General features: G+C 41.0%; 1 protein-coding gene across 1 annotated transcript; it reads right to left on the reverse strand.

The window, feature by feature from the left end:
• Nucleotides 1–3727: 3727 nt before the first annotated feature.
• Nucleotides 3728–9422, reverse strand: PENK (proenkephalin). The gene is made up of 4 exons (XM_002758922.4): nucleotides 9350–9422; nucleotides 9207–9263; nucleotides 8597–8737; nucleotides 3728–4710 (listed from the first exon to the last, which is right to left on the reverse strand). Exons 3-4 carry the CDS (start codon nucleotides 8732–8734, stop codon nucleotides 4045–4047), a joined length of 804 nt encoding a protein of 267 aa, XP_002758968.1. The 5' UTR covers nucleotides 8735–8737; nucleotides 9207–9263; nucleotides 9350–9422; the 3' UTR covers nucleotides 3728–4044.
• Nucleotides 9423–72089: the final 62667 nt, after the last annotated feature.

Genomic DNA, 72089 nt, shown 5'->3' on the forward strand with positions numbered 1-72089 from the left:
CTCTCCTGCTCTCAGCCTTGAATCGTTTTTCATCATATGGAGAATAAAACCACAAGCCCTCGTCCCAGGCTTCACAGTCTTTCTCCTTCTCCACTAGTCCACCACGTCTCCATTGTGAGGCACTGCACTGGCTCTTCCCTTCATCTAGAGCCTCTTCCATCAAATATTCATGTGCTGGCTTCATTCATTTGTGGAATGAATGAATTGATCTACAAGGGGATGCTTCTGTACATTTCAGGAAAAGAAGGAAAATAAACACATAAATAAAAATGTTCAAAGCTTTACAACCCTCCCCTATCTTTTCCTAAGAAATCTTTGTAGCTCAAGGCTCAGAGTCTTCATGCCTTTTATTTTTGGATAACCTCTCTCTCTCTCTCTCTCTCTCACACACACACACAGACACACACCCACCAGATTTAGGTTCACAGCAAAACTGAGTGGCAGGTAAAGAGATTTTCTATATGCTCTTTGTCCTGGCACATGCACAGCCTCTCACATGATCAACAGGCCCCGCCAGAGTGGTCCAGTTGTTATGGTTGATGAGCCTGCACTGACACATCATTATCACCCAGAGGCCATAGTTTCCATTAGGATTTGCTCTTGGTGTTGGACCTTCTATGGGTTTGGATAAATGCATAATGACATGTGGATAACTCTTTGATTACACAGGTTTTACAGGTTTGTAATAGACAACTGAAAAAGTGAAGATGAGTATGAGGGGGCTTTGCAAGCAGCTTCTACCTGGTGGGATACAGCTGTCAGGAAAGGAGCCCCCTGCCTGGTGACCAGGACAGAGGCGCATGGATGTATCTATCTCTGAAAGACTCAGGGTGAAGTGAGATGGGTGTGTGTGGTTAGGGGAGCCCAAGATCCACGTGGAAGAGCAATTGTGGCAGCTAACCCTGCAAGTGCTGCCGTAAGTGCTGCTGTATGCTGGCCCCGGCTTAAGGACTCTGCATCATAACACATTTTACTTATCACAACAACTGAATGAGGCACAGAGGAGAAACCAAGGCAGGGAGAGCTGCAGTTCACACAGCTAGCTGGGACTGCCATGCAGGCAGCCTGCCCCGGAGCTCACAAATGACTCTCAGAGGGAGCCCAGAGCGGGGCACAGGCTTGGAGGTGGCAGTGGGAGGCCCGAGTGTGTGGGAACGAGCCCAGCCCCGGGAGAGCACAGAATGGAGCAGCAACGCCCTCTGCAGGTTGTGGATCATCCTTCTTGTTCCACGTGGTTTTCTCTGAGACCCTCTCAAGTCAGCGCGGCTTTGGGTTCATCTCACCCTTAAAATCGTAGCCCTAGGTTAGTCCTCACCATAGTCGGTCTCGCGTTTTCAGAACTCAGACATGTGCGCCGAGTGCCCACTGAGTGCCACAGTCAGAGTCCAGCTTGCCGCCCTTACAATAGCAACCCATGGGGCCTGGGACCCTCTGAATTTAAATAGGAAATACTTAAAAACATCAAACATCAAAGCCCTTTTAAGAGTTGGAAAGCAAACCTCTAATGATGGAATTTCAGATTGAAGGCCAGACAGCTCAGGAGAAATTCGGAGAGTGAGTGAGGCCTACTCAGCCCCCTCCAGTCACGTTTTGTGGAGGACAGTTGGTACTTACTGCCCGTACTTACTGGTGAGGACATCTGGGAAGGTGGTCCTGCATGCTGGGATGCCCGTGGCGGGCTCACGGCCTTGGCATCACCTCCGCAACCTGGAGAGGAGTCATCTCCCATTGTCCCTTCCCCCTTTCCTCATGTCATGGCCCCTGTCCTCTGTTCCTTCCTTCCCTAGGCATTTTTGAAGCATCCGCTAGGTTCCCGATTCTACACCAGACATGAGAGAGATGAGGAATTGCAAGTGTGTGACGCTGTCCTACCCCATGCATTACGTAGCCCTTGGCAGAGGTGACAGTGGGGTGAAATGGAGCAGCAGGCAACTCTCTGTCAACTACCAGGAGTGTCTTAGCCCGGTCTACACAGTTTCCCAAAAGAGAAGAAAGCCTCCTAGATTAAAAATCTGTGCTTGGCCAGGCACCCATGGCTCATGCCTGTAATCCCAGCATTTAGGGAGACTGAGGTGGGAGGATCGCTTGAGGCCAGGAATTCAAGACCAGCCTGGGCAAAATAAGAAGACCCTACTGCTTTAAAAAAAAAAAAAAGCCCGAGTGGAATGGCGCATGCCTGTGGTTCCACCTACTTGGGAGGTTGAGGCAGGAGGATTGTTTGAGCCAAGGAAGTTGAGGCTGCAGTGACTAGCTACTGCACTCCAGCCTGGGCAACAAAGTGAGCTCTCATCTCTTTAAAAATAACATAAAATAAATAGAAGAACTGTGCTTGCTTTAAAAAATGTATTTGTCTGATGGTGAGCTTGCGTTAGTTTACCAAACATATTGTATGAGATATGTAAGTATCTCATATTCCACATATTGTATTATTGTGAGATAATAATGGTATTATCTTATCAATAATCATTGTATTATCTTTTTTCCTCCAGGGTTCTGCTTGGAAGAAAAGATCAGTTTACCCCAAATCAGGAAGGTTGATGGTGTTGGGGCTCTGTGAATGTGGGGACCTGTGGTTCCTTGCACTAATTCCGGGAGATGGTTCTCCTAACATGTGGATGTCCTGGGGGGCCCTGGCAAGGCTGTACATAGAGGGCAAACTGCTGAGCACAGTGCAGCCGCCTCATCAAATGGGGCACACAGGCTAGCACAGTGAGCTTCTTGGCAGCAAACTTGGTGACTGCAGACCAGGGACTCATCCCCCACTTTTACTGAGTTGCTAAATTCCAGTGTTATGAGGAACACAAGAGAAAAGTTTGGTGGGGGTCCTGGAAAATAGTTTTGTAAATAGGGGTTGAGCTGTATGTTGTTTCGATTAGAAAAATGAAGAAAAGTTACATTTCTTATATCTGAATGTTGTTTCATTAATAAGAAAGTCATAAGCACCTTGTGTTTTGGAGATTTACCTTACTAAACACTAACGATATCTCTCCTCATTATCTGGTCACCAAATTCATTCAATCATCCTTCATATACCCATTCACCTGTTATTAGAGAATCTGCTACAGTCATCGTGCAGAGGTGTACAGTGGTGACCAAGATGTAGTTCCACGTTCTTACAATTCTTACTAGCGACCTGGATAGGAGACAAGGAACTGCAGTGAAAAGGATATTGACTGGGCACAAAAAGTTTGGGGTTTTGATCCTAGTTTTATCCTTCAACAGCTGGGCATCCTTGGGCCAACTACACAACCTTTCTTGGCTTCCCTTTCTTCATGTGTAAAATTGGGCTAAATTATCTTTAATTTCTTACTAACTTCTAAAATACTTTACTGAAGAAAGGAGACATATACATCTGATGTAAATGCAAGTGGTGTGTGCGTGTGTGTGTATGCGTGTGTGCGTGTGTGTGTGTGCATGTGCGTGTGCGTGTGTGTGTGTGTGTTTACTGAGGGCACAGCTGGCTCCTTTATTAGGCTTTGGTTTTTCTTCATGAATCTGATTTTCAGAAATGAGAGTGAAAATGCGTTTTATTTTGCTCCCACATGTTTACTCATCTAAGATTTCATATACGAGGAATTAAAAAAAAGGTCTTTGTGGCCTTGGCTGAAAGAGAAGGACAACGATTATTATGTCAAAAGCAGATGGTTCTACCGTCCCTCAGTCTAGGACTGATGTGGAAACCCGAAGGTAAATGAGGGCCTTAGAGAAAAAGAGACTTACAAGGATATTATGCACTTGGGGTAATAGGTTTATTATCTCTATATCCAAGTAAGCATTTATTGATGTTTGTCAAAAATAAGAGACAAGATTACAAAAACTGTTTTAGCATGAACATGAGATAGCTGCAATAGACCAATACTTTGCTTAAAGACTTCAAAAAGAGCACAGAACCTGAACGGCAGTTTTCAGGTTATATAGTTATCCAGACAATGAGGTCAACTCTACAAGGCAAGCAACACATGGCAATAGAACACCATCAACAGTTTCTCACTGGAGAATGGAGAGAGGCTTGCTGGGGCCTGGGGCCACTGGTGGGAAAGGGTATTAAAATCTCATAAATCCTCCATATCTTTTTTCCATCTCGGGAACTTCTCTGGAGTAACTTCCGTCTTCTTCGTCGGAGGGCAGAGCCTCGGCAAAGCGCTTCAGGAAGCCCCCATACCGTTTCTGGTAGTCCATCCACCACTCTGGGCGACCCACTCTTCTCATGAAGCCCCCATACCGCTTCTGCAGCTCTTTGGCTTCCTCTTCCAGTTGAGGGCTTCTTTTTACACCTCTCATGAAGCCCCCATATCTCTTGCTCACTTCTTCCTCATTATCACTGCCATCCTGGTGGTGGCTATGTTCTCGGTTGTCCCCTGTTTCCAGAAGCTCTTTTAACAGGTCTGAGGAATTGGCCAGTGAGTCGTCCTCCTCCGCATCCTTCTTCATGAAACCCCCGTACCGCTTGGCGAGGATCTCACTTCCATTGGCCTCTTCTTCTGGCTCCACGGGATAAAGCTCATTCATTTTCTTCATGAAGCCTCCATACCTTTTCATGAAGCCCCCATACCTTTTAGCCAGCAAATGGCTCTCTTCCGGTTTGCTGCTTTCTCTGAGGGTGCTGGTGCCATCTTGAGGAAGCTCCGGTTTGGACAGCTGCAGGAGCTCCTTGCAGGTTTCCCAGATTTTCAGAGAAGGCAGTTTTCCTTCACATTCCATTACGCAAGCCTGGGAAAACAATTTGACGTCATGAGAAAAAGAAGCCTCTCTGATTTCATCAAGTAAATGAACTTTTGTGGACCAAAATAGGCTGGCTTTGACATCACAACTCCCTTATTATAATTAGTTCATCTCCAATTTCTTATCACGACTTTTCATCAGGCTGAGCAAGCAAATGAGACAAATAAAAATCAGAAAGGCTAAAGTGAGAGGAATTAACTGAATCCTGTTAGGAATCTGCCTTTGGATTTAAAACCCATTAAAATTTTAAAAAGATTTTTAAAATTTTTCTACCCAGTTTTAACTTAGGCTGCCTTCACAATCTAATTTCACTGGATCATTTTCCACTGCTGATATCATTTTGTTTGAGAATTTTCTAACCAAAAGGGAGAAATTTTTATTTACCTAATAAGGGACATTTCCTCAAAATTCCTTTTATTGTCTTGTCTTACAAATAAAATCAATATTAATAACATAGGGGTCATTTATTTTCTTGTGTTAATATTTTACCTAAAATGGTATCCAATATTCCTGCAAGTACTTTCAATCTTCAAAGAAAAACAATAATTTAAAAATAAATTTATAAAGAAAAACATCCTAAAAACTCAATTTAAATCTTACGAATTATTTGCATTCTGAAACATTAATTTGTTGAAAGTACAGATCTTCTGTTTTTGCCTTTTTTTCCTTGCTGGATATAACAAATTTTATTATGTTGAACAAAATGTCTGTAACAATGAGATCAGATATAAAATTGTACAAATGCAAATGCACAAATTATTGATGCTTATTTTCTTCACATTTAGTCACTGTTGTACAGGAAAAGTATTTTCCAATGTAAATCATTGTATTTGATAAAATAGGAATCATCAACATACATTCTTTCCTTTTTCTTATACAAATATTAAATTCAAAATCATGGTAAGTCTATACATTTGAATGGTCTTAAGCCTTTTTTTTTTTCCTATTTAACAGATCACTTGGGTAAGATAAAGAGAGTAGTAATATCTGAACATTTACAAAACATGCGTGGTTTTTTGTTAGCATTTCCGGGTTTCTTTCATACCCTTCTGAAATCTAGAGCCCAGATGACAGACCTTTAATTTAGACAGAAAGGCCAGGCTCTTTCTTGGTATTTAAAAATATACTGGTATATTAAGTGATGTTAAACATGTATTATTTTCACAATGAAAGCATTTTATTAGTGCAACAAAATCTTGAGGGCATATATTTGGCCAGCTCTTAATGAGTACTTAAGCTTTGTGTCTGAGAATATTAAATATATGACTATATAAAAATCAAAAGATGATCTATTAATAATTAAAATGTCCCATTTTATTCCTGACACATGATGAACAAAATAAAATATCATTAAAAGTTTAAGTTGTTCAAGGGCAATAATATTTCCATTCTAAAATTGTATCTAAGGGATCTTGTTGCTAAAAATTAATGTTGAATATTTTGCATACTAATACCAAAAGACTTTTAAATGTATGTGATGTGAGATTCCATCAAAACCAAATAGTAACAAATATCAGAATAATGTATGGATACTAAGGCATTGATTTAATTGATGGCTCCCACAGCAATGTATGCATGTTTTGTGGTATTTATCACACTTTTTGTGGTATGGCCAAGATCACATTAGACGGGAAATTCTATTTGGACATCAGGCATAGTATGCCTGCTCATCTCTGCATCCACCACAGTACCAAGCATACGTGTCTTTCACATGGTAGAAGCTCAATAAATATTGAGCTTATTATATTGATTTCACTACATATTTTTGGCTAGGCAACCTCATTTCTTATATATCTTTTGCATCAGAGCCAAAATCCCAGAACTGCTGTAATTCTAGTGAGACCATCACTAAGTAAACCTTTTGTCACTGAGACAATAACAACCCTAAATGTAGGCTCCAACCCAAATCAATTATTATACAAAATGCCTTCTTATGAGACTATTTTTATTGATGGTTGCTTATTATCTATTTTTTTCAAATTGCTAATCCTACATGTATCATTCCATCATCTGGATTAAAGTAATGATAATAGTAGTAAGTGATAACAACAAGAGCCTAAAAAGCAGTGAGGAAAATTCTGGAAAGAGCAGCCTCCCTCTTCTCCTCTCCACAATCCTGTTACATGATGAGATGAGGGTAAGAGAAGGAGAGAAGTCAAGATATGAGGTGCAACGCAGGGAAGAGCTAGGTGCTACCCAGTGAGCTCTGCTCAAGTTCCTCAACAATGCAAAAGAAAGATTAATAGCATTTTGGGAGTTTGGTGAATCAAGTAGATTAAACATGAAAAAACCATTTGAATAGGTGTTGTTAAATGTCAGTCATATTAATCCACTAACTCACATAATTTAAGACTGTGCAAATTGAAAAATTAGACTAGAAGCCATATAACATTTATTCAGATGGCAGAGAAAGCTAGGGGAGAGGGCTGAGCCCCCCCCCTCCCCCACATGTGGAGCAGGCAAAGCTCAAAATATGTGCGACTGGGCACAGGTCAAAAGGCGAGGTTTCTATATGGCATGTTTTGGGTTTCTATTCCTCCTTCTGTGTCTAAAGTTCTTTACCTGCAAGATCTATCCTTAAATTTGTAGCACTGGTTCAATTTTTAGGCATGGCTTAAAAGCTCATGACCACAGGAGAAAGAAGAAAGATGGATGGAGGGAATTGTTTCCCCCATTGAAGATGGAACATTTTCTCATAGTTTAAATATACAACCTTCTTATGTGTCTTCTCTTTAATGCCAAGTTACCACAGGTCAAACAAACAAACATTTAACCTGAATATATACCGCAAATATTCAGAACCTGTTCCTTAGTTTTCTCCCCCTTTCAAACATCTACATAAGGTAAAATTTCCTCAATTCCACACGGAGCCTAAAGCAGCTTTAATTAATACATTACTCTCTATGAGCTTTTTAAGTCATCACAAAATTTCAACAAATTTCAAAAACAATGCAAAGGAATGGTCAGGAGAGCTGGTTTAAGGGAAGCTACCTTAATCTCAAGGTAGGAGATTCAGACGCAGTAGAGCACCAGAGGTGATTCGAGAGCCCATGGGGAACCGTGGTCAGAATGAAAGTTATTTTGTCCCCAGCTTTTCCTTTCCCCAACCCCTGTAGTGTAGTGTATCTTTGGACTGTTGTCACCCATTGGACACTGGCCAGTTCTCTTGTTCCCTTCTCATAGCCAAATTAGACTGTTGTTTTAGTATTACACAAGGGCAGTGGAAACAAGTTGAATTCCAGCATCACTGGCTTGTGAGACAGTTATGCACTCTTTCCTGTCTACTGTTATTTCGCCTTCCTCTCCCCGTATCCCTTTCCCATCCCTTTGCTCTCTTCTATTTACAGGTGAGAGTAGGGAATGAGGGACCCGAGGTTAAGAGAACTGGGGAACATAAATCCAAAGAAAGGCGCCGAAATGTCACTAACAAAAAATTACATTATTTGAGGGAAGGATGGGAACATGGCTGCGTGTGGAGGGGCGCTTACCTGGGATATGTTAGGAATTGGGGGTGACAGCATCTTCCTTCTGACAGCCCAGGAGAGAACCCAGTGCTATCCGAGGTGCTGAACAGAGCACTTCTCGGGGTTCCCGAATTCCCAGGGTTAAAACAAACTTGGTTTGTGCAGCTACACCGCCACCCTTACCGGTCCCCAGAGAGTCGCGGGTCCCCGAAGTTGAGAGTCAGGGCAGGACTTCAGTCAGCGTTACAGGAACAGCTGAGACACCCAGGTTATCAAGAGCTCGCACCACGGCGGCTCCGACCAGGTGAGAACCACCATACGCGCCGCGCGGTGGGCCTGGGGTTGTCCGCGGACTGCCGCGGAGACTGGGTCCCACACGGTGCGCAACACTGGCCGCGCGCAACACTCACCAGGAAGTTGATGTCGGCGGGGCGCACCAGGCGGTAGCTGCACGTCGCGCAGTCCTGGCTGCATTCCTCCCGCACGGTCGCCAGGAGCCCGGGGCCGAGCAGCAGCAGCCAAGTGCAAAGTCTCAGGAACCGCGCCATGGACTGCGAGGAGAGAAGGACTGGGGCTTGTAATCTGCCTGCGCGCAAAACGGGTCCCTCTGCAGGACCCTCGCCGCGACAGCCTCAGCAGGGGATCGTCGAGCAAAAACCCGTGGGAATGCTCCTTTCTGGGGCCCCGCCCTCCCAGCCGACAGCTTTTAGGGAGACCCAGGGACCACTGAGTTCGCCTCGGGGCTCCCGGGATGGCGCGGTCACCCCCAACACGAGGCTGTCTGGGGGCACCCGGCTGTTTTCTTGGGCGTCCGCTGCCCAAGGCAAGATTCTGAAGAGAACGCCGCAGATCAAGGGCAAGAGAGCAGGTGCCGGGGGAGCCAGGACAATGACTGGGGTCACAAAGAAGAACCAGGGAATGCGGTTAAGAAACCCGTGCCATAGAATGTGGAGGAAAAGAGGGCGGGCGGACGTCTCCAAACCCGCGCAGCCAAGACAAGCTTCAGGCAAATTCACTCACGTTGACGCTGTTCGGATGGAGCAGGCCGACTGGAAAACCCGGGTTCCAGACAGGACTCTAGAGGAAAGAGAAGAAGGCAAGAGTGAGGAGGGCGGGCGTCGGGGAGAAGCGGGCCCGGGTGCGCTGGCGGGCGTGGGCCTCACCGTCGCGGTCCTCAGCGTCCCCGCGGGGTAGCGGGCCAGGCTGCGGGGCTCTGAGCGCCTGCCTAGCCGTCCCGGGGCTTAACGACGTCTGGAGCCACTTTATAATTAGCCCCAAACCGAAGGAGGCGCGCGCGCCCCAATCGCCTGCGGGCTGCAGCTGACGCAGGCCCTACGCCAGCCCCGCGCCGACGCCTCCGCGGGAGGGGTTGGTCCCAGCAGCCGCGCGCTGCTCCCGCGCCGAGGGTGGGGGCCACGGGAGGGGGGCTCGGTGGATCCCCTTACGGCCAGGTGAGAAGCCCGAGGCAGTTAGGAAGTTTGGGGAGAGTGAGATAGGATCAAGTTTCTCTGCAAAATGTCACTGAAATTGCACCTTGAGGTGCGGGCTCCAGGAGGGAGGAAGCGAGGTTGAGGCGTTTGGAACCACAGACGGACTGGCTTAGGCTTCTGGAATGTGCTAGAGACTCAGCGGGCCAGTGAACCTGCCGCTTTCCCGCCTTCTCCCTGGGCCCCCTTGCGGGTCCCCATGGGCACCAAGCACAGCCGTCCGGAATGTCCTCATTTATCCAGCCTCCTGTCCCCACGCTTGACTCCCAGTTCCTTGCTGCAGCATCTAACAGCGTCAAGGTGCGCAGTAGGCGCTCAATTAATGGTTACCGGAACTGAGCGATTGAAACTTTCTGGGAATCTTAAAATCTCAGGACAGAGTTTTCACCTTTCCAGTTAGAGACCCTTGGCCAAGCGTAGAAGCAGGTAAACCCTCAGGTTCCGGGTTTGTGCGCTTTTCAGCCACTGTGGGAGAGGATTCATGTTTATCCAGCTCCTCAATGGCTCCCAAGTCGAAGACCCCCCTGCCTTGAGCGCGCTGTCCAGGGTGTCCTGAGGGTGTTCGAATAGTTAGAGGAGGTGCCGGGGCGGGTGTAATGTCAGCGTGCCAGGAGTGTGGTGGCGAGGGAGGCATGAGGGACGCTCTACCTGGGACACCAAGGCTTCGAACATCTTCTCCACAAGGAGGGGGCCGAGGGCACACGGTGGAGGCTGGGACTGTCCAGTAAGACACTCCCGCTTTCTGGATCTGCAAAGGATTGCTAAGTGGCAAGCTGTTTACATTGCCTGAGGCCTCAGTTTCCCCATTTGAAAAATAGGCAAAGAGGTAATATGCCATTCATAAGGTTCTGGAGAGAATCAAATAAAATAATGGACGAAATCTCTTAGCCTTATGCCTGGCACTATAGCAAGCCCTCGAAACGTGTTTGTTCCTGGCCAACTGCAATCCGTCCACCTCTCCATCTGTGCCCACCGTCTGCTTACTTTACATCTATCGTCGATGTATCCAGTCCACCTATCTCTCCAAGACCCAGGAGAAATCATAAACGGTTCCTGGGCCCATACATAGGGAGGGAAAACGTCCCAAGGCTTTCCCGGTCCTCTGCGCCTTCTGCAAAGGACTGATTTCTACCGTCACGAGGACTTGCAGCCGAGCTGCTCCCGCGGAGCTCGTGCCACGCTTTCTGTCCCAATATAGTCGCTAGAGGGCAGCGCTCTCCTGCGTAGGCTGGGTTTGCGGGGACTGGGGTCTCAGTTCTCCGCAGGCCTCACTGTGCGGACTGGGGACCCAGAACTCGGATTACCCCCGGAGCACCGCCTTCCTCCCGGCCAGGGCATCCCGGCAGCAAGGTCTGGAAAGCAGAACCCTAGCGGGGGCAGGAGAACCCCGGACAAAGCCCTAGGAGCCAGCATTACCCCCTGAGCAGAGAAACACAATGTTTCCCGCTTTGGGTTCTTCTCATCATGGGGCCCCTTTCTAGCTCCTTACCCTCTCCCCAAAGCAACGGAGAGCTTCTGTCTTTACTAAAGAGTTTCCGTGCTGCCTGGGCTTTGTAAAGGAAGCTGACTCCACTGCAGCACTCAGTGCGAAAGTAGTGCATGAACAGATTCTACCTAAAATTAAAGAAAACTTGCTATAGCTGAGCACTTGCTAGTCTGGGATCACCTAAGAACGTTATTAAACATACAATTAGGAGAAGGAGGCTGAGGGAAATGTATGTGGTGTGTGTGTGTGTGTGTGTGTGTGCGCGCGCGTTTGGAATGACCACACCACGTGATGAGTTTTGAGGGTACACAGCGTGCAGTAGTGGAAACGGCATTTCTGCATTCTGGCGACACAGAAAGACTCCTTAGTATCTTAGAAAAGTAGAAGCTTAAGTCTGGAAAGGACTTTAGGGATAATTTATTCCACTCACCCATTGTACAGATGGTAAAAACAAGACTCAGAACGTCCAAGCAATCCACCCGGGCAGTGGCCGACCAGGCTTTACAGCTTCTGAGTTCCTTCCCTGACACCTATACTCTCCTCTTCTCTCCCCTCCCCTCCACTCCCCTCCCCCACTTTTTTTTGACAGGGCCTTACTCGGTCCCGTAGGCTGGAGTGCAATTGTGTGATTTCGTCTCACTGCAACCTCTTCCGCTTGGGTTCAAGTGATTCTCCTGTCTCAACTTCTCTAGTAGCTGGGATTATAGGCATCTGTCCCCGCGCCGGGCTAATTTTTGTATTTTTAGTAGAGAAGGGGTTTCACCATCTTGGCCAGGCTGGTCTTGAACTCCTGACCTCTTGATCCACCTGCCTTGGCATCCCAGAGTGCTGGAATTATAGGCGTGAGCCTCTGTGCCCGGCCAGCCTAGTTTGTTTCTCTTGAAACTAGTCATGTTTGCCCTGAGTTAGGGCCTCTTGGTGAATTTCCATTTTCCCCTGGGGCTCTTTAAATGTCTGGGCAGAGAGAAACGGAAAAGGAAAGAGAGGCACCTCCTAGAAGCAGTGCAAGAGTACCTAGTCCTCCAGGAGACCTTCCCAGATGCTTGGGGCACAGTGGTTGCTTGGTAAATGGGTGTCCACTGGCTGACTGATTGAATGAAGTAAAAGCAGGTCGACCTTGTTTCCTTATCCCAAATTAGTGACATCTCTTCCCATCATCCTCCCCCATCGACCTGAGAAACTAAAAGTCATTCTGGTGGCAATGAGTTGTAAGAAATTCATTTTTAATGATCTTTTAAATATTTATCAAGAACAAGTAGACTTTGCAGTTATGATCTGGAAGAAAGCTGTTCTAGAAATCACATTCAAAAAGGGAAGGGGCTCTGTCTTGAAACATATGATCCAGAGATTTTTTAATTCTCAGGTTAGGATCAAGAACTCATCTTCTGATCCTAGAGTCCCAAGCATTAGTCCAAAGGGATTCATCCTAGACACCAAGAAATATGACCTTTTAAGCCCTGATGATGAATGCTGTTTTTCTCAGTTCTTAGGTAGTTCTCAGAGCATAAAAAGTGGGATTTTATATTGTTCTTTTAGTGTCCTCTTCCATTATTTTCAGATGGAAGATGCCTAAACTGGATGATGTCATTCTGGTACCCACTTCTCTGCTCCCCTCCCCTTCCTGTCAACCAAGCACAAATATTTTATTACAGAAAGCCATTTCTCTCTCCCCCGCCTCTCTCTAAAGTAGCAGTCGTGGAAACAAGACTCTTCTGCACTCTAGCAATTGTGCGATGGTTCAGCATAAAAGCACCATGTTCTAACATTTCAGATGTTTGGAGTAATGCCAGAATCACGGGAACTTGCTCGTTTTCAGTTACCATCTAAAGTGCACACTTTGCAAAATGTGGTTCTGTGAGCTGGGCATGTTGCTATGCAGTAGCACTGTTAAGAGATTCTTTTTCATACCGGCTCAGAACACGATAACAGAACAGCTGGAAGTGGAGTTGGCTTGAACAAGATGTTTTATCATGTGACAAACCCCATTTTAAGGAAAGCGAGTGTTGGTACATTCTTATTTCCCAAAATCCAGGACACAGAATAAAATTCTTGGAATAAAAGGTAATCTGGCACAAAGTTACCAGATGAAATAATAGAAAGAGTTTAAATAATATAAATTAAATAATAGAATGAGTTTAAATAATAGAAAGCATTTCAATACAGAGAAGTTGGGGAGAAAAGAAGGCAAATTCAACCAAGGATATCAAACACACTGTTTATGGACTGTGACCTTAGGGAGGACTGAAACACACTTCCTAACTTTGGCCTTTTGCTCTCCAACAAGGAAAAGATCAGTCTTATTGTTAAGCATAGGTAATTAGACAATGAATGGAGCAAGTCCTATTATGACTCATTAGATTAAAAGAACACATAGCTGTGAATCCAGCAAATAGAGTGTCTTGAGCAGCTTGACTTTTAATAATGACTTTTGAAATTGCCTTGAGAAATTTAGTAGCCACATCAGAGAACCAGTCAGTGTTAAAAAAAAACTGTGTTGTGGCCGGGCGCGGTGGCTCACGCCTGTAATCCCAGTGCTTTGGGAGGCCAAGGGGTGTGGATCACGAGGTCAAGAGATCGAGACCATCCCGGCCAACGTGGTGAAACCCCGTCTCTACTAAAAATACAAAAATTAGCCAGGCATTTGGCACGCACCTGTAGTCCCAGCTACTCAGGAGGCTGAGGCGGAAGACTCGCTTGTACCCGGGAGGCAGAGGTTGCAGTGAGTGGAGACTGCGCCACTGTGTTCCAGCCTGGCGACAGAGCAAGACTCCGTCTCAAAAAAGCAAACAAACAAATTAAAAAAAACCAAAAAAATTGTGTTGCCTCATTGGATCCAAATCTTATTTGACAACTTGACTTTGATTAGGTTTTGGTTGTTTCCAGAATCAAGTATCAGATCCCACTTATGGGACCTGTATAGAAGGTATTCAAAAGTATTCGTCCACCACAGATAATTTCCACAGTTGAAGGAAGGCTAGAAGAGAGGTTCTAAACAGATTTTGGTCAATAGTAAATTATTGGAGTGAATGTAATGGCTGCAGGTTACCAAATTCTTGAGGGAATTCCTTTGCATATGATCCACAGCAGATATTTGCAAGTAGTAGAGACTCAGTGAAGTTGCTTTATAAAATGTGTTTTTGCTTATAGTTACATCTTCAATAGCTCCCAAGTGATGATGAATGGTGGGATAGACCCAAGACATCAAAATGTTTTCATAAATCACATATGGAAAGCACTCATATGTAACTGAGTGCTTTCCAAGCTATCAAATAAAAACTGAGCAAACGGAAAAACCAATGACCCTTCTTAGATATGTCATAGAGGTTGAGTCACAGGGAAAACCACTGTCCTTTCAAATTGGAGAGACCAGTAGGCAAATGCAGTGGGTCGTGGCTTGCTGGTGCAGAAAACTCCGAGAGAATCAGTTAGGAGGTAAAAAGAAAGAAAAAGAAAACAACCCTGAACTACAGCTGACAAATTCTGGGAGACTGTGAACAAATCCGAGATAAAAAATTCCAGGGGAACCCAGTCATATGGAGGCCTCCACACTTTCATGAGTTTTACTCACAGGAGTTCAACCAGTTTCTCACAATGAATAATGGAAAAAATTTCCCTTGTGCTTCCAGCAGGGGTGGGAAAAAGCCATTTTGAAATACACTGGAACATTCTATTCTTAACAAGATTTGCTCACAGGAGAATCTAGATAACCAGAGTCTAATCTGCTGGGGTTTTATCAGAAAATAGCTGACCTGAGGGACTAGGAATCTCCAACTGCAGCCCCCTCCAGCCATTGTGTTCCACTGAAAAGAAGCCTGGGGACTAAGAACATATGTAAAGTTCAGGCTCACTAAAGACTGAGACCTACTCATAGGGCTGTAAAATACTCCCTTCTTCCTGACTTATCAACACATTACGAAAGGCATATTTATAACATTTCCTTCTACCCAGCACATCATGTCTGGCTGTCAAGAAAAAAGTTTTAAGACGTACTAAAAACAAAACAAAACAAAAATCCCCACAGTGTGAAGAGACAGAGCAAGCATCAGAACTAGGCTCAAATATGTCAGAGATGTTAGAATTACCAGATGGAAAATTTAAAACAACTATGATTAAAACACTAAAGGATGAAGTAGACAGCATGCAAAAACAGATGGGTAATGTAAGCAAAGAAGCAGAAGTTCTAAGAAAGATCCAAGAAGAAATGCTAGAGAGCAAAAACAGTGTCACAGAAATGAAAAATGCCTTTGATGGGCTTATTGTTAGACTGGACATAGCTGAGGAAAGACTCTCTGGGCTTGGGGATATGTCAATAGAAACTGCCAAAACTGAAAAGCAAAGATAAAAAAGACTGAAAAAAGCAAAAAACAAGAACTGCAGGACAATTATAAAAGCAGTAACACATGTGTAATGAGAATTCCAAAAGGAGAAGAGAGAAACAGAAGAAATATTTGAAATAATAATAACTGAGGATTTTCTCAGATTTTGTCAGACATGAAGCCATTTCTATCAGGATATGTTGCCAGGAATCCCAGATAACACTTAGCAGGATAAATGCTAAAATACCTATACCTATACATACCATTTTTAAACTACAGAAAGTCAAACATAGGGAAAATATCCTAAAGGAAGCCAGAGGGGAAGAACACCTTATCCTTAGAGGAGCAAAGACAAGAACTACATCTGACTTCTCAGAAATCACGCAAGCAAGGAGAGACAGGGTGAAATATTTAAAGTATTAAGAGTAAAAAAATCAATCAAGCTAGAATTCTTTATTTTGTGGAATTATCCTTCGAAAGTGAAAGAGAAATAATTTCTTAGAACAACAAAAATTGAGAGAGTTTATTACTAGTAAACTTGCCTTGTAAGAAATGTTGCATTGTTTAGAGAGAAGGAAAACAATAAAGGTCAAAACCTGGATCTACAAAAAAAAAAAAAAAAAAAAAGTGGAAGGATACCAGAGAAAGAATAAGTGAAGGTAAAATAACAACTTCTATTTTGTTATTCTTGATTGGTCTAATAGACAATACTTTGTTTAAAATCATAAAAGTAACAAAGTATTTGATTATGTATGCTTATGTGCAGATATATGTTTAGGTATGTGTATATGTAAGTGAAATGGATGGGAGCAATGATACAAGAGACAAGAGGAAGGAATTAGAATTATTTTGTTATTGTAAGGTACTCATATTACCTGTGAAGTGGTACCACGTTATTTGAAAGTGGACTTGGATTCCTTGTAAATGTATATTGCAAAATTTATGGTAAACACTTTAAAAAGTTTAAAAAAATGATAACTGATATGCTACTACAGGAGAGAAAGTAGAATCATATAAAATACTCAATTAATACCACAAAAGGCAGAAAAAGAGAAGACAAAAAGAACAAAGAAAACAAGAACGCATATGGTAGATAGAGATCCAACTGTATCAATAACTAATTTGGATTTCAATGATCTAAATACACGAAAAGATATTGTCGAAGTGGAACAAGAAACAAGTTTCAACTATGTGTTGTCCACAAAAAGTTCATGTAAATGTAAAGGCATGTATAGGTTAAAAGTAAACGATTGGTGACGGCTATGTTAAAACTAATAAAGGGAAGCTATATTAATTGCAACCAGAGAAGACTTCAGACCAGAAAATGTTATCAGGGGTGAAGAGGACCATTATATAATGATAAAGGTATTACTGTTTCAAGAAGACATAAAAATTTCTAAAGTGTATGCACCTAATAGGAGAACATCAAATACACAGGCAGAAATCGGTAGGACTTCAGGGAGGAATAGAGGAATTCACTATTATGTTTGGAGGCTTTAACACCCCTCTGTCAGTAATGGACAGATCTAGCAGGGGCAAAATTAGTAAGGACAAAGTTGAACTCAGCAACACCATCAGGCAATTAAATATAGTAGATATCTACAGACCGTTTCACTCAACATCAGCGGAGTATCCATCCTCAAGCTAACACAAAATATTCACCAAGATAGGCCACATTTTACATTATTTCCTTCCTTCTGCTAAATTTGCACATGGTTGCTTTTTTTCTAATTTCTTTAGGAGTAGAGTTAGGTTTTTTATTTAAGATATTTGTTCTTTTTAAGTGTGGGAGTTTAACACTATAAACTTTCCTCCAAGTACTGCCTTTGCTACATCCCATAAGTTTTGGTATGTTATGCCATGTGTTGTTTTTGTCTCAAGATATTTAAAAATTTTCCTTTTTATTTTTTTCTTTGTCCTATTGGTTATTCCAAAGTGTGTTGTTTTATTTCTATGTTTTTGAATTTTCTAGTTTTCTTTCTGCTGTTAATTTCCATTTTCATTCTACTGTGATCAGTAAAGATATTTGGTATAATTTCAATTTTCTTAAATTCATTAAGACCTGTTTTGTGATCTAAAGTGTGATCTGTCATGGATAGGATTCTGTGCATTCTTGAGAAGAATGTGTATTCTGCTGCTGTTGGGTGGAATGTTCTGTATATGCCTGTTAGATCCAGTTGGTCTATAGTGTTGTTCACATTCTCCGTTTTCTTCCCGATTTTCTTTCTAGGTGTTCTATCCATTATTGAAAGTGAGCTATTGAAATTTTCTACTATTATTGTGTTGCTATCTATTTCTGTTTCTTCCTTCTATTTCTTTCTTGAGTTTGGTGAATGTTTCTTTTGTATCTTTAGATGCTCTGTTACTGTTTTAGTTTGTATATATGTATGTGTGTGTGTGGGTATATATATATATGTGTGTGTGTGTATGTATATATATGTGTGTGCATATATATGTGTGTGTATGTATATATATGTGTGTGTATATATGTGTGTATATGTGTGTGTATATATGTGTATGTATATATATGTGTGTATATATGTGTGTGTATGTATATATATGTGTATGTATATATACATGTGTGTATATGTTTGTGTGTGTATATATGTGTGTGTGTATATGTGTGTGTGTGTGTATACATGTGTGTGTGTATAATTATGTTTTCCTGGTAAGTTGATCCTTTTATCATTATATAATGTCCTTCTTTTTTGCTTGTGACAATTTTTGACTTGAAGTCACTTTGTCTGATGTAAGTATGGCCATTCTTGGTCTCTTTTGGAAGTTACCGTTTGCATATCTTTTTTCATTCTTTTACTTTCAATCTGTGTGTGTCCTTAAATCTAAAGTAAGTCTTTTGTGGAAAGCATAGAGTTGGATTGTCTCAGTAATTCTCTGCCTTTTGACTGGGGAGTTTGGTCCATTTGTATTTAAATAAATTGTTAGTAAGGATGGACTTACTATAGCCATTTTGTTACTAATTTCCTATCTGTCTTTAGTGCTTTTGTCTCTCTTTTCCTCTCGTGTGGTCTTTATTTACTTATTTATTTATTTTTCTGGGTGACATTTTGTAGTGACGTTTTTATTTTTTCTCATTTTCTTTTGTGGATCTTCATAGGCATTTTCTTTGTGTTTAGCGTAGGTTCCACATAAAACATCTTGTAGTTATTTTATCTATTTTAAGCTGACAGTAAACACTCTACCCTTTTATTCTCTCGATCTTTGTTACTGGTGTCATAAATTATATATTTTTATATTGTATGCCAAAATTAAAAAGTCATTTATATTCCACTGTTATGGTATTGCAGTATTCTGTATTTGTTTATCTTTTTTTTCAACTTAAAGTACTCACTTTAGCATTTCTTGTAAGGCATGACTAGAGTTGAACTCTCTCAGTGATTGTTTATCTGGGAAAAGCTTTATCTCTCCTTCATTTTTTTTCTTTATTTTAATAGAGACTGGTCCTCACTATATTGCCCCAGCTGGTCTTGAACTCCTGATTTCAAGCAGTCCTTCTGCCTCGGCCTCCTGAAGTGCTAGGATTACAGGCCACCAAGCCTGGCCCCTCTCCTTCATTTTTGAGGGACAGTTTACCAGATATAGTATTCTTGATTGACAGTTTAAAAATATTTTAGCACTTTGACTATATCATCCCACCTTCTTTTACTTTCAGAGTTTCTGCTGAGAAATCCACTGATAGTCTATAGGGGTTTCCTTTCTGAGTTGCTTTTCTCTTGGTATTTTCAAAATTCTCTATTTTAAGCTGACAGTAAACACTCTACCCTTTTATTCTCTCCATCTTTGTTACTGGTGTCATAAATTATATATTTTTATATTGTATGCCAAAATTAAAAAGTCATTTACATTCCACTGTTATAGTATTGCAGTATTCTGTATTTGTTTATCTTTTTTTTTTGACTTAAAGTACTCACTTTAGCATTTCTTCTAAGTGTGAGTGAAATAGGAAGAAACGAGATACTCAGTCACTCTTAGTGAGAAGCTGCAGTGGGCAGGAAGGATGTTCTCCATCTCTCTCTTTTTTTACAATTTGCTTATAATATGTTTTGGTGTGGACTTCTTTATCACTAACTCTCTTTACAGAGCTGTGTTAAGCTTAAATTTCTGAGGCAAAATAGCCTTTTTTAAAGTCCCTGGATTACCATATTCTTGACCTCTTTTTTTGAGCTCTGATTTGGTTGCCTCAGTAGAGTGCTCAAATCATGAAAGAAAGGGAGTATTCTGGTAATGATTGAAGGAAACAGGCTATTTATCTACATGGATCTAGTGCTCCATATCAAAAATTACAAGAATAGAATAATTTATAACTATTAGTAGAAAGCTGCTTCATAAAACTGTAACAAGATATTCCTAGAAAAATGACTTCTTAAATCTTATGAATTTTTTTGTTTTATTTGGGATATATTATATAGTGTTAATCTCCAGTGTATCTGTAGATATAGAGCAAATTAGAAGTAAAGTGTGTGTGTACCAGGACTCAGAAGCTCTACAGAAGGGGAGGATTTGAATAAGTGAGAAAGGCACAAGAGAGGATCTAGGACAAGGCAGAGTGACAGGAAGGAGCCTGTCAGTGGTGAGAGTTGTCTAGATGCAAGGGAGTGTGAACGGGCTTTGGCTTGATATAGGAAGCCTTTGGTGGGATAGGGTAGGAGGAAGTGTGAGTGAAATAGGAAGAGACGAGATTACTCAGTCACTGTTAGTGAGAAGCTGCAGTGGGCAGGAAGGATGTTCTCTCAGGCCTGAAAGTTTGCAGATGTCTGAAGATGTGCCAGAGTGTTCCGAAAATGAAGCCTCCCTGGGATCTTTGGTCTTTGCTGAGAGAGAGTAGCTAATTACTTACTCTTTGCTCTCTTGACTTGCCAGTTTTTTTCTCTCGGTTGCTTCTTATTCCTTATATGTCCTTATACATATATAAACTTGCTTATTTTTCTCCTTTTTTGTTGTTGTTTTTTCTATTTTTTGCAAAAGCACTTTCCAAAATCGGTATGATTTTCCTAAAGACTCCTATCTCAACTTCTGTCCTAGCTCTGTGCTCGCAGTTAAGATTGTTGAAGAATGGCCTCATCTTTTTGGTAGCTCTCCTTTATCTTCTACGATTTCTTTATTTCACCGAAAATGTGCATTTATCCTTATCACTCCTGTGAAATTGTACTTGTTACAGTGAGCGATAACCTTTTAGATGCAAACCCAACAGTGAGCGATAACCTTTTAGATGCAAACCAACAAACCTATTTCCGTTGTTATACCACTTGTCCTATCTTTCGCATTGGACACCATTGTCCCCTCCTGCTTCCAGGTATTCTCCCCTCCCCCTTTCCAGGTATTCTCCCTGACACTGTTCCCTATTACATTTTTGGTTTTTTCTTTCACTCTTCCCTGGATTTTTCTTCCTATGTCTGTCCCTTAAATGGTAATGTTCCATCTGGTTTTGTTCTGTTTATCTCATCTCAAATTACAGATTCTCTTGGGAAAACCTATCCTCTCCAGGACTTTACCTTTGATATAGTTTGGATATTTGTCTCCTCAAATCTCATGTTGAAATGTGATCACTAATGTTGGAGGTGGAGCTTAGTGGGAGATGTTTCAGTCATGAGAATTGATCTGTCAGTGAATGAACTGGTGCCTTTCTTGTAATGAATGAGTTCTTCTATGAGTTCATATGAGAACTAACTGTTAAAAAGAGCCTGGCTTACTTCCTCTCTGCCTATTCCTCTCTCACCATGTGGCACCATGATTCCCATTTCCTTTCACCATAAACAAGATCTTTCTGAGGCCTCACCAGAAGCCAAGAAGATGCTGACAACATGCTTCTGTAGCTTGCAGAACCATGTGCCAAATAAACCTTTTCTTTATTACTAACCCAATCAGGTGTACTTCTTTATGAAAGCACAAAGCAGATTAATACGGAATTTTTGTGCTGGGGAGGGGAACATTGCTGTGAAATTGCTAAAAATTTTACATTGCTAAAAATCTGAAAGCAGCTTTGGAACTGGGTAATGGGCAGAGGTTGGTAGAGTTTGGAGGACCGGGAAGACAGGATGATGGGGAAAGTTTGGAACTTATTAGAGACTGCTTAAGTGGCTGTTAGCAAAATGCTGATAGAAATGTGGACAGTGATGTCCAGGCTGACTGAATCTCAGATGGAGGTGAAGAACTTAGGAAACCAGAGCAGAGGTGACCTAGGAAAGAACTTGGCTGCACTGTGTCTGGGTTGCAGGGCTTTGTGGAAGTTCATCATTCTAAAGCTGAACTTAAGAATGATGATCCGGCTGGGTGCATTGGCTCATGCCTGTAATCCCAGCACTTTGGGAGGCTGAGGTGGGCAGATCACGAGGTCAAGAGATCGAGACCATCCTGGCCAACATAGTGAAACCCCATCTCTACTAAAAAATACAAAAATTAGCTGGGTGTGGTGGCATACACCTGTAGTCCCAGCTACTCGGGAGGCTGAGGCAGGAGAATTGCTTGAACCCAGGAGGTTGAGATTGCAGTGAGCTGAGATTGCGCCCCTACACTCCAGCCTGGCACCTGGCGACAGAGCAAGACTCTGTTTCAAAAAAAAAGAAAAAAAGAAAAAAGAATGATAATTCAAGGTCTCTGGTGGAAGCAAAGCACTCAAGAAGTTTCATGGCTGCTTCCAACAGCCTATGATCAGATACAGGAGTAAAGGAAGGACCCATGGTTGGAAATTATAATTAAAAGGGAAGCAGAGCAAACAAAATTTGGGATATTCACAGCCTGGCCATCTGGTAGAGAAGGAAAGAATGTTTTCACTATAGGAATCCAAAGGAGAGGAATTCAAAAAAGAGAAATCAAAGAAGGCTATGGAGCAACCACTTGCTAGAGAGAGTAACATGACTAAAAGGGAGCCAGGTACTGATATTCACAACAATGGGAAAAAAAGCTAGACGTCTAGGAGGACAGAACGGTTTAAGGGGCCAAGCCCTGGATACTGCTGCCCTATGATGACTTGCGATGCTGCTCCAGCTATGGCCACAGTTCAAAGGACCCTGGATGCTGCTTGGGATGCCACTCAGAATAGTGCAAGCTGTAAGCCTTGGCAGCTTCTGCGTGGTGCTAAGTCTACAGGGACACAGAATGCAAGATTGGCATCCCTAGATTTTCTGATTTGCAATTGCTTAAGGGAAGAGATGCTTTGTTTAAAAATGTGGGGTCATCAGAAAAGAATGTTAGCACTAGCTTCTGAGTATGACTCCCTCCAGGGTCCTCAGGAACAAGGAATGTGGCCAGAGTTCAGTCTTCAGTTCCCTCTTATCTGAGATTATATGCTGGTACATGTTTGGTGTGGATCTGGGTTTTTGAAAAACAACTCAGAGCCATATATTTAGGTGTTATATTTAGTTTCTATAAGGGAAACAAATCTAGAATCTTGTGATTCTAGATTCCTTGGCTATTGTTTTAAGCTACTATTACCTTCTTGCTTATCAAGATGCTTATTTACTTCTCAAGGCTAGGCAGGTGTCTGGAATCTTCCTTGTAGTAATTAAAGATTTTCCTTTACTTCCATGCTTGGGAGGCTGACAGGCCCCTAAGAGGTGGGGTGGTGGTTGTCCCTGCTCCATCTCAGTTTTTGGTCTCAGAGGCTCATAGGTGGAAGGAACTTGCCTTGAGTTTCAGATGAGACTTTGGACTTTTGAGTTGCTCCTGGAATAAATTAAAATTTGGGGGTACTCTTGGCAAGGGATGATTGTATTTTGCAATGTGAGAAAGACATGAGATTAGGGGAGCCAGGGACAGAAGGATATAATTTGGTTATTTCCTTCTTTCCAAATCTCATGTTGAAATGTGGTCCCCCGATATTGGAGGTGGGGCCTAGTGGGAGGTGTTTGGGTCATGGGGGGCAGATTCTTCATAAATGGCTTGACGCCTTCCTTATGGTAATGAATGAGTTCTCACTCTATAAGTTTGTGTGAGAATTGATTGCTAAAAGGAGCCTGGCATCCCGTCCTCTCTGCCTGTCCCTCGCTCTCCATATGATACACTGGCTCCCTTTGCCTTCCCTCATGAATTAAAGCTGCTTGAGGCCTCAGCAGAAGGCAAGGTGATGCTGGTGCCATGCCTCTTGTACAGCTTGCAGAACCTTGAGCCAAAGAAACCTTTTTTCTTTAAATTACCCAGTCAGGGGTATTCCTTTATAGCAGTGCAAAACAGACTAATTCAACCTCTCATCTATATGGTACTTGTTGATAAATCTCTAACTCTAGTTCAGCCTTCTCCATCTACATGGACGTATCTTAGTGTATATGTGCTCCAGGCAATCCAGGCTTATCATGTGTTAAACTACTTTAATCTGTTCTTCAAATCTGTCCTCCTGTGTTCACTCTCAGTGAATGGGAGACATCTGGATTAAAAAAAAATTTAATGTTTAATTTTTGCCAGTCCAATAGGTGCGTAGTGACATCAAGTGATTTTATTTTGCATTTTCTTGATGGCTAATCATGTTGAGCTTTTATTTTCATGTGCTTTTTGGTTATTCATGTGTTTGTGATGCTTCTATTGACATATTCTACCTATTTCAGGCTGGGTGCAGTGGCTCACTCCTGTATTCCCAGCACTTTGGGAGGCCGAGGTGAGCAGATCACATGAGGTCAGGAGTTCAAGACCAGCCTGACCAACATAGTAATACTTCGTCTCTACTAAAAGTACAAAAATTAGCTGGCCCTGGTGGCACACACCTGTAGTCCCAGGTACTTGGGAGGCTGAGGCAGGAGAATTGCTTGAACTCAGGAAGAGAAGGTTGCAGTGAGCTGAGATCATGCCACTGTACTCCAACCTGGGCAACAGAGCTAGACTCTGTTTCAAAAAACAAAACCAAAAACATATTTTACCAATTTTATTGAGTTATGTATCTACGACAGAGTTGTAAGTGCTCTTTAGATATTCTGGTTGCAAGTCCTTTGTTATAAATACATATTGTGAATATTTTCTTCCACTGTCAGGCTTGTCTTTCTATTTTCTTAGCTGTGTCTTTTGAAAAGCAGAATATTTTATTTTGATGAAGTCCACAATTTATCATTTTTTTCTTTTATTGCTCATGCCTTTTGTGTCCTAAGAAATCTTTGCCTGCCCCAATGTTGCAAAAACAATGTCTTTTCCTTGTGTTGGTCTATAAGTTTTATTGCTTTAGTTGTCATCTCTGGGTCTTTGATACATGCCTAGTTAATATTTGTGTCTGCTGTGAGATAAAGATTAAAGTTAATTTTTCCTCCAAAATGAATACCCAGTGTTCTAGCACCACTTATTGAAAATAACATTGTTTTCCCATTTAATTGTTTCTGCAACTTGGTAAAAAAATCAATTGACCATATTCGTGTGGATCTATGTCTAAGTTCTTTGTGATTATTCAACTGATCAATGTGTCTTTTTGCTAATAATCCTTACTGTTTTCATTACTGCAACATTGTATTAAATCTTGAAATTAAACAGTGTAAATCCTCTAACTTTGTTATTTTTTTGTAATTGCTTTGTCTATTATAGATTCTTTACATATCTATTAAATACTAGAATTCATTTGTTAATTTCTATGAAAAAAAACCTGCTGGGATTTTAATTGCACCTAATCATCTAAATTAAATTAAATTAAATTTACTTTAGATTTTATTTAAATCTGTATATTAATTTCAGGATAACTGACATCTTCATACCTGTATGTTCCAGTCCATGAGCATGGTACATGTCTTCATTTGTTAAGATCTTTTAAAAATTCTTTCAGCAATGTTTTATAGTTTTTAGTATGTAGGCGTTGTGCAAATTTTGTAAAGTTCAACCCTAAGCATTTTATACATTTTGTTCTTTTTCAAATAGTACTATTTTAAGAGTTTGTTTTTCAATAGTTTGTTGCTAGTTCTGTCTTGCTGTTGCTAAGAAGGTACAAACTCTTATAATTATTAATGTTGTTCTACATTGGATTAAAACTAATCGTGAATTTCTTCTGTCCTACCCTATGTGTGATTTCCCATACTTTTTTTTTTTTATTCTCTATCTGTAGGAACAGGTACTGATACATAATAGCCACTCAATAAATCTTTCTGAATGAAGGTATCACTTTCAAAATCAAGCTGATTTTGTTTTAGGTTTCTAAAGACCATTAAAAAGCACTCAGAATATAAAATCTGAGGATGCTCATAGCTTGAGCTACATCTGTGAAGCAGAGTGAAGTGATGTGACAATTATTCGACTGATTTTTTAAATGTGGACATTTTTCTACACTTGATTGACATTCAAATTATCCATTGTTCATCTTGACAAAGTAAGTGTCAAATCACATCCTCATTTATGTTATCTCAGCAGATAAGCCTAAGAACAGAGAAAAAATATAGGTGATTTCAAAGCAACAGTATTGCAGTCAGAATTACAGCTTAGGCAGCTGACGCAGCTCAGGGCCATTACAGCATTCACAGAGTAGTGGAATCTCAGGGTCACAGGCAAATAGAAAAAGAGAGAATCCGAGAAGCAGAGGGAGAGTTGAATCAGATGAAAGCAGATTCTTCTCTGATCTTGAGTTTCTATGGTAGTTGGAACATTATGAATTTATCTTATTTTTTTAAACTACAATATCTAGAGAGAGGAGGAATTTATTACCTGGTGTCCAAGAATTTACTATCTTGGTGCTGTTATAACAAAATGCCTGAAACTGATAATTTATAAAGAACAGAGGCCGGGTACAGTGGTTCACACCTGTAATCCCAGCACTTTGGGAGGCTGAGGCGGGCAGAACATGAGGTCAGGAGTTAGAGACTAGCCTTATCAAAATAAAAACAATTAGCTGGGAGTGGTGGTGCATGCCTGTAATCCCAACTACTCAGGAGGCTGAGGCAGGATAATTGCTTGAACCAGAGAGATGGAGGTTGCAGTGAGCTGAGATCATACCATTACACTCCAGCCCGGTGACAGGGCAAGACTCCATCTCAAAAAAAAAAAAAAAAAAAAAGAACAGAAATTTACTTCTCACTTTTCTGGAGGCTGGAAAGTTCAAGATCAAGACACTGACAGGCTGGTGTCTGGGGAGGAACCAAACTCTCTGATTCCAGGGTGCAGCTTTCTCTGGAAGATATAAATCCTGTGTCGTCATGTGGCAGAAGGACTGGAAAGGGCAAAAGGAGCTAAATTCTGTGTGAAGCTTCTTTTGTAAGGGCCTTAATCCCATTCATGATAGAGGAACCTCCATGACCTGATCACCTCTTAAAGGCTCCATCTCTTAATATTATGGCATTAGAGATAACGTTTAAACATGAATTTTGGAGAGGGTGCAAACTTCAAACCATAGCACTCGGCGAGTCTCATCATCTATTTTTGAGGCTTGAAACTGGAAGCCTCAGGCTACATCCAGCCCCTACCTTCCCCTACAATGTGTTTTATTTAGTCTATGTAGTGTTTTTAATTTTTTTAAAGTCTATATTTTATGATAAGAACTTATGAACATGAAGAAGAAAACAACAGATACTGGGGTCTACTTGAGGGCAGAAGGTGGGAGGAGGAAAGGAACAGAACGGATAACTATTGGGTATATTAATACATGGGTATATTATGGATAATATATTATAATATTATATAATATAATATATTATCACATGTGCAGCAGACCCTAGTGACACATTTATGTAACAAACCTTCACATAGGCCCCCAAATTTAAAATAAAAATTAAAAAAATCAATATTTACATAAAGATTAAACATTAATTATATTGATTTTAAAACCACACTTTTTGGGAGGCTGAGGTGGGTCGATCTCGAGGTCAGGAGTTCGAGACCAGCCTGACCAACATAGTGAAACCTCCGTCTCCACTAATAGTACAAAAATTAGTTGGGCATGGTGGTGCGCACCTGTAGTTCCAGCTACTTGGGAGGCTGAGGTAGGAGAATTGTTTGAACCCAGGAGATGGAGGTTGTGATGAGCCAAGATTGCGCCACTGCACTCCAGCCTGGGCAACAGAGTGAGACTTCATGTTAAAAAAACAAAACAAAAAAATAAACAAACAGACTCTTTGTAAGAAAACCAGAATTGCTGGGTCATCTTAGAAACAAGAAGTTATGTAAGCCCTTGGCCTTGATTCTGAGATAGCAGCAACTGGGTGGGACCAAGGAGCGGCTTCTCTTTTTGCCTGCCTTCCCTAGTTTCTGTCAGTCTCCACTGTCCATATGCAGGCTCTCTTTATGAATGTATTTTACCCGCTTGGCTCCTGGAGGCGTATGACTTTGCAAGCTCTGATGTTTGGGGATTCAAACCAAGAACTTGCCTCTTACCCACGGCCCCCTCCCCTTTTCTTGACTTTCTGCGTTCTGTCTGTCCTTCCCACCACCACAGTGATTCTACCACTTCAATGTCTCTTGAACCTGTCACTTCTCAACTTTCATCCTGACTGCCTGGGTGCAGCCATCACTGCTCCTCGGATGAATTACTACAACGGGCTCACTATGTTTCATGGTGCGGTAATGTTTATGAGAAGAGAGAAGCAAGGAAGGACAGAGACATGGGAAGGACGAAGTTTTTCTGTCCAAGAGGCAATGGCAATATTTCTGGAGTAACATGGGGCAGGGGCGCATTTCACTGAGAACCATCCTTTCATTCCTGCCCTGGGACCTAGGCTTGGAGAGCGAAGTGGGCCATCACCGGACGGAAGATCAAAGGAAGGTTCTAAGTGAGGCTTGCACTTTATTGTTATCCTCTTTCTGGATTTCAGAGTTGATTCTATTTTACCCGTTTATTCATATCATGCTGTTTGTCACAGGAAAGTTTATAATTTAGTTAGTAAAACCTTTCAAATCCTTTAAATGAATGTGTGGGAAAAATAGGGGTCAGACCTGTTAGCCCAAGACCTCTAATGACTGCCAGCTGGAGGTGCTGCCTGGTTGAAATCATCTGTACTTGGAAACTTCATTTTTTGTTTTGTTTTTTTAACACGAAGTCTCACTTGGTTGCCCAAGCTGGAGTGCAGTGGCGCAATCTTGGCTCACCGCAACCTCCACCTCCTGGGTTCAAGCAATTCTCCTACCTCAGCCTTCCAATTGACATCAGTGACAATTGTCTGTAGAACGTCTAAGCCAAGATGGCCTACAAAGCAAGAAAGAGACCACAAAGGTATTAACTGTTTTACGGGCTTGGAAACAGACAATTTGTCTTTGACTTGTGAGAAGAAAACCTCCAGCTCTTAGCCATGCCCATCAGCTTATATAGAATGGGAAGGTCTAGCACTACCTGCTTATAAACCCCAGCCAAATAATTAAGGCCTCTGTCTGATAAGGCTTCATGTGCTTGTCAGATAAAAATGAATTCAGGCCCGGTGTAGTGGTTCATGCCTGTAGTCCCAGCATTGTGGGAGGCTGAGGCAGGAGGACTGCTTGAATCCAAGGAGTTCGGGCTGCAGTGAGCTGTGTTTGCAGCACTGTGCTCCAGGTTAGGCAAGAAAGCGAGACCGTCTCAGAGAAAATAAATACATTTAGAAGCTGAGGACATAAATGGGCTTGCCTCTCTGGGCATATGTGCAAATGTTTGTGTGTGTGTGTGATGGGAATGCAGGATAAGATTCTTTCCCCCCTTTTATTTAGTTAATGCAAGAAAAGTAAGAGAAGAATTGACCATGCCCAAATTCTTTTTCACCTTTTATCTGGAGTATATGCAATTGAAATACTTGAATGGGACATGCATGTATATAACCACGGCTTATAGCAGTGACTTTCCCACAGGAGTGCATGGACATTGATTGGGACACCTGTCAGATAAATGTGCGTATTCTTCAGCCCATGCCCAGGGGCTCTGATGCTGGAGACCCGGAGGGGGTCCAGGGTTATGTGTGATATGTATGTAGAATGGGATATGTGTGGTGTAGTGGGGAGAGGATGTATAGGTGTGTATGACTGTAGTGTGTGTACACTGTGACAGTTTCCCCATATGAGTCTCACGTAGTTGAACCATCAGATCGTACTTAGAAAAGGATTGTCTGCAGGAAGAAAACACACAAATGGATGTGGCCTCGAATGATGACTTAACCTCAGGACCTTAGATCATGTGGCTGAATTGATTGCCCTGAGTATCACCTTAAAAGTCACACATACAGATAGATATACATCATGTGTGTACACTCCCCTAAATACACAAATACCACTCTCACATCCCATACCATGCCCTCTACCCCTAACAGAGCACACCCCAATACACACCACACACACAGAGCACACATATGCACACACACCACACAGGTACACACACTAAACCACACACATATCACACCACACACAAAGGGACACACACCATACACACATGCCACACATACTACATACATATCACACATACACGTGCCTACACATGCACACACCACACATGTACACACACTACACTCATAGACACCTATACATCCTCCCCCCACCACACCACACATATCCCATTCTACATACATATCACACATACACACACCTTACACATGCACACACCACACATGCACACACACCACATTCATACATACATATACACATGTACGTGAGCATTCTTTTTCATTTAAAATACTGAGAAAGCACTGCTGTCTATCAAGCAGTGGTATTTTAGAAAGCAGAGGTCTTTTCCTCCAAGTCTGCTCTTGAAGTTCTTAAAAAGGAAGTGCAGGTCTCAGGAATGAGCTCATCTCTGTGTCCTTCCCAGATGCCACTCACTCACTGCTGCAGGGCAGACTACTGTTATTAGAAGGAAAAGATGAGGCAGACTCCAAACCTCAGTTGAAAATGTTTGTTTTTAGAGCAAATTCCCACATGTACACAATCTTTTACTTGCTTCATGTTTACTCTGTTTTGGGTTGAGGAAGCTGAATGACGTGATGAGAATTGAAGCAAAGAGGATGAAATCATGTGAACGGGACAATGAGGGGTGGTGATGGAGCCCTCCACTTTGGGGCTCTGAGGCTTTGGGTTGGAACCATCTGGTCCCTGATCCTAGCTCTTGGCTAAGGTAGTAACCTCTCCAAAGAGAGCATCATTGCAGTACCTCACTCATGATATTCTAAGAAATGAAATGGAAAGTGCTTGCAATAGGGTGAGAAACATAGTAAAGACTCCATAAATGTTTGTTTCTGTTAATAAGCAGAATTATGCCTGGCCCTGCTTAAGCTCCCAGACTTTCTCTACACTGGCCTCAGTTATCAGTCTCTCTTCTGACTGCTTCTCAGTGACCAAGAGAGGAGAGGAGAGAGCTGGGAGAATAAGGCTGTGGCGAGGATGAGGCAGAGGAGATACGGGAGGATGCAGTATCACGGTGTGAGTGCACTGGGATCGCTGAGTGTGGCCTGGTCCTCTCTCCTTTCCACCGCAGCAACTGATAATAGATCCCTGGAAATTATGGTCTTTCTGGATGGACCAGGTGGCCAATTTTATTCTTTGTAATCTTCAAAGGTACAAACGAATCAGTTTTATGGATTCTGCTTTGCATCAAGATAAATTTCAGATGTCTCAAACATTGAGCAGCTTTGAACATAACTTGTTTTCTTTTCCTCCATTCAGGAGCCATAAAAACCAGCCAGGAGAAGGCCTCAGACCCAATTCTTTATAGCAGATGTTGTGAAATAGTGACCGGCGCTTGGAACTCGGCTCACCGATGTGTTTTGTTTGGCTCATATCGCATGTTTTAAAGTTTTGAATTGGCTTCCAGCATTTAAGAATAAAAGATCTTACATAAAAATTGAGATTTCCAGCTCACTTGGGGAATCAGAGCTGGCTCCTGCCTGGGGGTTTGGATGCACAGGTGAAGGCGGGATTGCAGGGGCCCCGGGAGGGCCGTGGCTCCCGCAGTTCCTGCCCAGGCCCATCTGGCTTGCTTGACACATGCTAATAATCTACTTGGAGTCTTGCATTCTATTGCTGGCTCTAAACGCTTTAAGCAGTGCCTGTTCTAGAGGGACCAGAAAATCTAGAGAAAGGACTTAATCTCTTTGTTCTTAGTTTACTCATTTATAAAATGAGCTAAAATGAACTAGGACACTTGCAGTTCTAAAAATCTGTGTTTAGCTATGAACACCGCATTTAGCATGGGGCTGATATGTAAATGTCAAGCTTCATTGTTAACCCTCATTTCTCTTCTGCTTCCCTTCCATCATCTCCATGGACCATAGCCCCGAGAGATTCGGAGCCAGCAAAGATAGGAGAAGCCACTGTTGAACTCCTAGGGTAATCTCCACTTTATACTCACTTCATAGCATTCTGGTTGTAATATTTGGCACTAAACTTAATTTTTGTGCCTCGGAAAGAGTGGGCTCTCAGTAAATATTTGTTCAGTCAGGAAATGACTTGGTAGCTAGGTTGGCTTTCCTACTTGCTGGGGCAAATCAGGAAGTGAGGGGTTCTCAAGGTTAGATTTTCTTCCACACACCAAAAAAAAAAAAAAAAATACAAAACCACCCCCCAAATCAACAATTATTGGATAGCAGATACTTGACAAAGTATAATGAACAAGCACAGATGAGACTGTTTCCCAGGAGTCTGAACTGTCAACTGAGTGAGAAAATGTAGTTTAAGTACATTTAAGTAATGTAGTTGCAGTTCTTTGAAAAAAATACCTCTGATCTCTCTAAAAGTTAAACTATAATTTTGGTACTTTGTGTTTGGTACAAATGAAAAATGTTGTATATAAGAAGCAATGGAGCCATCAAGGATAGGAGAAGCTGCTGTGGAAAGACAGCTGTGGTGGAAGAGTGACTTGAATTTTTAAATATTATAAAGACAGCTGTGGTAGAAAGTGATGTGAATTTTTAATTATTAAAGCTTGTTTCCCTGTGAAATAAATGATGGATTCTAAGTGCATGGAAATGAGACACAAACCTGACCTTAAACAGCAGCCAATGGAATAATGACAAATTTAAATGCGTCTTTTGTCGAGTCGTATTTATTGTATCATGGAAATAATACTTGTAGAAAACAGAATAACACAAACACATACCCGCTGCCTAGATGCAATGTCCATAATAAATATTGAGATTTTTTTCATGCTTAAAGGAACAAATTGTTCAGATTGTAAAGAGTATTTTGCTCTCCTTCTCCGTGTTGCTTCCCTGTCTCTGCCTTCAGAGCAAGCCAGCTTTTAGAACATGTAGGCCTTCTTATTCATATTTTTATATTTTGCTCTGCCCTTTTGGGTTCATAAAATACACAGGATTGTGTTATGTGTTTTCAAAATCACATTTAAGGATATCAGATTTTATGTGTTCTAGGACATTATTATGTTTTTGAGATTTATCCATGTTAATACAATTATTTCTATTTTAATCATTTAAATTGCTTTCTGAAATGATTAAGCCACAATTTGTGATTTATTGCCTTATTATGAGCATTTAGGTGATTTCTGTTATGAACAATGCTGTAGTAAATATTCCTAAATGTATCTCATTGTTCACATGCTCCAGAGTTACTCAGGAAATACATCGACCTTGGGTGACCAGGGTGTTGATGTATGGGCACTTTCTGTCACCGGCTGGAGTGCAGTGGTGTGATCATGGCTTACTGCAGCCTCCAATGCTTGACCTCAAGTGATCCTCCTGCCCCAGCCTCCGGAGTAGTTGGGACTACAGGTGTGAGACAACATGCCCAACCACTTTTCAATTGTATTTATTGACAAATTGCTCTGTGAAGCAGTTGTACCAACTTATGCTTTCAGCGGCAGTATTGAAAGTTCCATTTTTCACATCTTCTCCAAAACTTGCCAGATATTAAAATTGGCACCCATATGATGGGTATGAAATGACACCTCATTGTTATTTTGCTTTGCACTAACTTTATATCAACCTCCAGCATAAAGGGGTTAATATTTTTCTAGTTATGATGGGGGCTTAATATACTCCGATTGTATTGTTTTTATTTTTTAGTCTATTAATGAGTGGAATTTTATTACTAGGTCTTTTTAATATAAAGACCTCTCAATTTCACACACATATACACATGCATACACACATATATACCACATACAGTGCTAGGTTCAGTTTATTAATATTTTCTATGATTTTTATATCTATGTTTATAAGTAATATTAGTCCATTTTTCATTTGTATTTTAAATAAATAAATTAGTACCTTTCTTTGAAACAATTTTTACAAGGTAGTGATTATTTGTTCTTTGTACATTTGGTCAAATTCTCATGTAAAACCTACTGGGCTTGGAATTTTGGGGGATACTTTTGGCACTGATTGATTTTTTAGTAATTTAAAGAGTAACACGGAGATAGCAATTTACTTTTGTTTGTGAAGGGAAGAGCTTTAGCCTTTTATCAGTGACAAAGAAAAAAAACCAGGATGTATAAGAGAAAGAAAAAATGAAAAAGAAAGGAGAGAAAGAAAAGAAGAGGAAGAAAAAAGGAAAATCTAGGCAGCTCGGGAACAGTAAATCTTGTTTTTTTTATTTTTGGGGTAAACACACTGAATAACTTGTAGCTTACACCACACAACAAGGCCAAAACTTTGGGAGTTTGGTTGTAGAATGTATTTGACAGGCTATCTCTGAATAAAGTCTGCATAATGTCCTTCTGCTGGCACCTTCACTTCAGTTAGGCAAGATCTGCACTGTTTCACTCAAGAAAATGTTCTCAGTTTCTCCTTTTTCAGTCAAAGAATCTCCCAAAGGAGCAAATTTGACTTTAAGAATGTTTAGTCTCTGTGATGTAGACTCTTCAGTTAGAAGTTTACTGGACATTAGACACGAGAGGAAGGAAAACACAGAAGAAAAATCATAAAAGTTTTGATATTTTGAAGGTATTTTGTATTGATTTTTTTTTTTTTTTTTTTGAGACAGGGTCTGCTCTGTCACCCAGGCTGGAGGTGCAGTGACACTGTCACAGCTCATTGCAGCCTTGACCTCCTGGGTTCAAACGATCCTCCTACCTCCACCTCCCAAGTAGTTGGGACTACAGGAACATGGCATCATGCCCAGCTAATTTTTAAATTGGTTGCAGAGATGTAGTCTTGCTATGGTACCCAGGCTGGTCTCAAAATCATGGGCTCAAGCAACGCTCACATGTTGACCACCCAAAGTACTGGTATTACAGGCATGAGCCAGTGCACCTGGCCTGTATTAATTTTAAAATCTACTTTTTGCCTAATAAGGAGAGTAAATCTTAAGAATTAGTCCGATCAACTTCAGTTAACAAAGTGGCCTTTTCACCTCTAATTGATTGATTGTTTTTATTTAACCATCTATTAAAAAATTATTATGCAGATTGCATAGTGGCTGCTTAATAATCAAGGATAATTTTATTACCTAGGGCTATTTTAGTTAACAGTTTCATGATAATCTTTAAATTTTTTGGTTATTCAAATAATTAAATTTTGTTATTTAAGCCATAAGCAAATTAGAAATTACACACTCTAGTAGCTAGTTTAGAGTAAAAATCCTTTTACAAACCAGTAAAATCCAATGTCTTAGAACCCTTCCTAAAATTATCATGTCTGATTTCTCATAAGATCTAATTAAGGAGCTTCTTTAGAATATTCGGAAAGATCAAATAAATGTATCCAAAATACATGTGTAAATTTAGTTTGTCTGATTTTGGAGGTAGACAATCAGAGCTAGAATTACATATTGTATAGCAATTATTGTATTGCTTTAGAGAAAACAATTAAACTGAAGTTTGCATCAGTATGTTCATGTCCCTTTCTTTGTGGTATTCCTTGGGTCCCTGTAAAGCTTCAACAGTATTAGTGGTAGTAAGAATTGCTGGGTGTGGTGCCATGCGCCTATCGCTCCAACTATTTGGGAGTTGGAGGTGGGTAGATCGTTTGAACCCACGGGGTCAAGGCTGCAGTGAGCTGTGACAGTGTCACTGCACTTCCAGCCTGGGTGACAGAGCCAGACCCCGTCTCATACATATATGAGGGTTAATACTTTATAGCGTATTTTCAGGCCAGCTATGAAATTTAACAGTTGACAGGTGGTGTGGTTGTGGAGAAAAGATTTAAAGAGGACTATTAGGAAAGAAAAGAAGAGAATGAGAAGATGCATAATATGATAAAAATGCAAAGGTAAATCTGATGGCCCATGGAGGATTTCAATCTGAAGGTTTTGGGAGGAATCTCTACTCACGAAGACGCCTTCTTAATCCATAGAATATTGAAAGGAATCTGTCTACTTTAACATATGTTCTGCTTCCAGGGATCTTTCCATGAGCCTCAAGGTCAGATCTTCATTTGTACTTGATGCCCAGGCTATGGAATTCAAACAATATTTGCATTAGGATGCATGTGTCTGTAGATGTGGGTTCTGAAGCTTAGGGACATTTGTAATTGGGAGAACCTGAAGTAGTTCTTTCTAATGGGGCTTCAAGGCCCACTTTTGTACTCTTTTAATGTACTCAGTCTTCCAGATATACATCTTTCATGAGATGTATACGGTGGTTGTTATCATTAGTGCAGGAGGTGAAACTTTAGGACCTCAATATTTTTACTTTAAAATATCATTGGTTTGTTTTCCCAGGGCTTCAAGGAAGTTTCTGTTTATGGCTAAGTAGTATTTCATGGAGTATATTATATATTATATTTATATATGAAACAATGGAAACAAATTAATATACAGAAGCCTTAGCATGTATGCTAGTTTGCTAGGGCTACCATAGCAAAGTACAGCAAATCAAGTGGCAATAGGTTTTAGAGTTCTAGAAGCTAGAGCTCCAAGGTCAAGGTATCATCGTGATTGATTTCTTCCGAGGGCTTTGAGGGAGGCTCTGTTTCAGGCCTCTCTCCTGGCTTGGGGTGCTTTGCTGGCAGTCTTTGGTGTTCCTTGATTTGTAGGCAAATCACTGTGATACCTGCTTTCATGTTTACATGGCTTTCTCCCAATGTGCATGTCTCTGTCCAAATTTTATCTTTTTTTAAGAACACGGGCTATTTTGGATTAGGGATCCAACCTACTCTAGTATGACCTTATCTTAATTAATTATATTTGCAACAACCCCATTTCTAACTAAGGCATTTTCTGAGATACCAGTGGTTAGGACTTTAACCTATGAATTTTTCGCAGACACAGTTTTAACCCATAACAGCAAGACAACAGAAAGCTTCATCAAAGAATAAATAAAGAATAACCAAATACAAATGTTAGAAGTGAAAAATATAATAATCAAAATAAAAGCTAAATGGATAGGCTCAACAACAGGATGAAGGAACAGCGAAAAGAATCAGTGAACTGCAAGACAAAATAATATCAATTACTCAGTTTAACACAGAAAAATAGACTAAAGAGAAATGGACAGCCTCAGCGGGCTTTGTTTTGGGAATATAACAAAATACCTAACTGTCATATAATTGGAGTTCCAGAAGGAGAGGTAAAAGAAGGTAAGAGCTGAACATTTTCTACATTTGGCATCAGATGTAATCCTAGATTCAAGAAGCTGAGTGAATCCAAACCAGAGAAACCTAAATAAATCAGTATCAAGACACATCATAATTAAACTTATGAAAACTGAAGACAAAAGTCTTAAAAATAGAAACGGAGAAAGGATACCCAACCATGTGAGAAAACATCAATACAGTTACAGAGGATTTCTTATCTGAAACCATGAAGGCCAGAGGGAAATGTCACAATATTCTTCAAAGGTTAAAAAAGATACCTGCCAGCCTAGAGTCCTACAGTTGATAAGTGTAACAGAATGCTAAAGGAATTTCTTTAAATAAAAAGGAAATGATAAAAGAAGGAACTTTGGAACATCAGAAAGGAAGAAAGAATAATATAGCCAAAAATATAAATAAATACAATAATAGGCTTTTTTTTCTCTACAAGACTCCTAAATTGTGTTTGGCAGTTGAAGCAAAAGTTATAACATTGCCTGATATGGTTCTAAATACATGTACAGAAAATATTTAAGAAATATATTTTAAATGGGGGATGATAAAAGAACGCAAAAGGAGGTAAGATTTCAATACTTCCTTTGATCAAACCACATTATTTCACATTTGTGTACACACACATATGTATGCCTATATATACACGCATATATTATACAAATATATATCTAAATACCTAAAACAACTACTGAAAAAAATCATACAGAGATAGACTCCAAAACAGTGTAGATAAATCAAAACGGAATTCTAAAATATGTCCAAGTAGCCCACAGAAACGCATTAAAAAAATAAGAAAACAAAGAAAAAAAGTAAAACAGCACACATAAGCCCTAAAATATTTGAATAGCCCATACTGTTAAGGAAAATTACACTCATAATTTTTAAAACTCCCCTGCAACAAAGAGCTCCAGACCCAGCAGGGTTTACTGGGAAATTTTCTAAGATGTTTAAAGAATTAACACCAGCTCTGTACAATCTCTTAACAACATTAAATGTAAATGATCTAAATATACCAACTAAAGAATAGATATGGATAAAATGAATTAAAATCACAATGCTTCTATGTGCTATCTGCAAGAAACTCAATTAAGATTCAATGATATAATCAAGTTGAAAATAAAAGGAAGGAAATAGTTATATCATGCAAAATTTTTAAAGGAAATCAAGACTAGCTCTATTGATATCAATGAAATAGACTTCAGGGCAAAGAATATTATCAAAGGTATAGAGAGATGTTATATAATGAAAAAGAATCAACTTACCAAGCAGGATAGCAATAGTAAATGTATATACACCAAACCAGAGTTGCAAAATGTGTAAAGCAAACACTGAAAGATCTATAAGGAGAATCAGAAAAATCCACAACTATAGTTGGAGACTATTGTTACAGTTGGAAATACTGCTACAGACATTAAAATATACAAAAACAATGAAGAGATACTGCTAAAGGCTCTACACATATGTAACAACTTAGATGAAATGGACCTTTGAAAAACACGAATTACTGTAACTCATCCAATGTAAACCATAATTTGAATAGCCCTATAACTCTTAAGCAAACTACATCTGTAATTGAAAAACTTTCCCGAGGGGACTCAAGATGGCGCTGTGAGAACAACCCAGGATTGGAGCCCGCGTTGAATCCGCAAACGGTGAGTCAGTGCTGCATTTCCAGACTGATCTTTGTTGCCCACAGAACGGGGAAACTCCCAAGTATAAAAAGACACGGGACGCCAGGCAGTAAGTCTGCCTGGCGAAGCCGGCAGCCGGGGCGGCTGCGGCAGGCCCTACCCAGCAATCCCCACAGGGCGCGCTTGTCCGGGTGCCTTGTTGAACCGGCAACCTGAGACTTGAGAGGGCTGGACTTGAGACTGAACGAGACTTGCACAGTAGCCCAGCCCAGGGGATTGCAGGGACAGATCGTTTGGGATACCCAGTGGGACGAACAAAACCGCGATTTCAAACTATCCCAAGCAGACAGCCCGAGACGCTCTGTGGGGGAGGGGCGTCCACCACTACCGAGGCAACCCGCCCCAACTGATATACACGCCCACTGCTGACGCAGCCAGCCCCAACTGAGATACACACCCACTGCTGACGCAGCCAGCCGTTGCTAAGGCAACACGCTACAACGAAGAGACTCCGCCGCAGGGCGTGGCGGAGACCACAGCAGAGCCTGCAGGAACAGGGCGAATCACACAACAGCAGGGCGGAGCCTGGCAGCCAAACAGTGGCTAGTCTGCCTTCTAGCTGGGCAGGACACCTCATCGAACATCCACAAATAAAGCCCAAACCCCTCAACACAGAGCATTTGAGAAAAAAAAAAAAAGGGTTTTTTAATGAGCTCTGTTGTAGCAGAATCAAACATAGTAGCCTAACAGCCCTGAAGGAACAACAGAGCGCACAGCTCAGCAATTAAACCCCTATAAAGTACAAACTGTCTCCTCAAGCAGCTCCCTGACCCCTCTATATCCAAAAGACTGATATTAGGCAGGCATCATCCTGGGACAAAGATAGCAGAAAGAGAAACTGGTAGCATCCCTCGCTGTGCCACAGCTGCTAGAGGTGCACCCCAGACAAGCAAGGTCTGGAGCGGACCTCAGCAGTCGTACAGCAAAGGGGCTAGACTGGTAGAAGGAAAACCAAGCAACAGAAATACTTCATCATCAACATTCCGGGTGTCCACTCAGAGACCCAATCGAAAAATCAGCAACTACGCAGATGACCAGCGGACAAATCCACAAAGATGGGAAGAAACCAGCGAAAAAAGGAGGAAAACACCCGAAACCAGAACACCTCACCTCCTAGAAAGGACCAAAACTTCTCACCAGCAAGGGAACAAAGCTGGACGGAGAATGACTGTGACGAAATGACGGAATTAGACTTCAGAAGATGGATAATGAGAAACTTTTGTGAGCTAAAAGATCATGTATTAAATCAATGCAAAGAAACTAAGAACCTTGAAAAAAGATTTGAAAAAAGATTCGAGGAAATGATAACAAGAATGGATAACTTAGAGAGGAATATGAATGAATTAAAGGAGCTGAAAAACACAATACGAGAACTTCGCGAAGCAAACACAAGTTTCAATAGCCGAATTGACCAAGCAGAAGAAAGAATATCTGAAGTCGAAGACCAACTCAATGAAATTAAACGAGAAACCAAGATCAGAGAAAAAAGCGCAAAAGGAATGAACAAAGTCTCCAAGAAATGTGGGACTATGTGAAAAGACCTAACCTACATTTGATAGGTGTACCAGAAGGGGACGAAGAGAATGAATCCAAGCTGGAAAATACTCTTCAGGACATCATCCAGGAAAATTTCCCCCACCTAGCAAGACAGGCCAACACTCAATTGCAGGAAATACAGAGAACACCACAAAGATATTCCGCAAGAAGAGCAACCCCAAGGCACATAATCGTCAGATTCAACAGGGTTGAAATAAAGGAGAGAATACTAAGGGCAGCCAGAGAGAAAGGTTGGGTCACCCACAAAGGGAAGCCCATCAGACTCACAGCAGATCTCTCGGCAGAAACACTACAAGCCAGAAGAGAGTGGGGGCCAATACTCAACATTCTTAAAGAAAAGAACTTTCAACCCAGAATTTCATATCCAGCCAAACTGAGCTTCAGAAGTGAAGGGAAAATAAAATCCTTTGCGAACAAGCAAGTACTCAGAGATTTTGTCACCACCAGGCCTGCTTTACAAGAGCTCCTAAAAGAGGCACTACACATAGAAAGGATCAACCAGTACCAGCCATTCCAAAATCACACTGAATGCTAAAGAGCTTCAACATAATGAAGAATCTACAACAACTAACAGGCAAAACAGCCACTTAGCATCAAAATGGCAGTATCAAATTCACACATAACAATATTAACCCTAAATGTAAATGGACTAAATGCACCAATCAAAAGACACAGACTGGCAAATTGGATAAAAATCCAAAACCCATCAGTGTGCTGTATCCAGGAAACCCATCTCACATGCAAGGATACACAAAGGCTCAAAATAAAGGGATGGAGGAAGATTTACCAAGCTAATGGAAAGCAAAAAAAAGCAGGAGTTGCAATTCTCATCTCTGATAAAATAGACTTTAAAGCAACAAAGATCAAAAGAGACAAAGAAGGCCATTACATAATGGTAAAAGGATCGATACAACAAGAAGAGATAACGATCCTAAACATATATGGACCCAATGCAGGAGCACCCAGATACATAAGGCAAGTTCTTAATGACTTACAAAGAGACTTAGACTCCCACACAATAATAGTGGGAGACTTTAACACTCCACTGTCAATACTAGACAGATCAACCAGACAGAAAATCAACAAGGATATCCAGGGCTTGAACTCAGACATGGAGCAAGCAAACCTGATAGACATTTACAGAACTCTCCACCCCAAATCCACAGAATACACATTCTTCTCAGCACCACATCACACCTACTCTAAAACTGACCACATAATTGGAAGTGAAGCACTGCTCAACAAATGCAAAACAATTGAAATCATAACAAACAGCCTCTCAGACCATAGTGCAATCAAGTTAGAACTCAGAATTCAGAAATCGACCCAGAACCGCACAGCTTCATGGAAACTGAACAACTGGCTCTTGAATGTTGACTGGGTAAACAAGAAATGAAGTCAGAAATAAAGAAGTTCTTCAAAACCAATGAGAACGAAGACACAACGTGCCAGAACCTCTGGGACACATTTAAAGCAGTCTCTAGAGGAAAGTATATAGCAATAAGTGCCCATATGAGGAGAATGGAGAGATCCAAAATTGACACCCTATCGTCAAAATTGAAAGAGCTAGAGGAGCAAGATCAAAAAAACTCAAAACCTAGCAGAAGACAAGAAATAACTAAGATCAGAGCTGAGCTGAAGGAGATTGAGACACGAAAAACCCTTCAAAAAATCAATAAATCCAAGAGCTGGTTTTTTGAAAAGATCAACAAAATAGACAGACCACTAGCCAGATTGATTAAGGAGAAAAGAGAGAACAACCAAATAGATGCAATAAAAAATAATAAAGGGGAAATCACCACAGATTCCACAGAAATTCAAACCATCATCAGAGAATATTACAAACAACTCTATGTGCATAAACTAGTAAACCTGGAAGAAATGGATAAATTCCTGGACTCCTGTGTCCTCCCAAGCCTAAACCAGGAGGAAGCTGAAACTATGAATAGACCAATAACAAGGTCTGATGTTGAGGCAGCAATTAAGAGCCTACCACACAAAAAAAGCCCAGGTCCAGACGGGTTCACAGCCGAATTCTACCAGACACACAAGGAGGAGCTGGTACCATTCCTTCTAAAACTATTCCAAACAATCCAAAAAGAGGGAATCCTTCCCAAATCATTTTATGAGACCAACATCATCCTGATACCAAAACCCGGCAGAGACCCAACGAGAAAAGAAAACTTCAGGCCAATATCCATGATGAACATAGATGCAAAAATCTTCAATAAAATATTGGCAAGCTGATTGCAACAGCAAATCAAAAAACTTATTCATCATGATCAAGTAGGATTCATCCCAGGGATGCAAGGCTGGTTCAACGTACCCAAGTCTATCAACGTAATTCACCACATAAACAGAACCAAAAACAAAAACCACATGATTATCTCAATCGATGCAGAGAAGGCATTTGACAAAATTCAACAGCCCTTTATGCTAAAAACCCTCAATAAACTCGGTATCGATGGAACGTATCTCAAAGTAATAAAAGCTATTTATGACAAACCAACAGCCAATATCATACTGAGTGGGCAAAAACTGGAAGCATTCCCTTTAAAATCTGGCACTAGACAAGGATGCCCTCTCTCACCACTCCTATTCAATATAGTACTGGAAGTTCTAGCCAGAGCAATCAGGCAAGAAAAAGAAATAAAGGGTATTCAAATAGGAAAGGAGGAAGCCAAATTGTCTCTATTTGCAGACGACATGATAGTATACCTAGAAGACCCCATTGCCTCAGCCCAAAAACTCCTGAAACTGATAAGCAACTTCAGCAAGGTCTCAGGATATAAAATCAATGTGCAAAAATCACAAGCATTCGTCTACACCAACAACAGACTTAAAGAAAGCCAAATCAAGAGCGAACTGCCATTCGCAATTGCTACAAAAAGAATAAAATACCTTGGAATACAACTCACAAGGAACGTAAGAGACCTCTACAAGGAGAACTACAAACCACTGCTCAACGAAATCAGAGAGGACACAAACAGATGGAGAAACATACCATGTTCATGGTTAGGAAGAATTAATATCGTGAAAATGGCTATACTACCCAAAGTAATTTACAGAATCAACGCTATCCCCATCAAGCTACCATCGACTTTCTTCACAGAACTGGAAAAAACCACCATGAACTTCATATGGAACCAAAAGAGAGCACGCATAGCCAAGTCAATTCTAAGCAAAAAGAACACAGCGGGGGGCATCACACTACCGGATTTCAAACTATACTACAAGGCTACAGTAATCAAAACAGCATGGTACTGGTACCAAAACAGAGATATAGACCAATGGAACAAAACAGAGGCACCGGAGGCAACACAAGATACATACAACTATACAATCTTTGATAAACTCAACAAAAACAAGCAATGGGGAAAGGATTCCATGTTTAACAAATGGTGTTGGGAAAACTGGCTAGCCATGTGCAGAAAGCAGAAACTGGACCCCTTCCTGACACCTTACACTAAAATTAACTCCAGATGGATTAAAGACTTAAACATAAGACCTGGCACCATGAAAACCCTAGAAGGAAATCTAGGCAAAACTATCCAGGACATAGGAGTAGGCAAGGACTTTATGAACAAAACACCAAAAGCATTGGCAACAAAAGCCAAAATAGACAAATGGGACCTAATGAAACTCCACAGCTTCTGCAGGGCAAAAGAAACAGTCACTAGAGTGGATCAGCAACTAACAGAATGGGAAAAAATTTTCGCAGTCTACCCATCTGACAAAGGGCTGATATCCAGAATTTACAAAGAACTCAAACAGATTTACAGGAAAAAAACAAACAAGCCCATTCAAAAGTGGGCAAAGGATATGAACAGACACTTTACGAAAGAAGACATATATGAGGCCAACAATCATATGAAAAAATGCTCATCGTCACTGGTCATCAGAGAGATGCAAATCAAAACCACATTGAGATACCATCTCATGCCAGTTAGAATGGCGATCATTAAAAAATCTGGAGACAACAGATGCTGGAGAGGATGTGGAGAAAAAGGAACACTTTTACACTGTTGGTGGGAGTGTAAATTAGTTCAACCATTGTGGAAGACAGTGTGGCAATTCCTCAAGGCGTTAGAAATAGAAATTTCATTTGACCCAGCAATCCCATTACTGGGTATATATCCAAAAGACTATAAATCGTTCTACTATAAGGACACATGTACACGAATGTTCATTGCAGCACTGTTTACAATAGCAAAGACCTGGAATCAACCCAAATGCCCATTGATAATAGACTGGATTGGAAAAATGTGGCACATATACACCATGGAATATTATGCAGCAATCAGAAATGATAAGTTTGTGTCGTTTGTAGGGACATGGATGAATCTGGAGAACGTCATCCTCAGCAAACTGACACAAGAACAGAAAATGAAACACCGCATATTCTCACTCATAGGTGGGTGATGAAAAATGAGAACACATGGACACAGAAAGGGGAGTACTAAACACTGGGGTCTATTGGGGGGAAAAGGGGAGGGCCAGTGGGAGGGGGAGGTGGGGAGGGATAGCCTGGGGAGAAATGCCAAATGTGGGTGAAGGGGAGAAGAAAAGCAAAGCACACTGCCATGTGTGTACCTACGCAACTGTCTTGCATGCTCTGCTCATGTACCCCAAAACCTAAAATCCAATAAAAAATTTAAAAAAAAAAAAAAGAAAGAAAAACTTTCCCAAAAAGAAATCTCCAGACCTAGATAAGTTCATTGGAATATTTAATGAAGAATTAACACCAGATTTACACAATCTCTCCCAGAAAATAAAGGAGAGAATACCACTTTTTATAAAGTTAGTGTTACCTTGTCACCAAACCAGAAAGAGTACACACACACACACATACACACAGAGAGAACATACAGATTCACAAATAAAAAGACAAAAATCTTAAACTAACATTGACAAATAGAAGTCAGCAAATATAAAACACATGTACACTGATATGGTTTACATATTTGTTCCCTCCAAACCTCATGTTGAAATGTGATTATTAATGTTGGAGATAGGTCCTAGTGGAACGTGTTTGGGTCATAGTGGGGGATTTCTCATAATGGTTTGGTGCCATGCCCTGGGTGATGAGTCCTCTATTAGTTCACACAAGAGCTGGTTGTTTAAAAAAGCCTGGGACCTCCTCTCTCTCTCTCTCTCTTGCTCCTCTTCTTGCCATGTGACACCTCCCCTTTCACCTTCTGCCATGAGTAGCAGCTTCCTGGGGCCTTACCAGAAATCAAGCAGATGCTGGCACTGTGCTTGTAGCGCCTGCAGAACTGTGAGCCAAATAAATCTCCTTTTTAAATAAGTTACTCAGTCTCAGGTTATTTATTTGTTTATGTTGGTGTTGTTGTTTTTGAAACAGGGTCTCATTCTGTCACTCAGGCTGGAGTATGGTGGCATGATCATGGCTCACTGCAGCCTTGAACTCCTGGTCTCAAGTAATCTTCTCACCTCAGCCACCTGAGTAGCCGGGACTGCAGGGTCTGGGCCACCACAGCTGCCTATTTTTAAATTTTTTGTAGAGATGGGGGTCTCCTTATGTTGCCCAGGCTGGTCTCGAACTCCCAAGTGATCTGCCCATCTCAGCCTTCCAAAGTGCTGAGACTAGTCATGCACCATCGCTCCTGGCCTCAGGTATCACTTTATAGCAATGCAAAACAGACACCAGTACCAAGTGATGTTCATTCCAGATATGCAAAGCTGGTTCATTATTCAAAAATCAGCTAATATCACTGGGCATGGTGGCACATGTCTGTATTTCCAGCTACTTGGGAGGCTGAGGCAAGAGCGTCAGTTGAGCCTTGGAGTTTGAGGCCAGCCTTGGCAACATAGTGAGACCCTGCCTCTAAAAATAAATGTCTGTCAATGTAATTTGTCATATTGACAGACTAAAGATGAAAAATCACATCATCGTATCAATTGACTCAGAAAAGTATCTGACAATGTTCAACACCCATTAATGCTAAAAATTTTCTGAAAACTAGAAATAGAGAGGGACTTCCTCAATTTCACGGACAGCATCTACAGAAAACCTACGCCTAACATAATACTTTCCCCTTAAGATAGGGCACAGGCATAGATGTCTACGCTTTTTTTGAAAGTAGGTTTTTATGAAATGGGAAGCATCTATGACAAGATACACCAGCAAATAGGCCAATGTATGTTTAAAATACATTCTTTTAAAGATTTTTTGGGCTCTGAAATGCAGCGTTTTTTAAAGTACAGGTCACGGATAGTCCACCTGAAGATTACCACTCTTATTCTACATGTTGAAAGTTCTAGCAAATGCAATAAGGCAATCCAGGCAAACTTGCACACAGATTAGAAAGAAAGAAAATGATCCCTACTTGCAGATGACAAGCTTGTCTACATGGAAAATTCCAGAATAGGCAACAATACCCCTATGATTATGGAAATACTTTGTATCTTGACTGCATGCTAATATCCTGATTGCGATATTGTACTATAGATTTGCAAAATGTTACCATGGGGAGAAGCTGGATAAAAGGTACATAGACTCTTTCTTTTTATTTCTTAGACATACATGTGCATCTATAATTGTCTGAAAATAAAAATAATTATATAATATATCTTTAAAGTAGGCATTTAGGCTGGGTGCGGTAGCTCACATCTATAATCCAGCACTTTGGGAAGCTGAGGAGGGTGGATTGCTTGAGCTCAGGAGTTTGAGACCACCAGCCTAGGCAATACGGTGAAACTCATCTTTATGAAACATACAAAAATTAGTTGAGCACGGTGGTGCATGCTTGTAGTCCCAGCTTCTTGGAAGGCTGAGGCAGGAGGATCACTTGAACCTGGGAGGCAAAGATTGCAGTCAGCAGAGATTGTGCCACTGCACTCCAGGCTGGGTGACAGAGGGATACCCTGTTTCCAAAAAAAAAAAAAAAAAAAAAAAAAGAAAGGCTTTAATCTAAATAACTGAGTTTGATTTTTTTTGGATGTTAGATTGTCTCTAATAAGTAGCTCTTAATTTATTTTAGAATTTTCAGTGGAGAGGCGCATGACTAAGTTAGAAAACTCCCTTGTTTCCATAGCATGCTGAAATCATGGATAACTCCAAAAGCAAAATATATTAGTGGTATATTTACTCTTAAATACCAGGGAGGTGCTGTGTCCACATCTGAGTTATCTGAGTATAATTAGAGCAACATATTTTACATGAAAGTGCTTATAAATTATAACATATAAGTACAAAGAATACCTTATTCTCAAGCTCTGACTCATCTCTAAATGTTATATTAGGATTTTTATCAGAGTTGAACATGAGTCAAAAGAGAAAGAGAAAAGCTTAGAATGTCAACAACTCTTAGATTGGTGCCAAGAGATTTTCTTTTATTCGGAAGAGAGAGAAAAGGAGCCGGACTTATGTTAGCACAGTATTTAACAGGTATACAGGAAGAAGACAATACAACAGGAGCTCAGATAGCCTGTATCCACTGAGAAAACTGTCATTACTGTGAATCTGTTTTCTCTAATGGCTGTCGGACTTTTCTGTATCTTGATATTCTGCAGTTTGTTTTGTCTGCTCGGGACTTAAAGTGCTTCTTTAATCTGAAGAAATATATTTCTTTAATTTTGTAAACATTTCAGTTATTATACTTTTGAATACTGCGTCTTCCCACTCATCTCGTTCTTTACTTCTGGGACTTCAATTTATATATGCTGAACTGTTGATTCCACAGAGTATTTGCAAAGTCAGAAATATAACGTACTCATTTAACATGATTTCAAGTTCATTGAGGAATACCTTCTACACAGTAAAGTGTCCTCTTGAGGTGCTCTGCTCGATGAGTTTTGACAAATGTATGCCCTCACGTGAGTGCTATGAAGATGTAGAATATTCTTATCCCTTGAATAAGCTCCCGTATGCACCTTTGTATTTAATTCGCTTCCCCCACTTCAGTCTCTGGAAATCGCTGATCTGATTTCTGTTCCTGCAGTTTTACCTTTTCCAGAAGGTCATATAAATGAAATCACAGAGGATATAGCTGTTTCTATTTGGCTTCCTTCACGCAGTATAATGCTTTGGAGATTCACCGAGACTGCGGCATGTGTCTGTAGTTCCTTTTTTATTGCTGCGTAGCGTTCCATAGCATGGATGTATCACTAAAGGGTCCACCACTAGTATGGATCAACAGATCCACCACTAGTGGTGGACCCTTTAGTGGTTTCTGTTTTTGACAATTCTGAATGAAACTGCTACAGACTTTTTCCTTTGTGTGTTTTTATATCTCTTGGGTAAACACCTGGGAGTAGAGTTGCTGGGCTGTGATGGTCACATCTTAGGTGTGGGATTGCTTGTGGGTGTTAGAAGAAACAAACAGCTTTCCAGTCATTGTGCCATTCTGTTCTCACCAGCAATGTATGAGAGTTCTAGCTGCTGTACATTCTTGCTAGCACTTCATACTGTGAGTTTTAAATTTTTAAAAAAATTCTTTGGTGAAGTGTCCGTTCAAATCCTTCGTCAATTTAAAAATTGAGTTCTGTGCCTTTTTATTATTAAATTGAATTCTTCATAATTTAAATGCATGTCCTTTGCCAGGTATCTGTTTTGCAAGTGTTTCCTCCCACTCTGTGACTTCTCTTTTCATTTTCCTCACAGTATTTTTCAGGAGCATACTCTTTTATTTTAAAGAAGTCTAAGTTAGCAACTTTTTTCTTTGATGTTTTGTGTTTTGTTTCCTAAGACCTAAGACATCTTTGCCTAACCCAAACTGATGTTTAAACAGATGTTTAAACAGGCTGGCGTGGGGAGGTGTCAGTGTTCCTGGAACCACGATGATATTCATTTTTGACTTGAGGCTTTCACGGCAGGAAGATAGTGTAATTTCAAACTGCACACGGTGGAGGTCTGCAGACGCCTTTGTTGCAACATCAAGGCCTGGAATTGAAATGTAACAGCATTTCTCGCTGCTTCCCAGGGCTGGTGGTGGGCTGCCTCTGTGTGGGAGTGTGTGTGTGTGTGTGTGTGTGTGTGTGTGAGAGAGAGCGAGAGAGAGAGCGAGAGAGAGAGTGTGTGTATGTGTATGTGTGAGAGAGAGAGTGTGTGTGTGTGAGAGAGATTGTGTGTGTGTGTGAGAAAGAGAGAGTGTGTGTGTGTGTATCTGTGTGTGTGTGTGTGTCTGTGAAGGTACGGAGCTCCTCCTTAGCGCAGGCTTGTAGCAACATTCCCTCTCTCTACATTGCTGTCAGAATCCTCATATCTGACCCTAAAGTCTCCACCCCCACTGCCCTGGTAGGATTCCCTTTATCGTACAAACTTTTCTTTCATTCTTAATACCTGACAATGGGACGGACATTTCTCAGTATTTTAAGCTTGATGATCTATTTGGAAATACTTTTTATACTTACATCATCTGGTATTTTATGTTTATGGCAGGTACAGGCCTGTCGTACAATAGGTGATCTTCCACATTGCCAGAAATCTTGTCTTCTTGAAGACTGTGTTTTCTGATTAAACCCACCCTTATGATTTAGAATTTAGTCTCGGGTTTTTTTTTTTTTTTTTTGAGATAGACTCTTACTCAGCTACCCAGGCTGGAGTGAAGTGACATGATCTTGGCTCACCGCAACCACCGTCTTCTGGGTTTAACCAATTCTCCTGTCTTAGCCTCCTCAGTAGCTGGGATTTCAGGCACCCACCTTCATGCCTGGCTTATTTTTGTATTTTAGTGGAGACGGGGTTTCATCATGTTGGTCAGGCTGGTCTTGAACTCCTGACCTCAGGTGATCAACCAGCTTGGCCTCCCAAAGCGCTAGGATTATAGGCGTGAGCCACTGCGCTCAGCCTGCTTCAAATATTTTAAGTCGAGTGCTGAATTGTTTTCCAAAATAGTGGGAGATGGATCCTCCTTCTTGAAGCTTATAACTTTTATAAAATCCACAGAAATTCTTTTAAAAATCCCCCTTCCAGACAATTGTATCCCCCACTATCTGAGTCTATGTTACTCAGTTTTCAATTTCTATTCCTGGTCACATAGTTTGTGCACTTCGGTTTTACTCATTAATTACACCTTTTTCTCCTTAACTTACCAGAATCATTAAATGAGCATAAGATTTTCCCTATTATTGCATATTTTTAAATGTTCTTTTTCATAAAAAATGGTGTAAAATATCAGAATAACCTGCATATTTGCTCATTATGCATTTGGAGATTTGTAGAGAACAGAAAAAGAATTCTTATTTGAGCTCCTTATGTATTTCTGGTTCCATTTTAAGTCTGGAGTGATATGTGGGAAGTATAAAACATGCTTTGAGCCACAATGATCTTACTACCTGATTAAAAAGGATAGACATTTAAAAGAAAAAAATCTTACAATGCTGTAATACGAACAGCATGTAACAAAGTGCTGCAACATTGCCTCATAAGTACACAGAGGTGGGGACAGCCAGGGAAGGATGAGAGGTTGGGTGAGGCTCTCCAGGGCCCTCAGATAGGCCCTGAAAACACTGAAAGATTTGGAATGACAAAAAAAAAAAAAAAAAAAAAAAAAAGGGAGATGCCGTTCTGACCAGGAAACAGCCTCACTAAAATACAGAGTACACATGGAATATGAGGGCTCGGCGAAGGGACCACATGTTCCCCACTTCAACCACAGAAAGTAAACAACTCCCAAGAAAACTTTTCTGCAAAGAAAACAGCCCAGTGCTTCTCTTGAGGGGGTCCACAAGGAGCACTTTTACAGATGGATGAATTGACAGCTATGTTGTTTGATGAAACAGAAAGCAACAGGCAAACATCCTGATATTAACCCAGGAACATCTCCAGCCACAACATTTTCATTTGTTCTTACATATTATTATTTTTCCCTTACAAAGGAATTCAGAATGGATACTAAGGAAACCATTTCCTTCTGGGATCCAATCTTGTCCTTGTTTGGGAAACAAAATGTGAAACATACCCAGGTGGCTGAAACAGAAGAGACGTCCTGACAATACTCATCAGAAGGCTCCTTGGCTCCTCCCTTCCTCCCAGTCATTTTACCAGTCCTTGAAAATGTAATTTTCTCCCAAATAAAGTTACTTATATTTGCATTCTTTAAGCAGTCCTAGTCCTAGTGAGAGAAGTGTGTGTACCATTCCAAGCATGCACCCCAGGACGAGAGATCAGCATGCTTCCCCACAGAATTCCCACAGGCCTTTCTCGTGTCCCCTTTTGTCACCACCATTCATATCTCTATATTCCACACTGAAGCTGATGGGAGTTCCACATTCTGCCTGGATTCTGTAAGGGTCTCATCATCCAACAGCAAGAACAAATTGCTGGCAAACAGTCACACACATGTTTACAATCACTGACATTCGCACTGTTACAAATAAAGAATGCATTCCTCCTACACGTGTACGTTGAAGATGGTTAGGAAAATCTGTTGTGAATTAAGCTTCTTCTCTTTGATATGCATTTCCAATCGCTAACCCAATGCTGCTTTAATTTTGTTTGTAGGAAGCTGAACTGACATGAAGCAAAAGAAGTCTGTTGTTTTGGACTGCGTTCCACACTTGGCTGTCCCAGAGGTTGATCTCACCACCATTCAGAGATCCAAGAGGAAGCCACCTGTTAGACTAAAGAAAACTCAGTAAGATGTTCCTCCTGTGTGTGTGTGTGTGTGCGCGCGCACGGGTGTGTGTCTGCATGTAGAAACTAATTAGCCAATAGAATGTACTTTTGCATGAGAATTGAAGTCAACTTTGTCTCAAATATGAGGAACTATGGCAGTCATACAGCAATTGTATGGTAAGCCTAAAGGATGGTCAGTTTTAAACAAATTTCCACCGGTAGGCCCAGGTTTTCTATGTCTCTTTTAGTGTATCCTTCTTGCTCACAAGTACCTTACTCTTTCATTAACTTTTTCATTCAAGTCTCCAGCCCTTAACCAGCTCCCTCTCTCACCTTCTTCCCGTACGCATCTCTCCTATCATATTCTCCCATTTAGACCACACCTCTGCCACTGCTCCCCTCATAACCACCATCTCACTAGCCAGGCCTGACTTAGCTCTATGCACAAGAGATCTCCGACTAACTCCTTCCTATAAGCTGAGGCTACCATCCATCAGCATATCTTGGACTTGGTTTCCTAATTTTGTTCTTTCACTTTTTTGCTGTTGCTCCTTTAATTCTATTCCGATGGTTTGTCTGGTGGATTGTTCTTTATTGCTACCCGTAAAGAATGGAGACATTAACACGGGAATTAAGGCATTTGGCATTTTGCTCCCTGTTTGTCCCCAGCTAATTCTTCAGCATGAAGATGGGTTGGTAGTTTTCGGGTCCTGCCATCTGGGCCTTTGCCATCCATAAACAAGGGGTGGGGGGTGTGAAAGGAAAAAAGAAAACTGACTATGCTGATTTCAGAAAATTATTGAGTTTGAGAAAACTGAGGTCTCACATGGAACAGCTGTGTTAGATCCCAACCCATACCATAAATCTCCAGTATAGTTTCTCTGAAGTCATTTGGATTTCAATAAGGTCAAATGTAACCAGAGCACTGAAAACGGTACTATTGTCATTAATAAAGAATAGGAAGCATTTTGGGCTCTAATCACTGGCAGGAGGACGGACGGATGGTATTTTGTCCTAAAAGCTAAGAACCTTCCTACTTCTCACTCAGAATCTTTCCCTTAATTATATTTGCCTAAGCTGTTTTGTAGCTCTTGGCACCTATATTCTGTATTAGAAATTAAGTGAATCTATTTCAGTCTCTTAACTAAGATTTACAATAAAACAAATTTATTTCTTAGTAGTCTATGTTTGGGTTCAGAGAATACTGTCAGGAAGAGGACCTCTTTGGAGGGTTGTTCTCTACCCATCTTTTTGGGAAAGTCATATGGAAGAACACTGAACCATTCATCAGAAAGGAGACACAATTTCTTTTTCTTCAACTTGACAACTCAATTCTCAACTGCAAGGCAAGAGAAAAAAGTAAGGCAGATCCACTCCATCCCCTGCCATCCCTCCCTACCCTCTGCTCTATAAGTTGAGATAGGAGAGGCTAGAAATCAGATGTTGATCTTCGCTTATATTTTTCAGTCGTTTATTCATTCACTTCCCGCAGGAAAGATTGAGGCCAAGCAGGAAACAAAGTGAAGAGGGTGAATGGAAAGGAAAACATATAAAATATTTAGCCTCCCAAAGCGGGGGTGAGGCATTAGTGGAAAAGAAATAGTGGGTGCTCAGCTTTGGACGGGTAAACGCCTGAAGCTAGTTTCTGCCTTGGCATAGTTTTGCTCTTTACCTCTCTAAGTACAAACAGTAGATGACTCAAGTTTGAGCAGAGAAGTGGGCAGAAGTGTTTGTTCTCTGCCTCCAGATGTCTCCAGTGATTATCTGGCAAGTCACCACATGGAAGATTGAGTGGCACATATTCCTCATATTCTTGCATTTCTAAAAGTCCCAGTTTATTTATTTCTAGTAATTGGTTCTCTGCCATTAACTGAAAAATATATATTATTAAAAAAACTTTGTAGAAGACAGGCTATGCACTTCTTTGCTTTTGTGCTTTAGAAAGGAATGTGTTATTTTCTAAAACATTACTGGTTCTAACCGAATGTTTTTGCTTGGAGATACAATTAATTCAGGTTAACGTAACTGAATAAATATGCATTGACTACTCATCTGTAATATACAAGGGGACTTCAGAAAGCTCATGGATTATAGGCTCACGTCTATAGTCCCAGGGCTTTGGGAGGCTGAGGTGGGTGGATCACCTGAGGTCAGGAGTTCAAGACCAGCCTGACCAACATGGAGAAACCCTGTCTCTACTAAAAAATACAAAATTAGCTGGGCATGGTGGCACATGCCTGTAATCCCAGCTACTCAGGAGGCTGAGGCAGAAGAATTGCTTGAGCCCGGGAGGCAGAGTTTGTGGTGAGCTGAGACTGCACCATTGCACTCTAGCCTGGGTAACAAGAGTGTAACTCTGTCTCAAAAAATGAAAAAAAGATAGAAGTAAAAAATATAAGCCTGATTTCTCAACATAAGCTCTATCTAGTTTAAGACACTTATCTAAGTGATATTACCAGCCATTTAGTCCATTCCTAAAAACCTGATGGGCCTGGGAATTTAACCATGCCAATGTAGTCTTTTTTACATTATTAACTGAAGAAAAATAAGTGCCCTTTAAATATATTTTTAAGATTAGGAAAAAAAAAAGTCAAAAAGAGCCAATCAGGACTGTAAAGCAGATGCCTAATCATTTCCCTTTGAAACCCTCATACAATTGTCCTTGTTTGTTGAGTGGAATGGGCAGGAGCACATTGAGATGGAGAAGGATTCTCTATTGAAGCTTTTCTGGGCATACGTCTGTGAAAGCAATGGTTAACCTTCTCAAAACACTTCCGTACCTAGTAGATGTTGCCATTCTTTGGCCTTCCAGAAAGTTAGCAAGCAAGATGCCTTGAGCACCCCGCAAGAAACAGTTGCCATGACCTTCGCTCTTGACCAGCCCACTTTTGCTTTCGCTGGAGCCATTGCTTGGATCGTGCTTTGTCTTCAGTACCATACTTCAAACATAATAGAGCCATGTTTCCTCTCCTGTGATAATTCTTCAAAGAAATGCTTCAGGATCTTGGTCCCACTTGTTTAGTTTCCACTGAAGCTCTGCTCTTGTCTTCAGCTGATCTGTCGTGCAATGCTTTTGCACCCACAGAGTGGAAAGTTTGTTCAACTTTAATTTCCAGTCAGAATGGTGTAAGATGAATCACTTGAGATGTCTGTGGTGTTGGCTATTGTTTCTGTTGCTAATCATCTGTCCTCTTCAGTTTGGATATGAACAAGATGAATTTTTTCTTGCAAACTGATATGAATGGTCTGCTGCCGTGGGCTTCATTTTCAACATCATCTTGTCCCTTCTTAAAACAAGTTATCTATTTGTACACTGCTGATTTCTCTGTGGCATTGTTCCCATAAACTTTCTGTAAAGTATCAATGATTTCACCATTCTTCCACCCAAGCTTTGCCATAAATTTGATGTTTGTTCTTCCTTCAAGGTTATCAGAATTCATGTTGCTCTGATAGAAACGCTTGTCAAACTGAGGTGTAATTCTTAGTGCCACAAACTAGATCTCAGACGTACATGTATTGTCAGGTCTCCATATTGCAAACCTGGAGCCTGAATGTCAGGTGTCCACCTGCAAACTTGGAGCCGGAAAGTCTGAAGTCCTGCCTGCTCCGGCTGATGTCTCCCACCTACTGCCTGCATTCGCCATTGTCCCTAATCATCCAGCAGAGCTTCCCCTACAAGCCCCTCACCCAATCCTGACATCTTAACTCTTCTTATGATAATGTAAATACCTCTCACCTAACCCTGCCATTGTAACTGAACTTGTGGTCCTGTATACTCCTTGCCCCAACCCCCACCACTGTAACTGATCTTACTCTGCAGCACCCCCGCACCTTCCCCCAAAAAACTACCCCAACCTATAAAGGCAATTCCCACCTTACCCCCTTAGCCTTTCCTTTCTCGGATTCGGCCTGCTTGTACCCAAGCGAGAAATAAAACGGCCTTGTTGCCCACACAAAGCCTGTTTGAAAAAATCTCTTAATTAAATGCACTTAATATTCTGTACTATTTGATGCGAATAACATGTATAACAAGTTAGCACAAGTTTACTTCAGTTCAAACAAGTTTTGAAATTCATGCATAGTTTTATTATAATATGCATTTCCATGAAGCTTTTGAAGAACCTAAATGATATGTGTGCTGTTACAAGCAGTTAGCAAGAATTATAACCTGCACGTAAATACAATGAGGAGTATATTTTCTGTGCCACCAGAATAATTCCACTTTCTGTGTTTAGGAAATCACCCAGTAAAAAAATGTACTCTGCTATATTTTCTATTTTTTTGAACAAAGAATTGTGATTTCAGTTTCATGTGTTTTTTCTGAGGAGCTGTAACATGTCCTGGAAAGCAATGGTCCGTAAAACATCTACTTAGATTACACCTTCGTCTTTGAAATAATAGCCTGACGGTGTTTCCAATGAACATGTCTGTAGTCCGTGCCAATTTTCCTTTGCACTGCATATCTTTTAATTAAAAGATAAGGCACCAAATTTTTTTAAGTCACAAAACACTCTACAAGGAAATCTACTAAAACATCTATACAAAGGAATAGATGTGATATTGATGACTAAGAGCTATGTGCAGATCACTAAAAATCAAACTGGAGATAAAGCTAGAAAAATGTCCAAAGCCATCTGGAATTTTCTTTCATCTTAGCTGCTTGTTGCATTTCTGGATGTGGTGGATTTTCCACCCAGTTGATGCCTTTCTCTTCTCTGTTTCAACAACAAAACCCACATGCAGGCACATCTTTACAGAATCGTTCAATTGTATGCATTTGCACGCTCTTCCTTGGCAAACCCAAGTAGTACAGTTTTAACACTTGCATAGCATCATGAAAGTATTCAGTAATTAAACCTATAATGTTAAGTATATAAGAACAGGGAATACAAATCATAGATATGTCCAGGTGCAGTGGCTCACACCTGTAATCCCAGCCCTTTGGGACACTGAGGCAGGAGGACTGCTTGAGTCAGGGGTTCAAGACCAGCGTAGGTGACATAGTGAGACCCCCACTGCCATACATTTTTTTTTAATTTGCCAGGCATGGTGACATGTCTGTAGGCCCAGGTACTTAGGAGGCTGAAGCAGGAGGATGGCTGGAACCCAGGAGGTTGAAGCTGCAGTGAGCCAAAATTGTGCCACTGCATTCCAGCCTGAGCAACAGATTGATACTGTGTCTCTTAAAAAAAAATCATAGATACTTCTGGAAAAAATGTTAAATCGACTCAAAAAAGCATCATGTAACTTTTATGCAAACTAACCTAGCTTCTTGCAGGCAAGGTGATTGCAAAGATTTCAGAAGAAGTCTGATTATGGGTCACAAAAGAAATGTGTCTCACACACAATCCTGTTTCTGGGAGGCTAAGGAGGAAGGAAGTGTACTTCATCAGTGGAAGTAATCGAGAATGGAAAAATTACACGGTGGATGGTGCCATGTGGCTTCGTGAGCTACATTGCTGCATTTTCCCTTGTGCGTGACAACATTTTTAATGTAACCGTGTCTTGCCTCTTGCAGCACAAAAGCCTTGAAAATGAATTTCTGATGGTTGAGAATGAGCCCCATGAGGAAATCAGGAAAATTTTCAAAAATATGATGTGAATAGCTTTTACAATGCATGTTTAAAAAAATAAAATGTGTTTTGAAAGAAGGGTTTGTTTAGGCTTATCTCGCCGCAGGACTGTCTGGGTTTCTACCCCCAGTGGAAAAGCGACGCCACTCCGACTTCCCGCCTCCTTTTGTTCTGCCGCAATCATCCATCCAAATCTGCAGTGTGCCTACAGTTTCCAATCACACATTTCTTTCTTGCTGCCACTGTGGAGTTAAGGCATATGACGGCATTTGGAAGAAAATAAACATCCCTTGTAATAGGCCAATATGGCAAACCCTGGTGAGCAGGATCTATCAAAAGCAAACTTGGGTAATGATCAAGGGAGAAAATAAAGCCTTTATTCTTGGCTGCTGAGAATGGTGACTTCCAGCTAGGCTGTTCTTTCATTTTATTGTTAGGGTGAGTTCAAGTACACCTAACGCCCCGAGGGGATCACATGTTGAAAGACTCCATACTTGAAAGAAGAAGAAATTCTAAAGTTATAAACACATCGAACTGGGAACCGTCAGGGTATTCCATATTTTAGGCATTTTTCTTTTCAAGTTCTCCTTCAGTTCACATAAAAGCCCTATTTTTTTCTTTTTCTTGTCCAAAGGATGGGGCCCTGGACAGGAGTTCTGGAAAAGCCTATCAAGGCCTTGGGAGAGTCCCCTCCTGTGTTGGATGCCTGTCAGTTTAATCTCACGGCGTTGTGTAACGGGCATGACATCATCCTGGAGTGCTTTTGCTGGAACGCTTTTAATGACTGTGAATAATGTTTTAAAAGACCCGACACCTGATCTTCCATTAACAAACCTGGCTATTTTGCTTTCAAATGTCCAAAAAAGCCAATTATCCTGCACATCTCTGAGTCAAGTGTACCAGATTGAATTAGAGAAGTGTGTATTTCAGGAAACTGCCCTTGCATTCCAAATTTGTCCAGTTGAGGTAGGGTTTTCTTGGTAAAAAATAACAAAAAACATTTTCTTTTCGTTCCTTTCCTTTTTTTTTTTTTTTAAATTTGTCTCATTTCAGAATACTTACTTTACAATGTCTCTCACCCTTGGTAACAGAGGGGAGGGGTTCATATGTTGGGTCCACTCCCTGAGAGGTGATAAGTGACAAAATCTCCGTAACCTCATTACCCAGCTGTAATGATGAAAGACATACACCAAAATGATGTCTGGTTTAATGTGGGATTTTATGTGCCACTGAACACAGGCAGCATCTAATGTGAAATGGCTTGTGCACCAAACAGAGGGGCACTATTTTGCTCACAGTTACCACAGTCTTGCTAGAGTTCCCAGCACAGTGGATACCTGCAGAGATGGACGCCATTGTAAGGAGCCTGGAAATCCCAGGTGTAGGCAATGGATAAACAAGAAAGGTATTTTAATAATCTCAGTTGTGAGGATGAGGGAAAGAAACAACCACTGAAGAATTTTGATAAGGGATTTTTCTGGCCTTCGAACCATTTTCAGGAATATTTCAGCAGGCTAGGACTCAGGGCCACATATTCAGCCTCATGGCTGGCCAGTTTCTGTCCATTTCTGCACCTTTTCTCGTCCTTCCCCACTAGCTCTCTCCCTTTTCACATCCAGGACATGCAGATGATATCAATGCTTCTGCAAAGATATAGGTTTGAACGGGGAAAGGAGGTGGGGTCTGGCATGTAGTAGATGATTAATGTTGGTTGGCTAAATAAAAGCCAAACTTCATCTCCATTGACTTTATTACTATTTAAACAGAACATTTAAAAAAAGAATTAGTGGCCGGGCACGGTGGCTCAAGCCTGTAATCCCAGCACTTTGGGAGGCCGAGGCAGGTGGATCACAAGGTCAAGAGATTGAGACCATCCTGGTCAACATGGTGAAACCCCGTCTCTACTAAAAATACAAAAAAATTAGCTGGGCATGGTGGCGTGTGCCTGTAATCCCAGCTACTCAGGAGGCTGAGGCAGGAGAATTGCCTGAACCCAGGAGGCGGAGGTTGCGGTGAGCCGAGATAGCGCCATTGCACTCCAGCCTGGGTAACAAGAGCGAAACTCCTTCTCAAAAAAAAAAAAAAAAAAAAAACGGAATTAGTTTTGGACATGATGCAACATTATATCTAAGCCAAACTTTTTGATTACCTTGGAGTTTTCAGCCTTCTTATCCTTCTGGTTAAGCCAGAGCAGACAACTCCATCTAGCATGTAAAGAACTGGAAACAAATTTTATGAATTTTTGTACCTGTTTCTTTCTCCTCGTTGCATGTTGTAGCTACTAGTAGAATCTTTGGATTTTTGCCAATTCGTTAGAAGAGTAAGTTTTACTTTACATTTATTTTTTATGAGCAAGTTTGAGAGTCTTGTTGTATGTTTAAGGATCATTTGCGTTTCTTTTTAAAATAATTTCTTATTGTTACCTCTTGCTCTTTTTTTTTCTATTTGTTGTTGATCTTTTTCTTCTCCACTTGTAGAAGTCTTTGTAAGTTAAGGATATTAGTTTGCTCTTTGTGTGTGTTACGTGTGGCAAATTTATTTCTCTAGTTTGTCATTTGGTTTGTACTTTGCTACTGTAAATGCGTTTTAATTTCATGGAGCTAAATTTATCACTATTTCTCCTTGTTGCCTCTGTGTTTTGAATCACGATTAGAAATACTTGTGCATTTTCAGGTAATGAAGAAATTCATCTTTGTTTTCTTCTCATACTTGTGTGGTTTTATTTTTTACATTTAAGTCTCTAAACTATTTTGAATTTTCCTGGTGTCTATTGTAAGCAAAACATCCCATTTTATCACTTTTCATATTGCTGTTGAATTATCCCAATATTACTTGTTAAGAAGTCCATCCTTTCCCCACTGACTTGAAATTCTGCTTTTTTATATACTAAATTTCCACATATGACCATGCCTATTTATGGATTTTCTGTTTTATTACATTAGTCTGTTTATTTGTAAACCAGCATCATGCTATTTTTAATTATATGGACATTATCATTTCTAAAGTAACAGTAATTTGTAATGTCATTTTGTATACAGTAGGAAAAGGTTCCCCACCCAAACCAACCCACAGTGCTCCTTTCCCCACAGTGGGGCTTTTGTAGCTGTTATTGCTTGTTTGTTCTTCCGAATGAACTTTGTTACCACTTTCTCTAGCTCTAGAAACAAAAGACTACTGATATTGTACTGAGATGGCATTAAGCTTATTAATCAACTTAGGGATGATTTACATCTTTACAGCAATGAGTTTTTCTGCTGAGGTATACTGCATGTCTTTCCCTTTTCTGCTAAGGAAGCTCTGTAGTTTTTAGGAGTATTTTATGATTTTCCTCATTATAGGCTTTGTACACTTTTTAATCTTAATATTAAAGTTATGCCCAATGTTCTTTTTTCTAAATGTAAATAGAATCTTTCCCATTATATTTTTTAATTCCCATTAATTTTCAATTGGTTTTTGTTTTACATGTGAGAGCTGTTTTTTAAAGTATCCGTTTAAACTACTAGAATAAATTACCTTTTGTTAGTAATGGTTTTCCACTGCTTTATTTTTTAGGGGGCTGTTACAAATGTAAACTTTTATCACATGCAAATACTTCTTTTTAATTTTTAGACTACTAATTGCTTTTCTTGTCTTATTACATTGGCCAAAATCATCAATACGATATTGATTAGTAGCTCTAGTGCATTTTAGAAAGCTATTCACAAAGAATAAAGTTGGTTGTTTCAGGAACCCTTTCCTCTTTTTCTCACATTTCCCTCTTCCTTCCTAGAAAGAAAGAATGTGAGAATGAAATGCAGAGTAGAGTTCCCAACATTAAGCATGAGAGAGACAAACAGAGTCTAGGAATCTTGATAATTACAGTTAGAAATTCAGACCTTGGGGTATCTTTGGTTCACATGAAATGTGTCATTTACAAGAACAGAAAACCAAACACCACGTTCTCGCTCATAAGTGGGTGTTGAACAATGAGAACACGTGGACACAGGGAGGGGAACATCACACACTGGGTTCTGTTGGAGGGTGGGGGCCTCGGGGAGGAATAGCAGTGAGTGGGGGATTGGTGAGGGATAACATTCAGAGAAATACCTAATGTAGATGACAGGGTGATGGATGCAGCAAACCACCACCATGGTGCAAGTATAACTGTAAAACAAACCTGCACGATCTGCACATGTACCCCGGAACTTAAAGTATAGTAAATAAATTTTAAAAAAAGAAATGTGTCATTTACCTGCCAACATTTGGATTCTTCATTTTTGTAGATGCTTCCAAGATAATTGCTCACTTAGTTATCAAGACACTACATGTTTACGGAGACATTTGACCTGAGTTATTTCCTTTGCTAGCATAACTTGAAAGATGAGTAAAAGACTTAACCTTGATAAGAAAACCTTCTTCTCATACATTCTGCTTAAGCCTGAAAGCCATTTCTTTGAAGTTTTCCTAGCAGTCTAGGGCTTATATGGTGTCGGGTTGAATGCTAAGTGTTTACTTCACTGGTTCCACACAACACAACCAGCAAACTGAAGACTGGAGGGGTTATGTAACTGGCTCAAAGTTATAAAACTCTTAAGAGGCAGAGGATATTGAGACAGAGGATTGCCAAAATTTAGATTGCCTCCTGTGTGGCCCAAATGCTCCAAACTAAGTCCCTAGTTTGGATATGGACGTGTACTGCCAGTGAGGATCTTTGAGTGAGGTCTTCTGGGGTGTGTAGGTTACATGGCTGCTCCTGAAGCAATTGCTGATTATCTCTAAGTGATCACTGGCATTAGCATTATTAAATGTCCAATCACATTTCAGAAGCCGTGTGGCTATGTGGCTTTGTTACATCTGTTGACCACAGAAAATGACTCAGTCCATTATCCTGACAAATTATATTTCAATCCCTCGAGAAAGATACTGAAATTGGAAAATCGTCTGCACTCTTGCTTTTCTGCCACATCTCTGGCTTTACCGCGATCATTTCTTAAAACTTCCACCAGAACAGCACAACTCTCATAGTTGGCGTGTTTTAAGGCTTCTCTCTCTGCTTCCATCTGAATTATTCAGGAAAGCTTTATAAAATGAAGAAATGACGGCTCAAGACTTAGCTACTGTCTCTTTTAGAGGATGAGCTTCACATCGCTGTTTTATTCTTTCCTATGTTAGAAGCAAGGTTTTAAAAAATATTCTTCATGCTTTTATGAAAATGTTTTGTGATTTTTAAAAGTATTATGCATAAAGACAATAAGAAAGTTAAAAGGAAATCTTTTTTTTCATTAGCAGGTATTCAGTAATGTGTCAAATCTTGATATACCTAATTTGTCTTCTTTCAACTTTACTTTTGGATTTCCTGATTCCAATTTTTCAAAAGTTGACAGACATCATGTTATTGTCACTAATTCCTCCCACTCAGCTCTCAGAGGTTCATTGTTCTGAGGGAGAAATTGTCATCTCCCCTTTTCCCTCCACTGGTTCAGTTTAAGAAAGTGAGGCAGATTTTGGGTCTTTTTTGTGCTTCAGTACAAGCTGACATTTGATTCTGGAGTATCCCACGATCATTTTTAGAAAGTTCCAACTCTTTATCCTCTTCTTCTGCTCTTCAGTCTTCAGAGCCTCTTTGTGGTTCAGGGAAAGTGGGTGAAATGGAGAGTTTGCTGGGCACCACTGGGAAGAAGCCCACGAGCTGACCCTTAGGTACTGGGGAATACCTGTCCTAAGACAGTGAAGTAAGACTTTCCAAAACTGATGGATAGGATCCAGCTTCATCCACAGAGAAGACCAGCAGAATCACTTGGATATTGAGCCATTATGTATACTCACCTAGAGCTCCTGCAACCCTCTCTTTCAAGTTCGGAACATAACTTCTTCCATGGACCACTCAGTCAGGGATGTTTCTATGGCTAGTTGGATGCAGCTAGTTTGTGGGCTCTCTTTTTTTTTTTTTTTTTTTTTTTGAGACAGAGTTTCGCTCTTGTTACCCAGGCTGGAGTGCAATAACGCGATCTCGGCTCACCGCAACTTCCGCCTCCTGGGTTCAGGCAATTCTCCTGCCTCAGCCTCCTGAGTAGCTGGGATTACAGGCACGCGCCACCATGCCCAGCTAGTTTTTTGTATTTTTAGTAGAGACGGGGTTTCACCATGTTGACCAGGATGGTCTCGATCTCTCGACCTCGTGATCCACCCGTCTCGGCCTCCCAAAGTGCTGGGATTACAGGCTTGAGCCACCGCGGCCGGCCAGTTTGTGGGCTCTCTAATGCTGACTGTTCAGCCCACTTCTGATAATTGTGGCCTGAGGAAAATTTAAGAATTTATAGGAGTAATGTTGGTATTTCTAAAAACCTTTGTTTCTAGTGTTCTAAGACTGACATTGAAGCTGAGGAGCCCAGTGGCATCCACGTAGAAGAATCAGCTTTGTAAACCAAACGCACCTGCTGTTGTGGGGCCTGATGGTCCTACCACCTAGTGGAGCTTCTTTAAGTAAAAGAATATAAACATTTCTTACTCTTTCTTTCTTTCTTTCTTTCTTTCTTTCTTTCTTTCTTTCTTTCTTTCTTTCTTTCTTTCTTTCTTTCTTCTTTCTTTCTTTCTTTCTTTCTCTTTCTTTCTTTTTTTCTTTCTTCTTTCTTTCCTTTCTTTCTTTCTCTCTCTCTCCTTCCTTCCTTCCTTCCTTCCTTCCTTCCTTCCTTCCTTCCTTCCTTCCTTCCTTCCTTCCTTCTTTCTTTCTTTCTTTCTTTCTTTCTTTCTTTCTTTCTTTCTTTCTTTCTTTCTTTCTTTCTTTCTTTCAACAGGGTCTCAGTCTGTTACCCAGGCTGGAGTACAGTGGTACAATCATAGATCACTGAAGTCTTGAACTCCTGGGCTCGAGCTTCCCAAAGGGCTGAGATTACAGGCATGAACCACTGTGCCCGACCACTTTTTCTTATTTACAAACTATAGAATGATGTGAAATCGTCAGGATCTTGGAAGGGGTCTTGAAACTTAAGCATGGTTAGCTTGCAGTCAAATCTGCCTCCGTCTCTGAGCAGCTTAACTGGTTCTCTTCCGCTGTGGATTTCTGTGGCCTCGTGACTGTCCTAACAACTCATCTTAACTTTGCTGTCACGCCACCGTTTCCTCATTCATAACTGTTTCTTAGTTATACACACCTGTTTTAATGTGTATTTCTCTGTAGCCCACCCTCTTTCTACCTAACGAGAGTGATCTTACAAATTATTTTTTGGAACAGCTCAGTCTATGTTGTCCTGACAGTTATTAATAGAACCCTTTTTCACGATCAAAACTGCTATTGTTTACATGATAAGGTTTGTCACCTGTTTATTGCTTTTCGTGACTTTATTAATACACTGACATTGCTCATATGAAATTGCTTGGTTTCTGGACATATTTGTATGTCTTCCGAACTTAGTTTTGGCTCTCCACTGTCCTTCCCAGATTTAGTGAATATCTGAGTTGGAATCAGTCAGGATCCTGGGATTGGATGGATGCTTTATGATTAATTGCTCTTTGCAATAATTTTAGCAAAGTATTCAGCCTTATTTGTGAAGCCATCAGCATAGAACAAACATTCACGACATCACAGTTATCCCATCTCAAGTAACCAAACACTCCCCTGAATCCCCGAATTGATCCTCCTTGTATTCCATCTCATGTAATATCACATAAACTTGTCCACTTACTGTAACAGAAGATGCAGCTTCAGAAAGAAAAATCTTGCTGGGCACTATGATTCATGCCTGTACTCCCAGCACTGTGGTAGGCTGAGGCTGGTGGATTGCTTGAGCTTAGGACTTCAAGACCAGACGGGGCAACATGGCAAAACCCATGACTTTACTAGTCTCTACTAAAAATGCAAAAAGAAAAAATGATCTGGGCATGGTGGAGCCCACCTACAGTCTCAGCTACTTAGAGGACTGAGGTGGGAGGATCGCTTGAGCCTGGGAAGTAGAGGCTGCAGTGAGCCGAGATTGGGCCACTGTACTCCAGCCTGGGCAACAGAATGAGACCTTGTCTCAAAAAACAAAAACAAAAACAAAGAACAGCAAGAAAATTCTCAAAGACGTATTTCTTTTGGAGATGAATGTTCACAGCCTATTTAGGACACGTACCTTGAAAATAGTTTGTATAAATGTGGTGTTAGGTCTGCTGGGTGTGTGATGGAACAAGCAGAAAAGAGACCACAAAAGTTTCATGAACCTGCTTGTGCTCACGAAGCTTGTTTCATGTATGACCCTTGTATAGACCAAAGAAGAAGCGGCTGAGATCCTTGGGTCCCCTAGATGAGGGAAAACAGGTGCTGATGGATGAAGTCAGGCTTTGGAGTCAGATCTAGGTTTGAATCTGTTCTCTGATACTTGTAAACTGGCTGGGCTTGTGTTAGTTAATGCCTCTGAGCCTTGGTTTCTTCATCTGGGAAACTGGCATAATGATGCCCCCTATTTCACAGGTTGATTGTAAAAATCAAATGAGCCACAATTTGTGTGCACTAAGCATGCCGCTAAGGCATAACTATCATCATCATCATCATCATCATCATCATCATCATCATCATCTGTGTGACTCTCTTGTAGTCTGTTGACATTTTTTGGCATCATTTTGGAAGAGTAGAATTGTGGCTGTGGGAAAGCAACAAGGGTAAACTTTAGAAATAGTACATTTTAGGCTGGGCGCGGTGGCTCACGCCTGTAAGGAGTTTGGTCACAAATTCCTGGCCTAGGCAATCCTCCCATCTCAGTGGCTGAGTAGCTGGGATTACGGGTGTAAGCCACAGTGCCTGGCCATGAACAGTTATTTTAAATGCACCTTGTGCTTACTTGACCTCCCAGTACTTTGGGAGGCTGAGGCGGGTGGATTACAAGGTCAAGAGATCGAGATCATCCTGGTTAACATGGTGAAACCCCATCTCTACTAAAAATACAAAAATTAACTGGGCATAGTGGCATGTGCCTGTAATCCCAGCTACTCGAGAGGCTGAGGTAGGAGAATTGCTTGAACCCGGGAGGTGGAGGTTACACTGAGCCAAGATCGCCACTGCACTCCAGTCTGGGCAACAGAGAGATTCCATCTCAAAAAAAAAAAAAAAAAAATAGGAAACAGGACATTGTAGCAGGAAAATGTGGAACCCAGAAGGAGTCCAGATTCTCTTACTGATTGGCTTTTTAACCACGGCAGGTTGCTTCTCTGTGTTTTAGGTATCTCAGTTACCAGTGGCAGGTGGGGGGAGGAACACCAATGCCCTCACAGGTCATGTGAACCAAATGAAATCATACATATCAAATTATTTTTATAAATACAAAGAACTATGTTCACATGTGATAGGTTTGTGGTTGTAATGATTAAGGACCAGGCCAGGTACGATGGCTTATGCCTGTAATTCCAGCACTTTGGGAGGCCAAGGCAGATGGATCACCTGAGGTCAGCAGTGAGCCTGACCAATATGGTGAAATCCCATCTCAACTAAAATTACAAAAATCAGCCTGGCGTAGTGGCTGGCATCTGTAATCCTAACTACTCGGGAGGCTGAGGCAGAAGAATTGCTTGAGCCCAGGAGGTGGAGGTTGTAGTGAGCCAAGATCTCACCACTGCACTCCAGTCTGGGCAACAAAAAGATTAAGGACCAGACTAGCTTTGCTGAGGATGCGTGCCTGTGCCTGCTGGGGCTTTATCAGCGAGGCAGCTTGAACACCATTACTCACATTTGGTTGGGTTCTACTTGTGTCTAGTTCTGGCTAACTTGGCCATATTGTTATAAAAGCCCAATGCAGCAAAGAACATTTAATTAATTAATTATTTTATAGAGTTAGGGTCTTGCTGTGTTACCCAGGCTGGTCTCACCCTCCTGGACTAAAGCAATCCTCCCATCTCAGCCTGCTGAGTAGGTGGGATTACAGGTGCCAAAGTGTCTGGCCATGAACGTTTATTTTAAATGCACCTTGTGCTTACTATACCCTTCTCATTGCCTCCAGTTCTGGGGTCACGGGACTGGGCTCTCTCCTGTGCACCCCCATCTAGATGTAGGACTTTGGGGAGACCAGCTGACTTTGGTAGACACCTGTCCTCATTTCCGCAGTGAAGAGTTGAGAATAGATCTTTCAAAGATAAGAGATATTTATGTCTAGGAAGAGTGTGCTGGTTTCTTTTTCTAACTATACTATTATATGTGCTTCTTATAGAGCATTAAGAAATATTTTAAAATGGGAAAAATAATATAAAAATCCTTTGTAAACCAACTACTCAGAAATAACTAGCAAACTTATATATATATATATTCTTCCAATATGAAATATATGTTATTGCAAATATTTATTATACTATTTGTACATAAATATACAAACATAGATTATATAATGTTTATATGCTAAAATATGTTATATATTTAATATTGAAAATACACAAAATAGCAGTTTATGCATGTGCACATATATACACAGAAACACACACAAATTTTGTTTTAAACTTGAAATAATATATAATTTTGCTTTTTTTTCACCTGACATTACATTGTGACATTTTCCCCATGAGATTCAATATTCTTCAAATACATGCTTTTTAATATCTATATGACATATGTTATGATCAAAATGAATTATAACTTGATTTTAGCCATTTATATTGTTTCTATTCATTATTATAAAAAATGCTTCAACGAGTGAACTTGAACTTAGATTTTAGTCTGTTTCTTTGAAAATATTAAATTATCGTTTCTTCCATAAGTCAAAAGCAGGGATGATTGTGTTCTAATTTCGTGTCTTTCTGAAACTGGGCCAAGAAATTATTTCCAAAGTGAGCTAGTGGAATTGCTTTCCAAATGTCTTGATATCAGAGGAAGGAAAGGAGGCTGGGAGAGCCCCTTCCCACCTTACTGTCCCTGCCTTCCGCAGACAAAGGACTCTCTTCTCTGTCTACTGTGCATCTGTAGAACCAGTGGAGCCTGGTTAGTTCTGGCATTTGTGGGTAGGGAAAGCTCTGTAACTACTGAGTAGCTATTTCATTAAAGCTTGTCTGTGTGGCGTTTATGTTTCTCAGAGGGTATAGCCTGGTTCCAGAGTATCTGATTCCATGTGGCACAGCTTTGCTATGCTGGAGCCAGGGTGGAGATATGTGCCACATGGTTAAGAAGACAGCCCAGGCTGGGCACGGTGGCTCATGCCTGTAATCCCAGCACTTTGGGAGGCTGAGGTGGGAGGACCACAAGGTCAGCAGCTCAAGACCTGATTGGCCAACATGGTGAAACCCCGTCTCTACTAAAAAATACAACACTTAGCTGGGCATGGTGGCATGTGCCTGTAATCCCAGCTACTTGGGAGGCTGAGGTAGGAGAATTGATCGAACTGGGACCAGGGAGGCAGAGGTTGCAGTGAGCCGAGATTGCGCCACTGCACTCCAGCCTGGGCTACAGAGCGAGACTCCATCTCAAAAAAAAAAAAGACAGCCCACAGAACCTAGGCAGGCAGAACGTCACGCTTTGAAAAAGTTAAAGATTGATGATAATTAGTTAATGAGATGTCAGGCTCACTAAAGAGAGGAAATCATTAATTAGTACTTAATCTGCTTTTAGATTAATGTTAGACTAAAGTCTCACAATTTTCAGCCTCGTCAGCTTTAAACCATGACATGAATACAAAGTGTAATTTCTACCACCAGAGTTTTTGTAATTATCTTATTAAAATATGCTTTGGTACACTGAAACAAACATTAGTTTTAGTTCACTTTTAATTGTGGGGAATGAGAATTTGGAGCATCGACTTAGAGTTTCTAAGGAAAGGGAAGTGTCACAGCAATGTGTTTAGAGGCACTCTCCATCCACTGTAGACTGGCTGGTTGCTCGAGCATTGCCTCTTGGCAGCTTCTCTCAGGGAGGGGGTGTCACTCCTGCCTCCGAAAGCCCATTTGGAGGAGATCCTTGAGATGGCCCGGCATCTATCCCATGCTCACCCCAGCTCTGTACTTTTCTTCTGCCTTCATCCCTGGGGCCATTCCTGCCTCCTCTCACTCAGGTCTGTCCTCCTGTGTCGCTGGGGTATCCCTTGATCCACACATACAGCCCTGGTGTGGACCTGCCCTCACTCGTGCTGTGCTCTTGGGTTGTGGGAGTCACCATGAGGTGCTTCAGTCTTCTTGGGGTTGGCCTCCAGCTCTGCCCACTTTCTGTGCAAGCTTGAGTGACAGACTCAGCTTCTCTAAGCCTCCATTTCTTCATCTACAAAATGAGGCTAATAACAGAAACAATGCCATCAGGTTTTGAGAAGGAAATAAGGTGACAGACATCTGGCACACAGCCAGGATTCGTTGAGTGTTTGCTCTTAGGGATATGATTGTAGTTTGAAGTCCATCAGTTGAGAGCTCTTTAAAGTCAGGGAATTGGCTTTGAGCTTCCTATTTCATCTCCGCAGGACTCAGCATGGGGCAGAACATCTGTGGACGCTGAATACTGCCATTTGACTCTTTTTCCTAGAGTTTAATGATTTTCTATTAGCACACCCTGGCTTTTTTGACTGTGACCTGCATGTTGCTGCCCAGGTAACCCTGAGGCTGCTACTGCTTTCATGGTAAAGAGTTTTACCATGGACTTTGAGCTACCATCACGGCATGAACTGGCTCGCAAAAGCCCTGAAAGTTTTGCTGTCGACACTCCTGAGCTGCTCGACCTACATACTGCAAATGGACTCCTCTAAAAGTAGAAACCAGGGGACTTCCGTGGCGTCTAACACTGACGTCAGAATTCACTAGGGTGAGTTGGTGTCCTGAGTGGCATTTAACTTTCATGAGACCTTGAGTGGAATCCGAATTCACATCTGACATTCATCCTGCACATCACAGCGCAGCACTGCGGGTAGTGTTGTTGGTCTCCCTCACGGTCCTGGTTGTCGCAGTGAGAAACGTCAACATTTGTCTGCTTTACAGGGTGTTTCATCAAAGGGAGAATACTAGTTTGCCATATGATGAGTAAAACATGGATCTAATTAGCCACGGATCTAATAGCAAGCCTTCTTTGAATTAAAGATTAATCCTGAAGAATACTTTTTCTTTCTAAGCCATCATTCATCATTAAATGCAGAAGGACAGTGCAGGCCATGTCCCTTGCAGTGTCCCCAAAGTCTTGCCGCATACAGCTATATGAGTCATACACAGAACAGCTCTGGTGATGCCCCTCACGTCAGCTCTGATAAGAACGATGTCTGTGGAGCTGTGCAATGCTGCTCTCTTTCTATTTTTACTTATCTGTATTCCCTACTCAAAGAAGTTGACAACCAAATAGCTAGAAAACGAGAAATGTCAGAAGTGTCTAGCACACAGTTCTAGAGCAGTTTCTCAGATGGATAGCAAAAGGGTCAGCCCTGTTTGGCCTATGGCAGATGAATTGCCTGTTTCCCATAGAGAAGACCGATTGAGTGGTTGCCACATATAAGAACTCTGCTGGGTGCAACTATAACATTAAAATGCCCTGAGTCGGCCGGGCGCAGTGGCTCACCCCTGTAATCTCCACCCTTTGGGAGGCTGAGGGCGGCAGATCACTTGAGGTTGGGAGTTCAAGACCAGCCTGGCTAACATGGTGATATCCTGCTCTACAAAAAAATACAAAAATTAGCCTGGTGTGGTGTCGGGCACATGTAATCCCAGCTACTCAGGGGGCTGAGGCAGGAGAATCGCTGGAACTTGGGAAGTGGAGGTTGCAGTGAGCCGAGATTGCACCACTGCACTCCAGCCTGGGCGACAGAGTGAGACTCTGTCTCAAAAGAAAAAATGAAACAAAAAGCAAAAATAAAATAAAACAAAATGCTTTAAGTGCCCAGCAAAAATCTGTAGCTGCCTCTCACCCTTCACTTATGATTAAAATTGTACACCTCAGTGGCTTCTATCGTGCACCCTTCTGGGTACAATAGAGGTAACAAAAAGGCACAGAGTGCAGGCCACCCTCAAAGAGATTCCTACATTTTCAGGACGCCCATTTGTGTGCATATGCATCCTATGGGAATAATACAGTACGTACGCCACTCTGCAGTGACATGCTGACTTGGTTTAAAGCCCAACCATATAAGAAGACATCTGTTCAGAGGAGTGTGGTCCATTTTAATCTAGTTGCTCTTGGAATCCGAATAATTATTCCAATGTTGCTGCTATTGTCCAAATTACGTTTGCATTTCTTTTGGAATTGCCTGCAGAGTCCATAACATGTCCTTGTGAATATTCACAGTTAATGCAATTTTTTCAAGGGTAGATTTAGGGCAGGTTCTTTGATAAATGTATAGGTTTATAAGCTGACTCTAGAGATACAGCAAATATTACAGGTTGGCTTATTCAACATGCATTTCAACCTCCCAGCCCCTTGTCTTCCCTTATCTTAGACACCAGGAAGCTGAATATTCAGTCTCCCAGCTTTCGGTTGCCAATAATGTGTAGGTGGAAGTTCCTGCGAAAGGTTCTCTTCTTTAATCAGAAGGCAAAGCCTTGGAGAAGGAAGTTTTTTGGCCATCTGGTCATCGTCCACGACTGTGTATGGGACGCAGGAGGAGTATTAGGCGGATTACAACCATGAGGACACTTTAAAGACAAAAGCCACTTCCTCAGGATGCTCGGTCAGAACAATCAGAGGACCTGGGCTCTGGCAATGTCATGGAACTGCCATCCTAGTCCTAGACTGCAGATCACTGGATATCCTGTTACACAAACGAAATATGCCTTTGACTTTTTAAGCATCTGATCATCTGTGATCTGGTCACAGATGAGTCTGTGATTTACAACCGGCTATATTCTTAACAGAGTACTGAAGACAATTTCATAAGAAATCTAAACATGTCTTGAACCACAGCAGAATTCTGGAAGAAGTACTGATTTTCACCCAAGCAAGGTCAGAGTGGCTGGGTTTTGATATGTTGTGGCAAGAGACAGAACACT

Source organism: Callithrix jacchus, chromosome 16 (assembly GCF_049354715.1).
Source record: "Callithrix jacchus isolate 240 chromosome 16, calJac240_pri, whole genome shotgun sequence".
NCBI lineage: Eukaryota > Metazoa > Chordata > Mammalia > Primates > Cebidae > Callithrix > Callithrix jacchus.

Bases quoted from the DNA above. Each gene is read 5' to 3' on its own strand.
- PENK (XM_002758922.4), bottom strand. From the start codon at position 8,734: ATGGCGCGGTTCCTGAGACTTTGCACTTGGCTGCTGCTGCTCGGCCCC. The intron at 4,711-8,596 runs GTGAGTGTTGCG...TTGTTTTCCCAG, and splicing joins CCGCCGACATCAACTTCCTG to GCTTGCGTAATGGAATGTGA.